This window comes from Gossypium hirsutum, chromosome D11 (genome assembly GCF_007990345.1).
Source record: "Gossypium hirsutum isolate 1008001.06 chromosome D11, Gossypium_hirsutum_v2.1, whole genome shotgun sequence".
NCBI lineage: Eukaryota > Viridiplantae > Streptophyta > Magnoliopsida > Malvales > Malvaceae > Gossypium > Gossypium hirsutum.
This window is the reverse complement of record NC_053447.1, coordinates 42761804-42833892: the sequence shown is the minus strand read 5'-3', so window position 1 is coordinate 42833892 and position 72089 is coordinate 42761804. Positions and strand designations below refer to the sequence as shown.

General features: G+C 36.3%; 2 protein-coding genes across 3 annotated transcripts; one reads left to right on the top strand and one right to left on the bottom strand.

Annotated features, from left to right (window-relative positions):
- The first annotated feature begins 46482 nt into the window (after positions 1–46482).
- On the top strand, positions 46483–47511 carry LOC107947827 (uncharacterized). Its single transcript, XM_016882343.1, has 3 exons — positions 46483–46735; positions 47138–47238; positions 47392–47511. The coding sequence occupies exons 1-3, from the start codon at positions 46483–46485 to the stop codon at positions 47509–47511; spliced, it is 474 nt and encodes a 157-aa protein (XP_016737832.1).
- Positions 47512–50886: 3375 nt separating this feature from the next.
- On the bottom strand, positions 50887–62991 carry LOC107948418 (protein TONSOKU). 2 transcript variants are annotated; one of them, XM_016882957.2, is made up of 20 exons: positions 62605–62985; positions 61226–62023; positions 59747–59923; positions 59273–59364; positions 57933–58031; positions 57266–57741; positions 57133–57176; positions 56790–57050; positions 56323–56470; positions 55462–55578; positions 54831–54931; positions 54566–54686; positions 54256–54368; positions 53165–53276; positions 52840–52944; positions 52692–52758; positions 52457–52577; positions 52176–52349; positions 51706–51823; positions 50887–51624 (listed from the first exon to the last, which is right to left on the bottom strand). In XM_016882957.2, exons 1-20 carry the CDS (start codon positions 62878–62880, stop codon positions 51101–51103), a joined length of 4044 nt encoding a protein of 1347 aa, XP_016738446.2. In that variant the 5' UTR covers positions 62881–62985; the 3' UTR covers positions 50887–51100. The 2 variants fall into 2 exon arrangements, with proteins under 2 accessions (XP_016738446.2, XP_016738447.2); XM_016882958.2 differs by lacking the exon at positions 50887–51624 and having other exon boundaries at positions 51706–51887; positions 62605–62991.
- Between the last annotated feature and the right edge of the window lie 9098 nt (positions 62992–72089).

Genomic DNA, 72089 nt, shown 5'->3' with positions numbered 1-72089 from the left:
GATAAATTTATGTATACTATGGATAAATATACCTAGTTCATGAACAAATGGGCTAATTAGTGAATTGATATTGTTATTTGAGCTAAAGTAAGTAAATGCAATGGAAAGTAAGTAAATATAATGAAAAGTAAGTAAATATAATGGAAAGTAAGTAAATGGAAGGGTTCAAAGTCTTATAAAATCCTATTATGTTAGGAATGAAAAATATATGTGATATTGATGAACTTACTCATTTATGAGTTGTTGGTTATAAAGTTTGATAAACTTTGTGGAATTGATATAGGTTTACAATTACCCATAAAGTTCATTATTCAAATTAACTATTATGTTTAAAGTTTATACAAGCTTACTAAGCATTCATTGGTTACGTTATTTTTCCTTTACTTTACAGATTATGGGAAGCTCGACCGGTTTGGAAGGTCATCGGAGATCTATCACACTTTCTAGCGATTATTTTTGGTAGATTTTGATGTCTTTATCAAGGTTATAATGGCATGTATAGGTGGACTTGTGGTTTATGTTAGTTGATGAGTTGGCATGTATATGTCATTTTGATTGATGTAACCTTGGTACTTTTGATGCCTTATTGATGCGTGTTATTTTGACAATTTGTTAATGCATGTTTGAATGGTCAAATGGTGATACGAGTCACAAAGGCCCAACTCAAGCTCAAGAACGTGATGGGCTCAAACTACCACAAGGCCCAATAACGAGGTCAAAGGCCAAATGCGTACGAAACTAAATGGAACCATTCAAGGCTTCATTAGCAAGGCCTTAGATGCGTATACAAAGGAAAAAGAAAATCAAGATTCACTTTCTTGTTTTCAAGAAAATCAAGAAATCGAATCTTGGGTCAATCTTGTTGTTTTGAGCGATTACAAGAATCAAGAAAATCAAGATTTCAAATCTTGGAAATCTTGGTCCAAGAAACCGAATCTTGTAGCTAAGGCCTATATATGTATGGCTTGGCCAGCCACCCGCACACACAATATATAACACTTGAAATCAGATTTTATTGCTTGAAAATTCTCTTTGAGATTTTTCTCCAAGAATTTTCCCTTGAGTTTTCTTTAGAAGTAGTTTTAACAATCTTTTAGATTGTGGGAGCCATCTTCAGCCTTCTTCTTGCCGTGTCTTCTACATCGGAGGGTAGATTTGAACTGTTTGAAGGGAGTTGTGAAATCTTTCGGGATTTCAAGGCTTCTTAGGACTTTCTTTATTTTCTTGCTGTTCGTTCTTCTTTATTAAATTTTGCTTGTGTCGATTTATTGATTAACTTGGGATTAATTGTTCTTGTTGCGTTTCAGCCATTCCAAACTTCAAGATCTGATTCGGTATCATTCTTTGGCATCAAGAAACGTTCTTTATTCATAATTTCCAGATTTCTTGCCGCCCAAGTATCTCTTATTCTATTCGATTTTTGGGTTTCTTGATCTGTCAAATTTAATTCTCTATTTTCTATTATCATTACAGCCAAGTTTTTTATAGATCTCATAAGACTTTCCCGTGACTTGACAACTTGATCTTGGTCCGCGCGCAACCCTCTATCATTTGGTATCAGATTTTGGGCGTTTTGGCTGTTCTTGGTTGAGTTCTAAACTGATTTCTAAAATATAGCAGTTTTTACCTAGAAAATTTTATGGAAAAAAATTCATTTGAGTGGGTAAACATTTTCTTATTGGTCTGAAATTTTATATGTATATTTTTGTCACTGCAATAGAATATTAAAAAATATTTCCCACAAAAAAATAAGTCAAAAAACTCAAAAAAATAGAAAATATTAAATCAAATAAAACTTAAAAAATATTCAGCGGGTTGAGTTTAGTGTCGAAACTTTCCAAATAAAATGTACAATATTTAAGGACATTCCAGTTTAAATTTCGTGATTTTTGGAGATCGGAAACACCTCAAACGAAGTTGTCAAGTTACTCCGCAGTTTTTTCGGGTTTTCGGGTATCAGATATTTTTATTGATTCTTAGCTGTAGGTTTTCACTTGTTTTGCTTTTATTCTTCCTTTACACTATCTAACACCTTCTAGTTTCTTGTGTTAGTAGGATTTAAAACTGTGCACAATTCTTCGTCGGTGCGACACAAATCAGTTGGTGTCTCGTCATTTTTGGTCTCTTAGTGCAAATTAGGATTCTTTGGAAGTTACGGTTCATACAGTTTCTAATTGATGGATATAGACTCTACTAAAGAACTCACAAGACTGAATTCTACCTCTTTGAGAATTTGATTTTCCTTTTTGAGTTGCAATCACACAAACAAATGCCATGCTTCGAATATTAAGTGCTACTATCAATGAGATGCGATTGGACCGAGTGGAGAAAAGAGCCCAACGAGGACAACTTAATTCAAGTGAAAGGGAAAAAATGAGAGTGCCAAGAAGACGAACATCCAATGAATATTCGATAAGAGATTCATATCATGATTCTTATTCAACGAGAAATTCAAGACAATGCAAAGCAAGTTTCGAGCGTGAAGTTTTCCAAATTGAAGAACAGAAATCACAAGTAATCCTTCGTATGCCCCAAGGAACTCGTCCACTAAGAATCAATTTCGAAAAGGTGATCATTGTTCGTATGCAAGTCATTCCGTACATACCCAACGAGAGTCTTTCGTTCTGATTCATTTGTAACATCTCTATCTTGTAATGAAAGGAAGACAAAAAAAGAAATCAAAAATGAAAAAAAGAATGAAAAAGAGCAAAAAGAGATTGAGAGTGAAAAGGAAACAGACAAGAGAATTGAAAAATAAATTAAAGAAAGAAGAGAAAATGAGTTAGAAAAAGAAATAAAAGAAAAAGACGAGGAAAGGGTAGTGAGGAATGTTTCCACTAACCAAGATATGAATTTTTCTTGTGTTACTACTTTTCAGGTTCCCGAAAGACCGAAAGATAACTTTCAACTTCAATACCTTTCCGATGAAAGATGCTTTCATACGATTAACATAGGCAAAGATGAAATCACACTACTTGAGCCCGAAGGTAAGCGAGGTAAGGAAATTTTAGCAACCGAGTCCCGTGCAGATATGAAAATTGTTGATAAAAATTTTGGTGACTTAGTTCTTAAAAGATCCTTTCATTTTCATCCGATTAATTGTTATTCTTCGATTGTGGTTGATAAAGTCATTATGAAAGGAAGCGTGAGTTGTTATTCTCTTGATTTGCCTTGTGTAAAATCCGCGAATTTGTGCAAATCTATTTTGGTGAATAAAAAAAGTTTTGAATGTATGTTGGTATGTATGCGAAAATCCTCATGGTTTAACTTCATTGGTTTAATGAAATCTTTGTTACACTTCGGCATGACTAATCAAAATCAAGTTTTTAAACCCGGAATCTGGTTTGCTATATTTTGTTGGAAAATCAAGCATCATCTATTGTGTGCAAATACTTTCTATTGTTTTGATACTTGGTTTTTGAATAAGGTAACTAAATTTGCCAAATTTGTTTTCAATTTATATTCGTGCCTTAAACAGTTTCTGTGGTTATACATGAAGTTTAAGTTCCATTTGACAAAGGTTAACTCAACAACGGAGCTTCGAGTACACTATGCCCCCGATGAGCGAAGGTTTGTATTAAATAGAAAAGGTAAAATCGACCCTTATTCTTTTGCTTATAAAGGTAAGATGCTTGAAAATTTTGAAACACCTTTGTACTCCTCAGATAGTGACAAAGATCGTGTTGATGATTTAATTTTTGTAAAACACTTAGGTCGAAACATGCTTGACTGTCTTATTTTATTTATTGATGATCTATCTATTTTGATGGTTGATAAAAAGATTATTATTTTTGATAATTTTTATGATGCATGTGTGAGTGAATCTATAGCCCGTCGATTAATGCATGGTATGATTGTGCAACTCTGTGAACCGTGTGAACCTTTTCAAATACCTACTTGCGACGATTACGTTTATCATTTGATTTATTACTCGAGATTTATTCATGGTTTGTGGAAACAATTTGAGATGATTAAATGCCTTAAAACATGTCCATCTTTGTTTCGAATATTTGACGAGGCATTGGCGAGTAAATTAACTTGTTTGCATGGTAATCTGAATCTGTCCATTCGCATGCGTTATATTTGTTTTGTTATGCTTATGATTGGACTACGAGTTTGTTTGCGTTGCTATTTACTAACTCATGGCTATTCTTTTCAGTGGACTCAATTGCCATTAGTCCCATTTGATCGAGGAAAGTCGAGTAAGAGGAACTATGTTCGAGTTAACCAACGCATCGACTGGAGGACAAGTCGCTTCGAAGAAGGGGGGATGATACGACCCTGCCCCGAAAATGTCCTTGGTTCAGTTCATCAAGCGCCATTCAAAAACTTTCGCAGGCTGAACTCGCTTATTCCAGCTCCATGGAGTTCAATTCGAGCTGATTCTAGCTCGTTGAGCTTAATTCGCTTTTATTTAATTTCATGCATTTTTAATTTGCTGGAATAAATTCAATGAGTTAGTTTATTAAACTTAGTTCAGCTCAAATAAGTGTTAGAATTAATTTTAGTTCAACTTAAATAAGTGTTAGTAATTAATTTGTTTAAATCTGGACAAATTTAATTATTTATGTTTAATCTGGACGTATCTCCATTTGATTTTTCCGATTCGAGGACGAATCTTTTTGAGGTAGGGGGAATGATATGAGTCACAAAGGCCCAACTCAAGCTCAAGAACATGATGGGCTCAAACTACCACAAGGCCCAATAACGAGGTCAAAGGCCAAATGCGTACAAAACTAAATGGAACCATTCAAGGCTTCATTAGCAAGGCCTTAGATGCGTATACAAAGGAAAAAGTAAATCAAGATTCACTTTCTTGTTTTCAGGAAAATCAAGAAACCGAATCTTGGGTCAATCTTGTTGTTTTGAGCTATTCAAGAATCAAGAAAATGAAGTTTTCAAATCTTGAAAATCTTGGTCCAAGAAACTGAATCTTACAGCTAAGGCGCATTGGATCTCAGTTACGAGCATCAACGAACCAATTTCGGGAATGAACGGATTACAAGCCCAAGTTCTTGAAGACAAGGCCCAATAAGATGTTCCAAGCCCAATCAAGAAGTTCAAACTAGACTTAGTTGAAAATCAGGCCAAATTGTCAAAGTGGCCCAATTTGTTAAGTTTTAATTCTTTAAATACTTAGTTTAATTTTTAGACTTTATGAATTAATTTCTATGTAAACATTCAATCCAAGAGGCCCATTTAAAGTCCTTGGCTGAATTTTCCTTTTAAAAGTTAACACTTAGATTTTTTCTTAGTTTTCCTAATAGGGTTAGGAAAGTAGTAGGAGGCCTATATATGTATGGCTTGGCCAACCACCCACACACACGATATATAACACTTGAAATCAGATTTTATTGCTTGAAAATTCTCTTTGAGATTTTTCTCCAAGAATTTTCTCTTTAGTTTTCTTTAGAAGTAGTTTTAACAATCTTTTAGATTGTGGGAGCCATCTTCAGCCTTCTTCTTGCCGTGTCTTCTACATTGGAGGGTAGATTTGAGCAGTTTGAAAGGAGTTGTGAAATCTTTTGGGATTTCAAGGCTTCTTAGGACTTTCTTTATTTTCTTGTTGTTCGTTCTTCTTTAATAAATTCTGCTTGTGCTGATTTATTGATTAACTTGGGATTAATTTTTCTTGTTGCGTTTCAGCCATCCCAAACTTCAAGATCTGATTCAGCATCATTCTTTGGCTTCAAGAAACGTTCTTTATTCATAATTTCCAGATTTCCTACTGCCCAAGTATCTCTTATTCTATTCGATTTTTGGGTTTCTTGATCTGTCAAATTTAATTCTCTATTTTTTTGTTTTCATTGCAGCCAAGTTGTTTATAGATCTCGTAGGACTTTCCCTGACTTAACAACTTGATCTTGGTCCGCGCGCAACCCTCTATCAAAGGGTAGGTGATGAATTGACCTCAACATGGTTAAGTTATTGTATGCTTTGGAAAGGTTTTGAATAGATGTGCATGATTGAAATATGGTTGTATATATAGTCCAAATGATAAGGTTATTTTGATATGGCATGAATCTAATACGGTATGGTTGATATGTTTCAATTGTGATATTTTTTGGTATGGAAATGTAACACCCCGAACCCGAGACCGACACCGGAGTCGAACACGAGGTGTTAACAGACTTTAAGCCCCTTATAAAAAAAATTTCCCAGACACTGCCAATCTGCATACTAGTCGCTTTAAAAATCATATCTTGAGTTTCACAACTCGGAATCCAGTTCCGTAAATTTTCCCTGAAACTAGACTCATATGCCCATCTACATATTTTTTTCTAGAATTTTTGGTCGGGCCAATTAGTACAGTTTATTAGTCAAAGTCTCCCATGTTACAGGGATCGACTACCCTGACCTTTGCGCATTACGACTTGGATATCTCCCTGTACAGGGCTTCAATACTGATGCCGTTTGTTTCTATAGAAACTAGACTCAGAGAGGAATCTATCCATATATGGTATGACTCCTAATTATCTCTGGTTAATTTATAATTAATTTCCAAAGTCGGAACAGGAAATCCAGAAACCGTTCTGGCCCTGTCTCACGAGAACCTGAATATCTCTTAACATACTATCCGTATGATTGTTTCGTTACTTTCCTATGAAAGTAGATTCATCAAGGTTTGTTTAAATAATTTATTCACTATTTAATTCCCTTCCTACTATTTTTAGTGATTTTCCAAATCTACATCACTGCTGCTGTCAGCATCTGCCTTTAAGGTAGACTTTACCTATTTCATGGTTTCCATGATTCAACTAGCCTTTTTTGCATAAATAGCACAATTTATGAAAGTGATTAACCATCCCCATGGCCAATCCTTGTCAAGCATATCCACACCAAATGATTATAACAATATACTCAAACACATATAAGCCATTTTCGCATGGCTATCCAAAATTTATACAAGTCCAAAGGGTCCACGACCCACAACAAACGGGTAGTCCTATACATGCCATTTCGAAGTTCAACCAAAATTGTACCAAAAGGGGGCTTTGATAGTGTGGGCGACTTTGACCTCAAGATCCCGAGTCCGATAGCTGGAGAACCAAATCTATAAAACAGAGGAGCAATGAAACGGAGTAAGCAATTTATGCTTAGTAAGTTTTGAGCAAGGAATTCCAGCACAACAAAAGTATAGCATTCATATAGCTAAACGGATAATTTCATATGCACAAATTTACGATATCGTACTTGCTTCACATTATCAACCCTTATGTACATACACAAAAGATCAACTCAGCCAAAGGCCGGTAGCTCGTTTATCAACTGAGCGAATACTTATTTGTAAGGGCTCAACTAAATTCAAGCACATACGAAACATACCTCAATGTTGGGATGTTTCGAGAGTATTAACTGGAATTTTACAGCAAGTTCATTCATTCCCAAATCACGTACCTTCAGAATTTAACCGGATATAGCTCCTCATTCAAATGCCTTCGGGACATAGCCCGGTTATAGTAATTCGCACAAATGCCTTCGGGACTTAACCCAGATTTAGTAACTCGCACAAATGCCTTCGGGCTTAGCCCGGAATTAGTATCTCGCACAAATGCCTTCGGGCTTAGCCCGGAATTAGTATCTCGCACAAATGCCTTCGGATCTTAGTCCGGATGTTGTCACTTAGCACAAGCCTTCGGGACTTAGCCCGGACATCATTCAAATAACCATGCACATTTAACAATAAATCATGGCCCATTCGTATTTCATTTTCGTTAGCAAAACTCAAACACAAGACATTTATCATTCTTGCAAATTCAGCTCAATAGCCACACAAAGAGCATGATTTTAATTTGCTTAAAACATGATCTAATCAAATCTTAATTTAAGCTCTCTTACTCAAGAACTTACCTCGGGTGTTGTCGAACGATTCCGATAGCTATTCGACCACTTTTTCCTTCCCTTTATCGGATTTAGTTCCCCTTTGCTCTTGAGCTTAATTAAACAAATAAATTGATTTAATCATTTGAGCACCGAAAAGAGGAACACAAGGCACTTAGCCCATATTTATACATTAGACATTAAAGTCACATATGTACGGAATCATGAATCAAACTCAACATTTTAGCTAATTTTTCCCCCTTGGCCAAATATGCATGTCTATTTTGGGGCCGATTTCAACACTTAATACATTCTACAAGTATGGTCACTTGTATTGACTAAACACCCTTTTGTTTCAAGTTCAAAACTTGGCTAATACACACATATACACACTAGTAAAGCATCCTCTCCCTTTCCATCAATTTAACACATGCATTGCTCATTAACATGCAAAAGTTATATTCGGCCTTAGCACACAACTTGCTAGCCGATTCTTCTCCATTTAGCAACCAATGCACATATGTGCTCCCTCAAAAAGGCTAAAAAGGAGGTTCAAGAATCATCAAGCCACCATCACATGCATCATTAACAAGCTTCATATTTAGCATGCAATGGCATTAACACAAACTCCACCTAGGCCGAATCTTAACTCATCCTCATGCCTCATCACCACAACATCAAACATCAACCAAGAATGATGCATCCATGGCCGAGTGTCATTTCCATCACATAGCAAGATTTAGACCATGGGCTAGGTAGAACTCAAGCTAACAACTAAAACATGCATGCATCTCATGGAACATCATCAAACATACCTTAGCCTAGCTACATGCATGGCCGAACCTCTTCAACCTTTCTTCTTCCTTCCTCCTTAAAATTTTTGGCCAAGGATGAACCAAAAGATGAGCATTTTTTTTTCTTTGTTTTTTTCTTTCTAGTTTCGGCTAAATGAAGATGAGAAAGGATGAACAAAAATTTTCTCCTTTCTTTTCTTTAGCTCACGGCAATGGGGGGGGAAACAACTACACACATTTTTTTTTTGTATTCATCATACTCCTTTTCATTATTTTATGCCCATGCCCCTTATTTTATTTTTTTCCTACATACCTCACTAGGCCAACATGTTCCCAACATGTTTCCACCCATAGCATGGCCAACCACTAGCTCAAATTTTGGGTAATTTGACATGCAAACCCATCATTTTCACAACATGCATTAATAGACCATTTTAAATTAGCCTATCATATTTTCACCATGTCTCATATCAATCCCTATTTAATAATTTCTCATGCAATTGGCAAAATTGGAGAATGAAACTTCCACATACTCATGTACACACATAATAAGCATAGAATCTGGAAATCAATTATTTTTATGACTCGGTTTTGTGGTCCTGAAACCACTTCCCGACTAGGGTCAATTTTGGGCTGTCACAACTCTCCCCCACTTAAGAAATTTTCGTCCCCGAAAATCTTACCGGTAAATAGGTTTGGGTATCGTTCTTTCATCGAGCTCTCGGTTTCCCAAGTAGGTTCCTTGATCCTGTGTTTGAGCCATAACACCTTAACTAACGGAACCCTTTTGTTTCGCAACTCTTTCACTTCACGAGCTAGGACACGCATCGGTTCTTTTTCATAACTCATATCGGCTTGAATTTCAACCTCTGATGGGCTAATTATATGCGATGGATCAGATCGATAGCGTCGAAGCATCGAAACATGGAAGACGTCGTGAATCTTTTCAAGATCAGGGGGCAAAATCAATCTATACGCAACCGGACCAACTCGTTCGAAGATTTCGTACGGCCCAATGAATCTCGGGCTCAACTTGCCCTTACGGCCAAACCTGAGTACCTTTTTCCAAGGCGAAACTTTAAGGAACACTTTATCTCCCACCTGATATTCAATGTCCTTTCGTTTCAAATCCGCATACAATTTTTTTTGACGATCTGTGGCTGCTTTCAGACTTTCACGGATTACCTTTACTTTCTGTTCGGCATCCTTAATCAAATCAACTCCGAAAATTTTACTTTCACCAAGCTCGGTCCAAAACAATGGTGTACGGCATTTACGACCGTACAAAGCCTCGTAAGGTGTCATCTTAATACTTGATTGAAAACTATTATTGTAAGCGAATTCAATCAAAGGTAAATACCGTTCCCATGAACCATTGAACTCGAGGATGCAACATCTCAACATATCCTCAAGTATCTGAATTATCCGCTCAGATTGACCATCGGTTTGGGGGTGAAAAGCAGTGCTAAAATGCAGCTTGGTACCCAAAGCTTCTTGCAATTTCTTCCAAAATCGTGAGGTGAATCTCGGATCTCTATCCGACACGATAGAAATAGGTACCCCGTGTAATCTCACAATCTGAGAAACGTACAATTCAGCTAGTCTATCCAATGAAAAATCCATACACACGGGGATAAAGTGAGCCGACTTAGTCAGTCTATCGACAACAACCCAAATCGCATCCTTCTTACTTGTTGACAATGGCAGTCCGGACACAAAGTCCATTGTGACTCGATCCCATTCCCACTCGGGTATCATGATCTGCTGAAGTAATCCTGAAGGCACTTGATGTTCCGCTTTCACTTGTTGACATATTAAACATCTCGAAACAAGGTCGGAGATGTCTCGTTTCATACCATGCCACCAAAACCAACGTTTCAAATCGTTGTGCATTTTCGTACTCCTCGGGTGACTTGACATTCGGCTACAATGGGCTTCGTTCAGAATCATCGAAATGAGTTTCGAACTCCTTGGAACACACAAACGACTTCTGAACCTCAAACAATCATCATCAACTTTCTGGGCTTCACGAATTTGATGAATCAATAATGGTTTGGCTTTTAATTTAGCAACTAACACATTGTCAGGTAGAACAGACAAATGCACATTCATTGCTCGTAAAGCAACCAATGACTTCCGGCTTAAGGCGTCCGCAACCACATTAGCCTTTCCCGGGTGGTAATCAATGACAAGCTCGTAATCTTTCAACAACTCAAGCCAACGTCTTTGTCGCAGATTTAAGTCTCTTTGAGTCATCAAATATTTGAGACTTTTGTGATCCGAAAATACATGGCACTTTTCACCAAATAAGTAATGTCGCCATATTTTTAAAGCAAATACGATGGCAGCTAGTTCAAGATCATGGGTCGGATAATTTTTCTCATGTGGCTTTAATTGTCTCGACGCATAAGCCACCACTCGACCTTCTTGCATCAATACGCAACCCAACCCAAGTAGGGATGCGTCACTATAAATGACAAACTCTTTGCTTGATTCGGGTTGCACTAAAATTGGAGCTTCAGTCAAATAAGTTTTTAGTTGATCAAAACTTTTCTGACATTTCTCCGTCCATTCGAACTTAACATCCTTTTGAAGTAGCTTCGTCATTGGTGTGGCTATCATCGAGAAACCTTATTAGTTCGAATGTATTGGTTGAACCAATCATTCATCACGCTATAGAAAGCTTGTCTAGCTTCATCATTCGGGTTACTAGCATTAGGTTGAGAGTCCGCCGGCGCTGTCCCTTGTGCGGGAGCAGGCGCTACACTCTCAAGATCATCAGCTACCTCTCGGTCGGGATCGGGATCCATTACTATAAATTAACACATTTGCAAATGTCAGAAATCACCACACTATCCAATAATCACATAAAATGGCATGTATAGCTAGACCCAACGCATTACGGTAGTCCTAGAATCGACTAAACCGTAGCTCTGATACCAATCAAATGTAACACCCCGAACCCGAGACCGACACCGGAGTCGAACACGAGGTGTTAACAGACTTTAAACCCCTTATAAAAAATTTCCCAGACACTGCCAATCTGCGTACTAGTCGCTTTAAAAATCATATCTTGAGTTTCACAACTCGAAAATCAGTTTCGTGATTTTTCCCTGAAACTAGACTCATATTCCCATCTACATATTTTTTTCTAGAATTTTTGGTCAGGCCAATTAGTACAGTTTATTAGTCAAAGTCTCCCATGTTACAGGGATCGACTACACTGACCTTTGCACATTACGACCTGGATATCTCCCTGCACAGAGCTTCAATACTGATGCCGTTTGTTTATATAGAAACTAGACTCAGAGAGGAATCTATACATATATGGTATGACTCCTAATTATCTCTGGTTAATTTATAATGAATTTCCAAAGTCGGAACAGGGAATCCAGAAACCGTTCTGGCCCTGTCTCACGAGAACCTGAATATCTCTTAACATACTGTCAGTATGATTGTTTCGTTACTTTCCTATGAAAGTATATTCATCAAGGTTTGTTTACATAATTTATTCACTATTTAATTCCCTTCCTACTATTTTTAGTGATTTTCCAAATCTACATCACTGCTGCTGTCAGCATCTGCCTTTAAGGTAGACTTTACCTATTTCATGGTTTCCATGATTCAACTAGCCCTTTTTGCATAAATAGCACAATTTATGATAGTGATTAACCATTCCTATGGCTAATCCTTTGTCAAGTATATCCACACCGAATGATTATAACATTATACTTAAACACATATAAGCCATTTTCGCATGGCTATCCAAAATTATACAAGTCCAAAGGGTCCACGACCCACAACAAACGGGTAGTCCTATACATGCCATTTCGAAGTTCAACCAAAATTGTACCAAAAGGGGGCTTTGATAGTGTGGGCGACTTTGACCTCAAGATCCCGAGTCCGATAGCTGGAGAACCAAATCTATAAAACAGAGGAGCAATGAAACGGAGTAAGCAATTTATGCTTAGTAAGTTTTGAGCAAGGAATTCCAGCACAACAAAAGTATAGCATTCATATAGCTAAACGGATAATTTCATATGCACAAATTTACGATATCGTACTTGCTTCACATTATCAACCCTTATGTACATACACAAAAGATCAACTCAGCCAAAGGCCGGTAGCTCGTTTATCAACTGAGCGAATACTTATTTGTAAGGGCTCAACTAAATTCAAGCACATACGAAGCATACCTCAATGTTGGGATGTTTCGAGAGTATTAACTGGAATTTTTAAAGCAAGTTCATTCATTCCAAAATCACGTACCTTCGAAATTTAACCGGATATAGCTCCTCGTTCAAATGCCTTCGGGACATAGCCCGGTTATAGTAATTCGCACAAATGCCTTCGGGACTTAACCCGGATTTAGTAACTCGCACAAATGCCTTCGGGCTTAGCCCGGAATTAGTATCTCAGACAAATGCCTTCGGGCTTAGCCCGGAATTAGTATCTCGCACAAATGCCTTCGGATCTTAGTCCGGATATTGTCACTTAGCACAAAGCCTTCGGGACTTAGCCCGGACATCATTCAAATAACCATGCACATTTAACAATAAATCATAGCACATTCGTGTTTCATTTTCGTTAGCAAAACTCAAACACAAGACACTTATCATTCTTGTGATTTCGGCTCAATAGCCACACACAAAGAGCATGATTTTGATTTGCTTAAAACATAATCTAATCAAATCTTAATTTAAGCTCTCTTACTCAAGAACTTACCTCGGGTGTTGTCGAACGATTCCGATAGCTATTCGACCACTTTTTCCTTCCCTTTATCGGATTTAGTTCCCCTTTGCTCTTGAGCTTAATTAAACAAATAAATTGATTTAATCATTTGAGCATCGAAAAGAGGAACACAAGGCACTTAGCCCATATTTATACATTAGACATTAAAGTCACATATGTACGGAATCATGAATCAAACTCAACATTTTAGCTAATTTTTCCCCCTTGGCCGAATATGCATGTCTATTTTGGGGCCGATTTCAACACTTAATACATTCTACAAGTATGGTCACTTGTATTGACTAAACACCCTTTTGTTTCAAGTTCAAAACTTGGCTAATACACACATATACACACTAGTAAAGCATCCTCTCCCTTTCCATCAATTTAACACATGCATTGCTCATTAACATGCAAAAGTTATATTCGGCCTTAGCACACAACTTGCTAGCCGATTCTTCTCCATTTAGCAACCATTGCACATATGTGCTCACTCAAAAATGCTAAAAAGGAGGTTCAAGAATCATCAAGCCACCATCACATGCATCATTAACAAGCTTCATATTTAGCATGCAATGGCATTAACACAAACTCCACCTAGGCCGAATCTTAACTCATCCTCATGCCTCATCACCAAAACATCAAACATCAACCAAGAATGATGCATCCATGGCCGAGTGTCATTTCCATCACATAGCAAGATTTAGACCATGGGCTAGGTAGAACTCAAGCTAACAACTAAAACATGCATGCATCTCATGGAACATCATCAAACATACCTTAGCCTAGCTACATGCATGGCCGAACCTCTTCAACATTTCTTCTTCCTTCCTCCTTAAAATTTTTGGCCAAGGATGAACCAAAGGATGAGCATTTTTTTTTCTTTGTTTTTTTTTTCTAGTTTCGGCTAAATGAAGATGAGAAAGGATGAACAAAAATTTTCTCCTTTCTTTTCTTTTGCTCACGGCAATGGGGGGGGAAACAACTACACACATTTTTTTTTTGTATTCATCATACTCCTTTTCATTATTTTATGCCCATGCCCCTTATTTTATTTTTTTCCTACATACCTCACTAGGCCAACATGTTCCCAACATGTTTCCACCCATAGCATGGCCAACCACTAGCTCAAATTTTGGGTAATTTGACATGCAAACCCATCATTTTCACAACATGCATTAATAGACCATTTTAAATTAGCCTATCATATTTTCACCATGTCTCATATCAATCCCTATTTAATAATTTCTCATGCAATTGGCAAAATTGGAGAATGAAACTTCCACATACTCATGTACACACATAATAAGCATAGAATATGGAAATCAATTATTTTTATGACTCGGTTTTGTGGTCCCGAAACCACTTCCCGACTAGGGTCAATTTTGGGCTGTCACAACTCTCCCCCACTTAAGAAATTTTCGTCCCCGAAAATCTTACCGGTAAATAAGTTTGGGTATCGTTCTTTCATCGAGCTCTCGGTTTCCCAAGTAGCTTCCTCGATCCCGTGTTTGAGCCATAACACCTTCACTAACGGAACCCTTTTGTTCCGCAACTCCTTTACTTCACGAGCTAGGATACGCATCGGTTCTTCTTCATAACTCATATCGGCTTGAATTTCAACCTCTGATGGGCTAATTATGTACGATGGATCAGATCGATAGCGTCGAAGCATCGAAACATGAAAGACGTCGTGAATCTTTTCAACCTCAGGGGGCAAAATCAATCTATACGCAACCGGACCAACTCGTTCGGAGATTTCGTACGGCCCAATGAATCTCGGGCTCAACTTTCCCTTACGGCCAAATCTGAGTACCTTCTTCCAAGGCGAAACTTTAAGAAATACTTTATCTCCCACTTGATATTCAATGTCCTTTCGTTTCAAATCCGCATACGATTTTTGACGATTTGTGGCTGCTTTCAGACTTTCACGGATTACCTTTACTTTCTGTTTGGCATCCTTAATCAAATCAACTCCGAAAATTTTACTTTCACCGAGCTCGGTCCAAAACAATAGTGTACGGCATTTACGACCGTACAAAGCGTCGTAAGGTGCCATCTTAATACTTGATTGAAAACTATTGTTGTAAGCGAATTCAGTCAAAGGTAAATACCGTTCCCATGAACTACTGAACTCGAGGATGCAACGTCTCAACATATCCTCAAGTATCTGAATTATCCGGTCAGATTGACCATCGGTTTGGGGATGAAAAGCAGTGCCAAAATGCAGTTTGGTACCCACAGCTTCTTGCAATTTCCTCCAAAATCGCGAGGTGAATCTCGGATCTCTATCCGACACGATAGAAATAGGTACCCCGTGTAATCTCACAATCTGAGAAACATACAATTCGGCTAGTTTATCCAATGAAAAATCCGTACGCACGGGGATAAGGTGAGCCGACTTAGTCAGTCTATCAACAACAACCCAAATCGCATCCTTCTTACTTGTTGACCATGGCAGTCCGGACACAAAGTCCATTGTACCATGCCACCAAAATCGACATTTCAAATCGTTGTACATTTTCGTACCCCCCGGGTGAATTGATATTCGGCTACAATGGGCTTCGTTCAGAATCATCGAAATGAGTTCCGAATTCCTTGGAACACACAAACGACTTCTGAACCTCAAACAATCATCATCATCAATTTGAAACTCCGATTCCTTGTTCGGAACACACTCAGCCCGTTTTGCAACCAATTCATCATCGACTTTCTGAGCTTCACGAATTTGATGAGTCAATAATGGTTTGGCTTTTAATTCAGCTACTAACACATTGTCGGGTAGAACAGACAAATGCACATTCATCGCTCGTAAAGCAAACAATGACTTCCGGCTTAAGGCGTCTGCAACCACATTAGCCTTTCCCGGGTGGTAATCAATGACAAGCTCGTAATCTTTCAACAACTCAAGCCAACGTCTTTGTCGCAGATTTAAGTCTCTTTGAGTCATCAAATATTTGAGACTTTTGTGATCCGAAAATACATGGCACTTTTCACCAAATAAGTAATGTCGCCATATTTTTAAAGCAAATACGATGGCAGCTAGTTCAAGATCATGGGTCGGATAATTTTTCTCATGTGGCTTTAATTGTCTCGACGCATAGGCCACAACTCGACCTTCTTGCATCAATACGCAACCCAACCCAAGTAGGGATGCGTCACTATAAATGACAAACTCTTTGCCTGATTCGGGTTGCACTAAAATTGGAGCTTCAGTCAAATAAGTTTTTAGTTGATCAAAACTTTTCTGACATTTCTCCGTCCATTCGAACTTAACATCCTTTTGAAGTAGCTTCGTCATTGGTGTGGCTATCATCGAGAAACCTTTGACAAATCGTCGGTAATAACCGGCGAGTCCCAGGAAGCTCCGAACTTCGGTAATATTTCTTGGAGGCTTCCAGTTAAGTATGGCTGAAATTTTGTTCGGGTCAACTCGAATACCCGATGCGGATACCACATGACCCAAGAAGCTAACCTCTCTTAACCAGAACTCACACTTACTGAACTTAGCATATAACTGCTTATCCCGCAAAATTTGCAACACCAGTCTCAGGTGCTCAGCATGTTCGGTCTCATCTCTTGAATAGACCAAGATGTCATCAATGAACACAACTACGAACCGATCCAAATATGGTCTGAAGATCTGATTCATCAAATCCATAAATACCGCAAGGGCATTAGTGAGCCCAAACGGCATCACTAAGAACTCGTAGTGACCATATCTCGTCCTGAAGGCAGTTTTGGGTATGTCCGATTCTCGAATTCGCAACTGATAATAGCCCGATCTCAAATCTATTTTTGAGAGCACTGTGGCTCCCTTCAGTTGGTCGAACAAATCATCGATGCGCGGCAACAGATATTTGTTCTTTATCGTCACTTTATTCAGTTGACGATAGTCAATGCACAACCTCATGGTTCCGTCCTTCTTTTTCACGAACAATACTGGTGCACCCCAAGGTGAGAAACTTGGTCGAGCAAAACCTCTATCCGTCAATTCTTGCAACTGAGCTTTCAACTCTTTTAACTCGGTTGGTGCCATACGATACGGAGCTATCGAAATCGGCGTAGTCCCAGGTACAAGCTCAATACCAAACTCTACCTCCCGAACAGGTGGTAAACCCGGTAATTCTTCAGGAAAAACATCCGGGTATTCACAAACCACCGGCACAGATTTGGGTTTCTTTTCTAATTCTTTGTCATCAAGTACATACGCAAGGTATGCTTCGCACCCTTTTCTTACATATTTCTGGGCCAACATTGCTGATATTACAGCTAGCATCCCCTCCAAGTCCGTAGACTCAACTCGGATTACTTCGTTATTTGCGCAGCTCAAATCAATAGTCTTGCTTTTGCAATTCACAACCGCATCATGTGCGGTCAACCAATCCAAACCAAGAATAACATCAAATTCATCCAATGGTAAAAGCATCAAGTCCGCCGGAAAACAGGAACTTCGAATTACTAGGGGACATTCCTTACACACTTTGTCGACAAGCACGTAACGACCCAAGGGGTTTGACACCCGAATTACGAACTCAGTAGACTAATAGGTAAAGTCTTACTGGATGCTAAGGTTTCACATATGTAAGAATGAGTAGAACCGGGGTCAATCAAAGCAATTACATTAGTATCAAAGAGTGTAAAAGTACCGGTAATAACATCAGGCGAAGAAGCATCCTCGCGGGCACGTATAGCATAAGCTCTAGCAGGCGCACGAGCCTCGGATCTGGTCGTAGCATCTCTAGATCCTCTCTGACCACCACCAGCATTGCCCGTATTTCCAGATGGTCTACCTCGAGCAGTGGTAGCACCCGATTTCCCACTCTGATTTACATTCTGTTCAGACAACCTCGGGCAATCTTTAATGAAGTGGTCAACTGATCCACACTTGTAACAGGAGCGGTCAGGGAATCTACAACTCCCCGAATGCCATTTACCGCAATATCGACATTTCGTTCTGTCTCGACGTTCATTCCCAACACTGGCGACCGAAGTGCCTCGTGTACCCACAGGGGGTCGATCACGATCTCGTCTAAAAAGGCCTGAAGTGCCTCTAAACTAGCCCGCATCATCTCGAAATTTCTTCGATGCCTGTTGAAGAGACTTTCCCGAGGATCTTTTACGAAACTCTCCAGTTCCCTCATCAACTTTTTGTTTTTCTTTTCTAAGCTCTTCGGCTTTACAAGCTCGCTCGACAAGTACTACGAACTCTCGTATTGCAAGAACACCAACGAACATTTTTATATCTTCATTCAGCCCATCCTCGAAGCGTTTACACATAATAGCCTCGGACGAAACACATTCCCGAGTGTATCTACTAAGTCTAACAAATTTTCGCTCGTAATCAGTAACTGACATAGAACCTTGCTTAAGCTCAAGAAATTCCTTCCGTTTTTTATCAACACCCCAAACCCGAGACCGACACCGGAGTCGAACACGAGGTGTTAACAGACTTTAAGCACCTTATAAAAAAAATTTCCCAGACACTGCCAATCTGCGTACTAGTCGCTTTAAAAATCATATCTTGAGTTTCACAACTCGGAATCCAGTTCCGTAAATTTTCCCTGAAACTATACTCATATACCCATCTACATATTTTTTTCTAGAATTTTGGTCGGGCCAATTAGTACAGTTTATTAGTCAAAGTCTCCCATGTTACAGGGATCGACTACCCTGACCTTTGCGCATTACGACTTGGATATCTCCCTGTACAGGGCTTCAATACTGATGCCGTTTGTTTCTATAGAAACTAGACTCAGAGAGGAATCTATCCATATATGGTATGACTCCTAATTATCTCTGGTTAATTTATAATTAATTTCCAAAGTCGGAACAGGAAATCCAGAAACCGTTCTGGCCCTGTCTCACGAGAACCTGAATATCTCTTAACATACTGTCCGTATGATTGTTTCGTTACTTTCCTATGAAAGTAGATTCATCAAGGTTTGTTTAAATAATTTATTCACTATTTAATTCCCTTCCTACTATTTTTAGTGATTTTCCAAATCTACATCACTGCTGCTGTCAGCATCTGCCTTTAAGGTAGACTTTACCTATTTCATGGTTTCCATGATTCAACTAGCCTTTTTTGCATAAATAGCACAATTTATGAAAGTGATTAACCATCCCCATGGCCAATCCTTGTCAAGCATATCCACACCAAATGATTATAACAATATACTCAAACACATATAAGCCATTTTCGCATGGCTATCCAAAATTTATACAAGTCCAAAGGGTCCACGACCCACAACAAACGGGTAGTCCTATACATGCCATTTCGAAGTTCAACCAAAATTGTACCAAAAGGGGGCTTTGATAGTGTGGGCGACTTTGACCTCAAGATCCCGAGTCCGATAGCTGGAGAACCAAATCTATAAAACAGAGGAGCAATGAAACGGAGTAAGCAATTTATGCTTAGTAAGTTTTGAGCAAGGAATTCCAGCACAACAAAAGTATAGCATTCATATAGCTAAACGGATAATTTCATATGCACAAATTTACGATATCGTACTTGCTTCACATTATCAACCCTTATGTACATACACAAAAGATCAACTCAGCCAAAGGCCGGTAGCTCGTTTATCAACTGAGCGAATACTTATTTGTAAGGGCTCAACTAAATTCAAGCACATACGAAACATACCTCAATGTTGGGATGTTTCGAGAGTATTAACTGGAATTTTACAGCAAGTTCATTCATTCCCAAATCACGTACCTTCGGAATTTAACCGGATATAGCTCCTCGTTCAAATGCCTTCGGGACATAGCCCGGTTATAGTAATTCGCACAAATGCCTTCGGGACTTAACCCGGATTTAGTAACTCGCACAAATGCCTTCGGGCTTAGCCCGGAATTAGTATCTCGCACAAATGCCTTCGGGCTTAGCCCGGAATTAGTATCTCGCACAAATGCCTTCGGATCTTAGTCCGGATGTTGTCACTTAGCACAAGCCTTCGGGACTTAGCCCGGACATCATTCAAATAACCATGCACATTTAACAATAAATCATGGCCCATTCGTATTTCATTTTCGTTAGCAAAACTCAAACACAAGACATTTATCATTCTTGCAAATTCGGCTCAATAGCCACACAAAGAGCATGATTTTAATTTGCTTAAAACATGATCTAATCAAATCTTAATTTAAGCTCTCTTACTCAAGAACTTACCTCGGGTGTTGTCGAACGATTCCGATAGCTATTCAACCACTTTTTCCTTCCCTTTATCGGATTTAGTTCCCCTTTGCTCTTGAGCTTAATTAAACAAATAAATTGATTTAATCATTTGAGCATCGAAAAGAGGAACACAAGTCACTTAGCCCATATTTATACATTAGACATTAAAGTCACATATGTACGGAATCATGAATCAAACTCTACATTTTAGCTAATTTTTCCCCCTTGGCCGAATATGCATGTCTATTTTGGGGCCGATTTCAACACTTAATACATTCTACAAGTATGGTCACTTGTATTGACTAAACACCCTTTTGTTTCAAGTTCAAAACTTGGCTAATACACACATATACACACTAGTAAAGCATCCTCTCCCTTTCCATCAATTTAACACATGCATTGCTCATTAACATGCAAAAGTTATATTCGGCCTTAGCACACAACTTGCTAGCCGATTCTTCTCCATTTAGCAACCAATGCACATATGTGCTCCCTCAAAAAGGCTAAAAAGGAGGTTCAAGAATCATCAAGCCACCATCACATGCATTATTAACAAGCTTCATATTTAGCATGCAATGGCATTAACACAAACTCCACCTAGGCCGAATCTTAACTCATCCTCATGCCTCATCACCACAACATCAAACATCAACCAAGAATGATGCATCCATGGCCGAGTGTCATTTCCATCACATAGCAAGATTTAGACCATGGGCTAGGTAGAACTCAAGCTAACAACTAAAACATGCATGCATCTCATGGAACATCATCAAACATACCTTAGCCTAGCTACATGCATGGCCAAACCTCTTCAACCTTTCTTCTTCCTTCCTCCTTAAAATTTTTGGCCAAGGATGAACCAAAGGATGAGCATTTTTTTTTCTTTGTTTTTTTCTTTCTAGTTTCGGCTAAATGAAGATGAGAAAGGATGAACAAAAATTTTCTCCTTTCTTTTCTTTAGCTCACGGCAATGGGGGGGGAAACAACTACACACATTTTTTTTTTGTATTCATCATACTCTTTTTCATTATTTTATGCCCATGCCCCTTATTTTATTTTTTCCTACATACCTCACTAGGCCAACATGTTGCCAACATGTTTCCACCCATAGCATGGCCAACCACTAGCTCAAATTTTGGGTAATTTGACATGCAAACCCATCATTTTCACAACATGCATTAATAGACCATTTTAAATTAGCCTATCATATTTTCACCATGTCTCATATCAATCCCTATTTAATAATTTCTCATGCAATTGGCAAAATTGGAGAATGAAACTTCCACATACTCATGTACACACATAATAAGCATAAAATATGGAAATCAATTATTTTTATGACTCGGTTTTGTGGTCCTGAAACCACTTCCCGACTAGGGTCAATTTTGGGCTGTCACAGGAAACAAGTTAGTTGATAAATGGTTAAATATGCACATGTTTAGGTATGTTTAATAAATTGTGATTGAGGTGCCTTTTGGCTTATTGGTTGTATAGAAATGACCTATTTTATAAAATTCATTCTTGAAATGGTAAGTTACGTTTTAAGTTTATACGAGCTTACTAAGCATTTGTTACTTACGTAGTTGTTTTTCCTTTATTTTATAGATTATCAGAAGCTCGACTAGTTGGAAGCTCGTCGGAGATCTATCACACTATCCAATGGCCTATTCAGTAGTTTTTGAGTAATTTGGCTAAGTTTTATAGTGGCATGTATAGGGTGATTTGTAATGGTATTATGATGTATGTGTTATTGGTGTTTTCGCTTGTATAAGCTTTGGAAAGTTGTGTTGGTTTGGTATACTTGATACCTTAACAAGTTAGGTTGTTTGGTAGCTTTAAATTGCTTGTTTATGAAGTTCTCTTAGCATGTTGTTGGTGGTTTGAAAATGGTTATTTGTGACATGTTTTAGTTCATATTAGAACTAGATTAATATGTATGGAAATGTCAATATTAACATGTATAGGATGATTATGTAAATGGTAATTTGGTATGTTTGTACCTTGATGTTTATATATGGTTGATGAACTTATAATGCTTGTTTAGGTAAGTCCTTTTGGTCATTTTTGGAGAATTGATGAGTATGGCATTTTGGTACAATATGTTGGTTTGGAAATGGTCAATTATGACATGTTTTAAGCACATAATAAAGTGAAGTCTTTATGCATGGAATTAGGTAATGTTTCCATGTTTTGGTAAATGTTGTATTCTTATAATTGAGGTGCCTTTGAATGGCATATTGGTTAGTTGAACTAGAACATTGAAATGGCATTTTGATGTATGTTTGGTTGATGATTAGGTTCCTTTTAAGTGTATACAAATGGGTTGAATGTTCATGCATGATTAGGTTCTGAAATGGCTTGATTTAGTTGAAATTTGGGTTCACACGGCTTGAGACATGGGCGTGTGACTCAGTCGTGTGAGGCACACAGCCTTGCAACACGGTCATGTGTCATCTGAGAATTTCTTAAGGTTCCAAGTCAGTAAGTGACATGACCTGGCACACGGGCATGTGACATAGCTGTGTGACCCTACTTAGAGAGTTACACGAGTGAGGACATGGGCTGGGACACGATTGTGTGTCCCTAGTTCGAAGGTTACACGGGCATGTGTCTCATCTGTGTAAGGCACACTGCCTAGCCACACAACCATGTGACCCCTGTTCCTAAATTTTTGACTTTTTCCCAAACTTTCCATATTGTTTCAAATTGGTCCTGAATTGCTTCTACGCTATTTTTAGGGCCTTGAAGGCTCAATTTAGGGACAATATGCATGTTTATGAATGGTGTATGATACGATTAAATTATTAAATGATTTAAAGTTTAAATGTTTTCGATTGTATTATAATGCTTCATAACCCTAGTCTGGCGAAGGAAACAGGTTAGAGGTGTTACAATTAAGGCACTTCGATTAGATCGAAAAGGAGAATACTGAAGCTTAGATTTTAATGAGTTTTGAAGGAATGTGGGATTGTCTCAAAACTTATACCTCCTGGAGGATCTGAAGGGAGAAATCAAACACTGTTAGACATGGTTCAATCAATGATGAGTCATGTTGATCTTCCTACATCATTTTGGGGATGTGTACTTGAAACAACTGCTTTTACACTAAACTGTGTTCCATCTAAACTGATTCAAAAGACATCATATGAGATGTGGACTAAAAAGTGTCCAGTATGTCTTTAATGAAGATTTGGGGTTATGAAGCTTATGTTAAACGTCAGACGTTTACTGAGCTTGAACTCAAATCTCAATAGTGCATCTTTGTCGAATATCCTTAAGAAACTAAAGGATATTATTTCTTCAATCCTACTGAGAACAAAGTGTTTGTTGCTCGGATAAGAGTCTTCCTTGAAAGATAGCTTGTCTCTAAAAACGGAAGTGGTAAAAGAATAGGACTCAAAAAAATTCAAGAACAACATCAGATCACTGAACCAGAGATTGAGCAACAACAGTTCCTCAAGTTATTGTAGAACAATCAATTGTTTTGGAAACACAACTACAGTGAAAATCTTTAAGAGAACGTCATGTACCTGAGAGATATGGATTTTTCATAACAACACATGGTGATATTCTACTTATGGATCAAGATAAGCCTAAGACTTATCAAGAAGTGATGGCGAGCCTAGATTCTAAGAAATGGATTAAGGTCATGAGGTCTAATATGGATTCTGTGTTAGAAAACCAAGTATGGATCTTGGTTGACCCACCGAAAAGGGTTTTCAAAAATAAAACTGACATGGATGGTAATGTATAAACATACAAAGGGCGATTAGTCACTAAAGGTTTTCATCATGGTATTGACTATGATGAAACATTTTCTCCTATTGCTATGTTTAAATCCATCCAGATCTTACTTGCAATAGTTGCATTTCATGATTATGAAATTTGGCAGATGGACATCAAAGCAACTTTCCTTAATGGGAAATTGAAAAAGGATGTGTATATGAGACAACCTGAAGGTTTTGTCGATTCAAAATATGTTGGTAAGATTTTACAAGCTACAAAGATCCATTTATGGATTAAAGCAAGCTTATCGATGTTAGAATCTTCATTTTAATGATGCAATCAAAGAGTTTGGTTTTATCAAAAATGAAGATGCACCTTGTGTTTACAAGAAAATTAGTGGGAGCACTATTTTATTCTTGGTACTGTGTGTAGATGACATACTTATCATAGGAAATGACATACCTACCCAACAATCTATTAAGACTTGGTTAAGAAGTTTTTCTATGAAGGGCTTGCGCAAGGCTACATACATATTAGGAGTCAAAATATAGATCAAGACAACTCCTAGGTTTAAGCCAAAGTACGTACATAGATAAAGCATTAAAAAGGTTCAATATGAAAGAATCAAAGAGAGGATTTCTACCTATGAGACATGATATTTCACTCTTGAAGGAAATGTGTCACTCAAATTCACAAGAGATAGAATGTATAAGTAAGATTACATATACTTCGGCTATTAGATCTATCATGTATGTCATGCTATGTACTCGTCCAGATGTACCGTATGCTTTAAGCATGATGAGTCGGTACCAAGTAAATCCTGGTGAAAGTCATTAGGTCGCAGTTAAAATATCCTTAAGTACTTGAGAAGGTCTAAGGATTCATTCCTTATATATTGAGGTGAGAAAGAGTTAGGTGTAAAAGGTTACACTAATGCTAATTTCCAAACCAACAAGGATGATTCACGATCGCAATCGGCTTTTGTGTTTTGCCTTAATGGTGGCGCTATGAGCTGGAAAAATTCAAAGCAAGATACGGTAGTTGATTCTACAACTGAGGTCGAGTATATTGTAGCTAGTGAGGCTGTAAAAGAGGTTGTTTGGATCAAGAAGTTCATATATGGATTACGGGTTGTGCCTAGCATATCAAATGCTATAGAACTTCGTTGTGACAACAACAGAGCTATTGCATAAGCAAAGGAACCTAGATCTCACCAGCGATCCAAGCATATCTTAGGTACTTTCATCTCATTCAAAAAATCATTAATCGAGGAGATGTGGAAATATGTAAAGTACCAACAGATGACAACATCGTTGATCCACTGACAATGCCTCTAACACGGCAGAAGCATGATCATCACACTAAGTCACTTGGTATTAGATATATGATTGATTGGTCTTAGTTCTAGTGGGAGATTGTTAAAGTATGCCCAAAGACCAATCATGAGATGATTGTAATCATATACTCGTTTTACCTTGCTTCTTAATATAAGACATTGTCATTATTATTTCAGTTTCTTTTCCATGTATACTGAATTGTAATAAAGTCCTTAAAATGATCTCTCTTAAGAATATGAGTATGTTTCTTAGTTTATTATGTAATAGTACTCATAGTGATAACTATGTATATGATCCTCAAACTTAAGATCATTATTGTCCCAACATCGTGAGTCGTATATTTTGATACAATCAAAATGTCTATCATAATAGATTGTACTATAAAGACTGATGTTTGATATACCACAATCCATGTAGTGGGATATGGTTCATCAAGATAGGATTTATTCCTCCTACATAATGGGAGCAATATCTTAGGCCTCTTGATGGAGTGAGACTAGAAATGCATGGTCATGATCGAATAAGTTGGTATGAGATATCACACTTATTTGTTTATTATAGTCTGCTTAGAAAATCAAGAAATATGATATTGGACTATACAAATGTGACTATTTCATAACTTGTGTTCAATCTAGATATTAAGGATAAAATCATATATATAATACTTGAAAAGATTATCACATAAAGATTATGTCAAATCACAACTTCTTCTAACTTGGGTGGAAATGATGCATTGCTAGATGTCACTCATTACTTGTGATGTTAGAAACGTTCTAGTATTACAACCAACGTTACAAGAGCCTATAGGGTCACACCCTGTAATACCTCGAAAATTACTATTGTAAGAAAGTAAGATAATATCCTTGATATAGTAAAATAAGAAAATAAAGTGATAAAAAAGGGTAATATTGAGTTATGTCAACATTGGGAAGTATATTATGACATATTAATTCAAGAAAGGATTAAATTGCAAAAGTGAGAAAAGTTTTGTTGCCCAAGAGTAAATACTCAAAATTTGAGGGGTGAAAGTGTAAATACGAAAAAGTTGAAAGATCAATAGTGTAAATATTTTAAGGGTGGAATAATCTAGAAACTAAGAAAAATGGATGAATTAGGACCAAATTGAAAAGGTGAAGAATTTTGAGGGACTAAATTGTAATTTTACCAAATTAAGTGACGACTCAATGATGGAATTTCAAAAGATTATAAAGGGAAAAATGGTCAAATAGAGAGAGAGAGAATTCTAGAAGGTAATTATGATGTTTGTGATATTTTTAATTAATTAATTAGATAAATCTTATTTAATTAATATTTTATTAAGATTTTTAGTATAATTTTATTATTAAATGATTAATATAAAAGGGAAGAAAGATGATGAATAATCATATCTTTCCATGCAACCAACGTTAGAAGAGAAGAGAAGAAAGAAAGTTTTTCTTTCTTTACAATTTGGTCCATTCACCAAAAAAAGAAAGTTTTGCTTTCTTTACAATTTGATCCATTCACCAAAAATTCACTATTTTCACGTAGGAATCAACAGAATTTCCATAGCTTCCAAGATATAAAAATAATAAGGAGACAATGGGGAGCTAGAATATCAAGTTAGATTCAAGAAATAGAAGTTTGAGGAGAGAGAAAATCAAGTTAAAGAATGAAATCAATAGCACAAGATAAGAACATCAAGATTTCAACATATTTTTAAGTTTGTTATTGTTGAAAAAGCATGGAAATGATGTTCTAGTAGAGTTTTCTTAAATAAATTCTTATGTTCTTGATATATTAGTGAAGGAAAATAAGTGAAAATGATGGGAAATATTATAGAGAAAGGGAATAAGGGAGTTATAAACTTAGTAATCAACATCTTGCACTAAAACAGTTTTGGACAGCAACAGTAGGTTAACTTTGAAAAATCACCATAAATTATGGAAATCAAATTAGAGGATTAACAACATATGGAATTAAATATTATTAATTTTAGTTTCTCATAGAAGAAACGGTGTAAGTAATGGAATTGTAAATCATGAGATATAATAGATGTTGTGAGACAAGGCAGAATGATTTCGGGTCCCCCTATTCTTATTTTGGAAAATTATAAAAAATTTTAAAAAAATAATTATTGGATAAATTTTATATTTTTAGAATCCTTAGTGAATCTATTTTCAAGAGAAATAAGCAAAAACAATATCTGATTTCTGTACAGTGAGATAATTAATTTTTAGTGAAGAGAGGTCAGAACTGTCGAACAGTGAAATAGGGAAAACTTTAAAGAATAAATTGTACTATTTGGCTAAACCAAAAATTATGAAAATTTTATGGTAAGAATATATGTGAATCTAGTTTTGGGAAAAATTTGTGGATCTTAATTTTTAGTTCTGTAGCTCTGGGTAAAAATAATTTAGTTACTCTGACTCGAATAGACAGCTTTGAATATACATGTGAGTGAATAGTAAAATTGTAGTTAATGTTGTTTAAGTGTGTTATACACATTAAGGATGTGGAATGGAGAGGAGGAGGAGGAAAATATATGATTACTCAACTAGCATGAGTTTTCATTAAAAATGGCTAATTTGCATATTTTAGGTTTAAGGACTAAATTGAATACAAGTAATAATTTAAGGGTAAATTTGTAAAAATGTTAAAAAGTGACCAAATTGCATGAAAGGAATTGTTTTATTATTTAAATTAATAAATTGAATGAAATATTAATTTATATCAAGATGGGGTGGAAATTTGAGGAAAATAAAAAATTACCAAAATGTCCCTGAATTTTTGGTATTTCTGCAATTTAGCCTGATAAGTTCGTGTAACTTAAATTATATTCTTAGATGATTGAAATATATATATTAGATTGAGAAATTGATTTGAATTGTGAACATGAGAAATTGTGAATTGAATGAAATGGAAATGAAGCTTTGAATTACATGAGTAAATATCGGGTCTCGTAGGCCCTATTTGTTATGAATATAATATTTCGAGAATATGTTGTAAATAATTATAAAAGCGAGTTAATAATTTAAAATTTTTAATTCGAATGAAATTTTTCAACTCGGTTTAATACGTATACAAATGTATGTCTTCTAGTAATGCCTCGTACCCTATTTCGGCATCGAATACAGGTAAGGGGTGTTACAATGTGACATCACCGGATTCGGTCATAACGTTTAGACCGGGTTTGGGGTGTTACAACACCCTATAGTTGAGATAAACAGAATCCAAAGGGACATTACTCAAAATTCACCATGAGTGTTTTGGTATTGTGATTTGCTAGTCTAGTTAGCAATATAACTGCCCTACCAGAAGCTTCACAAAGGGACATTACTCAAAATTCACTTAGAAAATTTTTCACACATTTGATTGATTCATATTTTTCCTTATATCAAACTTTACTTGCATAATTTCCAATCAATATTCTTTTCAACAGAACTTTATACATATCATTATAGCACACATATCATATTTACTATTCTTCATATACTTATCAATTATCAAATATGACAGTATCATTTATATATATTTACTTTTACTTGAGTTGTTTTCATGCAAGAGTTAAGATAGAGACTCACCTGACACTCACTAAAATTGTAGCTTGAACTCCAAACTTGAGCACCCTTCTCAAACCAGCAACAACAATTGCTTAAAGAACATAGATTCACCATTAAAAACTCATTTTCATACCAATTGTTAACTTCTCAATCATAAACAACCCCCATGGCCTTGTATTCATAACCTACTGTTCATAAGCTTCTTAACAGTCTTATTCTTTCAAATACTTAACATGCAAAGCTCTAAGACTTACCAGGAGGTGAAACATCCACTCATAAGTTCAAAATCATTCGCTTCCAAAAAAGAAAACAAAGAAGTTCTAAGAGGTAGAACCAGAGAGTAGATTTTAAAGAAAGAAAAATGTAACGCCCCAAAAATTAGGCTTAGAAGTATTGGGCCTTGAGCAAGTGAACGGTTAGGAAATTGTGCACAAAAGTATGTTTACTTTAATGGTTAAGGGTCCTAAGAGGAGTTGGAAAAGTCCTAGGTTCAAACTTGGGCTTTAGCAAAAATTTTGGTTTTAAGTGGATAAAACTCTTGATGCTTGGTTGTAGGCCTTTTTTAAATTATTGTGTTAAAAAAATGTCATAAGGAAGCTTGTGGTCTAGTGGTTGTGGCGTCATTAAGGTTGCAAGGGAGCCTGGGTTCAAGTCTTGGCTCTTGTAATTTATTTTGGTTTTTCCTTTAAAGGAACTTGGACTTTGGCCTTTAGACCTTTTAGTAAATTAAAGTTAAAATGTGATACAAAAGAGCTTGTGGCAAGGAGGCAACTGGCGTGTTGAGCTATTGAGGGGGCTTGGGTTCGAATCCCATTGCAAGCAAAAAGGATATTTATTTTGCTAGCATAAGGATGCAAGAGTTTGAGGTGGTTTTGAACTCTCTTGGGTAAGAGTTTGAATGGGTCTTTGAGGGTGTTATGAAGGATATCAAGGAGGCATAAGGGGAGAGACCTTAGGAGAAGGTTAAGGAAAATTCGAATTAGGAAGTGTTGTAGTCCATTGGGAGAATTGTTTGTGTAATTCGGCTAAGGGGGTCTTTGGGTATGCATTTTCGGCAATTTGTGGGTGAATACGTGCTGAATTTCCTCTCTGTCATTTGGGGTTTTTGTTCTTTTTGGCGATTCTGGCTTCTTTTCTCCCTAGTGTCGTTTCCGGAAGTTATCTTTCTTCTCTTTCAAGATTTGATTAGTGTAAGTTTTAATGCCGAAATCATTATTCTCAACTTCCTTTCTTCTACTTTTTGCTGAATCACACTACTCTTTTTCCTCTTACTCCTTTATGATCGATTCTCCCCTCCTTACCTCTTCACTTAGTTTTGGTTTAGTGGTTCTTCTCCGGTAATCGTGAGTACAATCGTTTCTGGTTATTATTTTTTTGTTTTTAGATCTTTTTCATGTTATCTCTGCTTTAAGTTGAATACTTCCCCATTCTCACTTCCTGGGGTTCGTATCTGTTGGGCATCTATGCTTTGAAAAGTGGCCGACTGCTTCATTGTTCTACCGTTCCTATCAGTTGATTTGGTGTGCTCAAATCCTTCTTCCGGCAGTAAATCATTTTGGGGGTAAGTGGCGTTAGCCAAATACTCTATGACTTAATATTGGGACTTTAAGCCATATTCTTGAAATTAGTTTTTCCTAATAAGGTTCGTTGTCTGAGCAGATAATCATCAAGATCGATCCTTAGTCAACGTTAAGAGCAATAAAGCCCTTTTCGCTCGTTCAGGGCAAGGGTTTGGGATTGCATGTTTAGGAATCCTAATGTTTGGAAGACTAACAATATGATTTGATGGAAAATAGGCTTTGGAGCACGTGGACGATTCGTACGTTTCGCAATCAGGTGTGTATTTGTACACCGTAAATCATTACTGTCGTAAAGCTGAAAAGCTAAAAATACGGCGATTGAGGCCACATGGGCATGCGAATGCTCATGTGTTGAATCGAGCCCATAAATATGGAGTTAGACTGTAGAGGCCACCACAAGCATTCTCGTGCTCTTGGGCCGTTATGGGCCTCGTTGGGTTGAAATGGGCCATGTGTCCCACACGGATAAAAGTTACGAAAAGTGCCAGGAACTGGATTGGGCTATGTAGTTCGCATAGCCGTGATTGAATTTAGGCCAAATGGGTCATATGAGCACGTGGGCCTACTTGGGCCGAATATTGGACTTTGGGCCCATTTACACTATTTTGACCGGGTGGATTATCTGTATCGCTCAAGGTGACTGTAGACCTTTGGGAAGGTCGCTATTGGTATTGAAACCCTAAAATAGGTATAATAACCATAATGCCCCTGTAGGGTAAAATGATCGTAATGCCCTTATGGGATAAAATTACTGTAATACCCCTGTTGGGTAAAAAGACTGTAATGCCTCTGTAGGTAAAAAGACTGTAATGCCCTTTTAGGATAAAATGACCGTAATGCCCCTATAGGTAAAATGATCGTAATGCCCCTGTAGGGTAAAATGACCGTAATACCCTCATAGGGTAAAATAATCGTAATACCCCTATAAGGTAAAAAGACCGTAATGCCCCTGTAGGGTAAAATGACCGTAATGCCCCTGTAGGGTAAAATGATCGTAATGCCCCTAGAGGGTAAATGGCTATTTTGCCCCTCAAGTGTAAATGATTGATTTGTTCGTGATGTAAATGTTTGCTTTGTCTGTGATTTGTATGACTGCTTCTGAGCATGGCATTCTGCATACACGACATACTGCATGGGGTTGGGATACTGTTATGGGGGAAGTACTGTACTGGTGGCTCTGCCACAATCACTGTTTCTGGTGGCTTGGCCACATATACTATTACTGGCAGCTTTGCTATGATGTTACTGATAGCTTTGTGCCGATCATATTACCGTTACTGATGGCTTTGTGCCGATCATATTATCGTTACTGATGGCTTTGTACCAGTCATATTATTGTTACTAATGGTTGTGTGCCGATCATATTACTGCTGCTGATGGCTTTATGCTAATCATATTACTGTACTTATGGCTTGTAGCCATTCTGTTTATAACTTATAGCTATCCTATTTACGGCTCTTAACCATTTTGGTTACTGGCAGCTTTGCTGCGATACCGATTAGTGCCGTAACCGATGCTGATATTGGTGTGTTAGCTGGATGGGTCGATTTTATCCCCACGTGGTGTATTGGTTGGTACGGGTGGTGTGTTGGCTGGATTGGGATGGGTTGCATGATTGCATTGTTGCATTTCTATTACTGATTCTATCACCGTAATGGGCTTAGGCCCACATGTATTCTATTTTTGATTCTGATACTATAATAGGCTAAGGCCCACACTACACTTTTTCTGTTTTGGGCTAAAGCCCACATTGTTCTATTATAGAAAAGGGCTTAGGCCCAGACTATTATTGCTTATATTACTGACTAAATGATAGGGGATTACACACTGAGTTTTTTTAAACTCACTCCATTGTTAACCTTTCACGTAATCCCCAACGTTAGACGGTTTGGAGCTGCGAGGGACTCGGAGAGGGCCACACAACTACACAAGTTTTATTCTATTTAGCTCATTTACTTAAGCAAGTTAATTTTGTTTTGGGTTGTAATAAGGCCTTTAAAATTTTTGGATTTTAAATTCGGGATTTTATTGGTTGAGATTCTTATTTGCTAGAACTAGAACTCGATTTTCTAAAACAATAACCATTTTCAAATGTTACGTTTCCGCAACTCAATTTTTAAATATCACGTTTTCGTAAATTATTTGCTTTAAATTAAGCTTCCGCAACAATAAGGTTTTGAAGGTAACAACTTTTCTTTCGATCGAAATTAAACAAACGCAGACTGAGGTTTTGTACAAGTTTTAAATGGCAAGAAGTTTGAAATTTCAAGAAGGGTTTTCAATGAAAACAAGGTTTTCGAAAAACACTTCAATGTGACACGCTAGATTCGACAAGAACGTCTAAGCCGAGTTTGGGGTGTTACAAAAAATCATCCCCACTAATCCTTCTAACAATATAAATATGTTCAGTTTTCCTCTAGTGGGAAACGAAAAGTGTCAATTGAATCTAGAGTTTGTCCTTCACACTGGCCTACAGATTTCCAGAGGAACATATGTAACACCCCGAACCCGAGACCGTCACCGGAGTCGAACACGAGGTGTTAACAGACTTTAAGCCCCTTATAAAAAAAATTTCCCAGACACTGCCAATCTGCGTACTAGTCGCTTTAAAAATCATATCTTGAGTTCAGAAACTCGGAATCCAGTTCCGTAAATTTTCCCTGAAACTAGACTCATATGCCCATCTACATATTTTTTTCTAGAATTTTTAGTTGGGCCAATTAGTACAGTTTATTCGTCAAAGTCTCCCATGTTACAGGGATCGACTACACTGACCTTTACGCATTACGACTTGGATATCTCCCTTTACAGGGCTTCAATACTGATGTCATTTGTTTCTATAGACTCAAAGAGGAATCTATACATATATGGCATGACTCCTAATTATCTCCTGTTAATTTATAATGAATTTCCAAAGTCGAAACAGGGAATCCAGAAACCGTTCTGGCCCTGTCTTACGAGAACCTGAATATCTCTTAACATACTGTCCATATGATCGTTTCGTTACTTTCCTACGAAAATAAATTCATCAAGGTTCGTTTACATAATTTATTCACTATTTAATTCCCTTCCTACTATTTTTAGTGATTTTCCAAATCTACATCACTGCTGCTATCAGCATCTGCCTTTAAGGTAGACTTTACCTATTTCATAGTTTCCATGATTCAACTAGCCCTTTTAGCATAAATAGCACAAATTATGATAGTGATTAACCATTCCCATGGCCAATCCTTGTTAAGCATATCCACACCTCTCAATAACCATATCCATACCAAATGATTATAACATTATACTCAAACATATATAAGCCATTTTCGCATGGCTATCCAAAATTATACAAGTCCAAAGGGTCCATGACCCCCAACAAAAAGGGTAGTCCTATACATGCCATTTCGAAGTTCAACCAAAATTGTACCAAAAGGGGGGGGGCTTTGATAGTGTGGGCGACTTCGACTTCAAAATCCCGAGTCCGATAGCTGGAGAACCAAAATCTATAAAACAGAGAATCAAGGAGACGGAGTAAGCAATTTATGCTTAGTAAGTTTTGAGCAAGGGATTCCAGCACAACAAAAGTATAGCATTCATGTAGCTAAACGGATAATTTCATATGCACAATTTTTCAATATCATACTTACTTCACATTACCAACCCTTTTATTCATACACAAAGATCAACTTAGCCAAAGGCCGGTAGCTCATTTATCAACTGAGCGAATACTTATTTGTAAGGGCTCAACTAATTCAAAGCACATACGAAACATACCTCAATGTTGGGATGTTTCAAGCGTATTAACTGAAATTTTTACGGCAAGATCATTCATTCCCAAATCACGTACCTTCGGAATTTAACCGGATATAGCTACTCGTTCAAATGCCTTCGGGACATAGCCCGGTTATAGTAACTCGCACAAATGCCTTCGGGACTTAACCCGGATTTAGTATCTCGCACAAATGCCTTCGGGCTTAGCCCGGAATTAGTATCTCGCACAAATGCCTTCGGATCTTAGTCCGGATATGGTCACTTAGCACAAAGCCTTCGGGACTTAGCCCGGACATCATTCAAATAACCATGCACATTTAACAATAAATCATGGCACATTCGTATTTCGTTTTCGTTAGCAAAACTCAAACACAAGACACTTATCATTCTTGCAATTTCGGCTCAATAGCCACACACAAAGAGCATGATTTTGATTTGCTTAAAACATGATCTAATCAAATCATAATTTAAGCTCTTTTACTCAAGAACTTACCTCGGATGTTGTCGAACGATTCCGATAGCTATTCGACCACTTTTTCCTTCCCTTTATCGGATTTAGTTCCCCTTTGCTCTTGAGCTTAATTAAACAAATAAATTGATTTAATCATTTGAGCATCGAAAAGAGGAACACAAGGCACTTAGCCCATATTTATACATTAGACATTAAAGTCACATATGTACGGAATCATGAATCAAACTCAACATTTTAGCTAATTTTCCCCCTTGGCCGAATTTTCTAAGCCAAGACAAAAGCATCAATATGCTTGCCTCTAACTGAATACATGCAACACCAATCTCCTTCCTATGGCCGAATATGCATGTCTATGTTGCGGCCGATTGCAACACTTAATACATTCTACAAGTATGGTCACTTGTATTGACTAAACACCATTTTGTTTCAAGTTCAAAACTTGGCTAATACACACATATATACACTAGTAAAGCATCCTCTCCCTTTCCATCAATTTAACACCTGCATTACTCATTAATATACAAAAATTATATTCGGCCTTAGCACACAACTTGCTAGCTGATTCTTCTCCATCTAGCAACCAATGCACATATGTGCTCACTCAAAAATGCTAAAAAGAAGATTCAAGAATCATCAATCCACCATCACATGCATCATTAACAAGCTTCATATTTAGCATGCAATGGCATTAACACAAAATCCACCTAGGCCGAATATCATCCCCATGACATAGCAAAGATTTGAACCATGGGCTAATTAGAACTCAAGCTAGCAACTAAAAAACATGCATGAATCTCATGGCACAACCTCAAACATACCTTGATCTAGATACAAGTATGGCCAAACCTCCTCCTAATCCTCTTCCAAACCAAACATGAAGCAAGAACTCCTTCCTCCTTCCTTAGAATTTTCGGCCAAAAGAAGATGAAAAAGGATGAACAAAATTTTTCTTTTCTTTTCTTTTACACACGGCAATGGGGGGGCATGGATGAGACCATTCTTTTTTTTTTTTCATCACTCCTCCCTTTCATTATTTAATTACCATGCTCATTATTTTATTGTTTCCACCCATGATGCACCAACACAACATGTCTATGACATGTCTTGCCCATCACACTTGGTCTACCATACTTGTCATGGCCGGCCACTACTAATAGAGGGGGAAATTGACATGCAAGTCCCCCCTTTTTCAACATGCACTAATAGGTCCTTATGCTTTGACCTATCACATTTCAAAATTTTCTCACATAAGTCCTATTTACTAAAACTCACATGCAATCGACTAAATCGAAGCTTGAAATTTTCACACATTCATAATTACATATTCTAGACAATAAATATCACATTCGAACATTTCGGTGACTCGGTTTAGCGGTCCCGAAACCACTTCCCGACTAGGGTCAATTTTGGGCTGTCACAACTCTCCCCCACTTAAGAAATTTTCGTCCCTGAAAATCTTACCGGTAAAAAGGTTTGGGTATCGTTCTTTCATCGAGCTCTCGGTTTCCCAAGTAGCTTCCTCGATCCCGTGTTTGAGCCATAACACCTTAACTAACGGAACCCTTTTGTTTCGCAACTCTTTCACTTCACGAGCTAGGATACGAATCGGTTCTTCTTCATAACTCAAGTCAGATTGAATTTCAACTTCTGAGGGATTAATCACATGTGACGGATCGGATCTATAACGTCGAAGCATCGAAACATGAAAGACATCGTGAATCTTTTCAAGTTCAGGGGGCAAAATCAATCTATACGCAACCGGACCAACTCGTTCGGAGATTTCGTACGGCCCAATGAATCTCGGGCTCAACTTGCCCTTACGGCCAAATCTGAGTACCTTTTTCCAAGGCGAAACTTTAAGAAACACTTTATCTCCCACCTGATATTCAATGTCTTTTCGTTTCAAATCCGCATATGATTTTTGACGATCTGTGGCTGCCTTCAGACTTTCACGGATTACCTTTACTTTCTGTTCGGCATCTTTAATCAAATCAACTCCGAAAATTTTACTTTCACCGAGCTCGGTCCAAAACAATGGTGTACGGCATTTACGACCGTACAAAGCCTCGTAAGGTGCCATCTTAATACTTGATTGAAAACTATTGTTGTAAGCGAATTCAATCAAAGGTAAATACCGTTCCCATGAACTACTGAACTCGAGGATGCAACATCTCAACATATCCTCAAGTATCTGAATTATCCGCTCAGATTGACCATCGGTTTGGGGGTGAAAAGCAGTGCTAAAATGCAGCTTGGTACCCAAAGCTTCTTGCAATTTCCTTCAAAATCGTGAGGTGAATCTCGGATCTCTATCCGACACGATAGAAATAGGTACACCGTGTAATCTCACAATCTGAGAAACGTACAATTCAGCTAGTTTATCCAATGAAAAATCCGTACGCACGGGGATAAAGTGAGCCGACTTAGTCAGTCTATCGACAACAACACAAATCGCATCTTTCTTACTTGCTGACAATGGCAGTCCGGACACAAAGTCCATTGTGACTCGATCCCATTTCCACTCGGGTATCATGATCGGCTGAAGTAATCCTGAAGGCACTTGATGTTCTGCTTTCACTTATTGACATATTAAACATCTCGAAACAAAGTCGGAGATGTCTCGTTTCATACCATGCCACCAAACCTGAAGTTTCAAATCGTTGTACATTTTCGTACTCCCCGGGTGAATTGACATTCGGCTACAATGGGCTTCGTTCAGAATCATCGAAATGAGTTCCGAATTCCTTGGAACACACAAACGACTTCTGAACCTCAAACAATCATCATCATCAATTTGAAACTCCGATTCCTTGTTCGGAACACACTCAGCCCGTTTTGCAACCAATTCATCATCAACTTTCTGGGCTTCACGAATTTGATGAATCAATAATGGTTTGGCTTTTAATTCAGCTACTAACACATTGTCGGGTAGAACAGACAAGTGCACATTCATCGCTCGTAAAGCAAACGATGATTTTCGGCTTAAGGCGTCCGCAACCACATTAGCCTTTCCCGGGTGGTAATCAATGACAAGCTCGTAATCTTTCAACAACTCAAGCCAACGTCTTTGTCGCAGATTTAAGTCTCTTTGAGTCATCAAATATTTGAGACTTTTGTGATCCGAAAATACATGGCACTTTTCACCAAATAAGTAATGTCGCCATATTTTTAAAGCAAATACGATGGCAGCTAGTTCAAGATCATGGGTCGGATAATTTTTCTCATGTGGCTTTAATTGTCTCGACGCATAGGCCACCACTCGACCTTCTTACATCAATACGCAACCCAACCCAAGTAGGGATGCGTCACTATAAATGACAAACTTTTTGCCTGATTTGGGTTGCACTAAAATTGGAGCTTCAGTCAAATAAGTTTTCAATTGATCGAAACTTTTCTGACATTTCTCCGTCCATTCGAACTTAACATCCTTTTGAAGTAGCTTCGTCATTGGTGTGGCTATCATCGAGAAACCTTTGACAAATCGTTGGTAATAACCGGCGAGTCCCAAAAAGCTCCGAACCTCAGTAATATTTCTCGGAGGTTTCCAGTTAAGTATGGCTAAAATTTTGTTCGGGTCAACTCGAATACCCGATGCGGATACCACATGACCCAAGAAGCTAACCTCTCTTAACCAGAACTCACACTTACTGAACTTAGCATATAACTGCTTATCCCGCAAAATTTGCAACACTAGTCTCAGGTGCTCAGCATGTTCGGTCTCATCTCTTGAATAGACCAAGATGTCATCAATGAACACAACTACGAACCGATCCAAATATGGTCTGAAGATCCGATTCATCAAATCCATAAATACCGCAGGGGCATTAGTGAGCCCAAACGGCATCACTAAGAATTCGTAGTGACCATATCTCGTTCTGAAGGCAGTTTTGGGTATGTCCGAATCTCGAATTCGCAACTGATAATAGCCCGATCTCAAATCTATTTTTGAGAACACTGAGGCTCCTTTTAGTTGATCAAACAAATCATCAATACGCGGTAACGGATATTTATTCTTTATCGTCACTTTATTCAGTTGACGATAGTCAATGCACAACCTCATGGTTCCGTCCTTCTTTTCACGAACAATACTGGTGCACCCCAAGGTGAGAAACTTGGTCGAGCAAAACCTCTATCCGTCAATTCTTGCAACTGAGCTTTCAACTCTTTTAACTCAGTTGGTGCCATACGATACGGAGCTATCGAAATCGGCGTGGTCCCAGGTACAAGCTCAATACCAAACTCTATCTCCCGAATAGGTGGTAAACCCGGTAATTCTTCAGGAAAAACATCCGGGTATTCACAAACCACCGGCACAGATTCGGGTTTCTTTTCTAATTCTTTGTCATCAAGTACATACGCAAGTTATGCTTCGCACCCTTTTCTTACATATTTCTGGGCCAACATTGAGGATATTACAGCTGACAACCCCTTTAAGTCCGTAGACTCAACTCGGATCATCTCGTTATTTGTGCACCTCAAATCAATAGTCTTGCTTTTGCAATTCACAACCGCATCATGCGCGGTCAACCAATCCAAACCAAGAATAACATCAAATTCATCAAACGGCAAAAGCATCAAGTCCGCCGGAAAACAGGAACCTTCAATTACTAGGGGACATTTCTTACACACTTTGTCGACAAGCACGTAACGACCCAAGGGATTTGACACCCAAATTACGAACTCAGTAGACTCAATAGGTAAAGTCTTACTGGATGCTAAGGTTTCACATATGTAAGAATGAGTAGAACCGGGGTCAATCAAAGCAATTACATTAGTATCAAAGAGAGTAAAAGTACCGGTAATAACATCAGGCGAAGAAGCATCCTCGCGGGCACATATAGCATAAGCTCTAGCAGGCGCACGAGCCTCGGATCTGGTCGTAGCATCTCTAGATCCTCTCTGACCACCACTAGCATTGCCCGTATTTCCAGATGGTCTACCTCGAGCAGTGGTAGCACCCGGTTTCCCACTCTGATTTACATTCTGTTCAGACAACCTCGGGCAATCTTTAATGAAGTGGTCAACTGATCCGCACTTGTAACAGGAGTGGTCAGGGAATCTACAACTCCCCGAATGCCATTTACCGCAATATCGACATTTCGTTCTGTCTCGACGTTCATTCCCAACACTGGCGACCGAAGTGCCTTGTGTACCCATAGGGGGTCGATCACGATCTCGTCTAAAAAGGCCCGAAGTGCCTCTAGACCGGCCCACATCATCTCGAAATTTCTTCGATGCCTGTTGAAGAGACTTTCCCGGGGATCTTTTACGAAACTCTCCAGTTCCCACATCAACTTTTTGTTTTTCTTTTCTAAGCTCTTCGGCTTTACAAGCTCGCTCGACAAGTACTACGAACTCTCGTATTTCAAGAATGCCCACGAACATTTTTATATCTTCATTCAGCCCATCCTCGAAGCGTTTACACATGATAGCCTCGGACGAAACACATTCCCGAGCATACCTACTAAGTCTAACAAATTTTCGCTCGTAATCAGTAACTGACATAGAACCTTGCTTAAGCTCAAGAAATTCCTTCCATTTTTGATCAACAAATCTCTGACTGATATACTTTTTCCGAAACTCAGTTTGGAAAAACTCCCAAGTTACTTGCTCTCGGGGCACAACAGAAGTCAGAGTACTCCACCAATAGTAGGCAGAATCGCGTAGCAAGGAGATAGTACACTTTAGGCATTCATCGGGTGTACAAGATAGCTCATCGAGTACCCGGATAGTGTTGTCCAACCAAAATTCAGCTTGCTCGGCATCGTCGCTATCCGTAGCTTTAAATTCAGTAGCCCCATGTTTTCGGATTCTGTCAACTGGGGGCTTATTTGACCTTATTTGGTCAGTTTCCGGAGGTATTGTAGGTGCGGGAGTGGTGTTAGTCGGGAATGGAGGTTGTGGAACAGCCGTATTAGTTCGAATGTATTGGTTGAACCAATCATTCATCACGCTATAGAAAGCTTGTCTAGCTTCATCATTCGGGTTACTAGCATTAGGTTGAGAGTCCGCCGGCGCTGTCCCTTGTGCGGGAGCAGGCGCTACACTCTCAAGATCATCAGCTACCGCTCGGTCGGGATCGGGATCCATTACTATAAATAAACACATTTACAATTGTCAGAAATCACCACACTATCAAATAATCACATAAAATGGCATGTATAGCTAGACCCAACGCATTACGGTAGTCCTAGAATCGACTAAACCGTAGCTCTGATACCAATCAAATTGTAACACCCCGAACCCGAGACCGTCACCGGAGTCGAACACGAGGTGTTAACAGACTTTAAAAAAAATTTCCCAGACACTGCCAATCTGCGTACTAGTCGCTTTAAAAATCATATCTTGAGTTCCGAAACTCGGAATCCAGTTCTGTAAATTTTCCCTGAAACTAGACTCATATGCCCATCTACATATTTTTTTCTAGAATTTTTGGTTGGGCCAATTAGTACAGTTTATTAGTCAAATTCTCCCATGTTACGGGGATCAACTACACTGACCTTTGCGCATTCCGACTTAGATATCTTCCTTTACAGGGCTTCAATACTGATGTCGTTTGTTTCTATAGAAACTAGACTCAAAGAGTAATCTATACATATATGGCATGACTCCTAATTATCTCCTGTTAATTTATAATGAATTTCCAAAGTCGAAACAGGGAATCCAGAAACCGTTCTGGCCCTGTCTTACGAGAACCTGAATATCTCTTAACATACTGTCCATATGATCATTTCGTTACTTTCCTATGAAAATATATTCATCAAGGTTCGTTTATATAATTTATTCACTATTTAATTCCCTTCCTACTATTTTTAGTGATATTCCAAATCTACATCACTGCTGCTGTCAGCATCTGCCTTTAAGGTAGACTTTACCTATTTCATAGTTTCCATGATTCAACTAGCCCTTTTATCATAAATAGCACAAATTATGATAGTGATTAACCATTCCCATGGCCAATCCTTGTTAAGCATATCCACACCTCTCAATAACCATATCCATACCAAATGATTATAACATTATACTCAAACATATATAAGCCATTTTCGCATGGCTATCCAAAATTATACAAGTCCAAAGGGTCCATGACCCCCAACAAAAAGGGTAGTCCTATACATGCCATTTCGAAGTTCAACCAAAATTGTACCAAAAGGGGGGGGCTTTGATAGTGTGGGCGACTTCGACTTCAAAATCCCGAGTCCGATAGCTGGAGAACCAAAATCTATAAAACAGAGAATCAAGGAGACGGAGTAAGCAATTTATGCTTAGTAAGTTTTGAGCAAGGGATTCCAGCACAACAAAAGTATAGCATTCATGTAGCTAAACGGATAATTTCATATGCACAATTTTTCAATATCATACTTACTTCACATTACCAACCCTTTTATTCATACACAAAGATCAACTTAGCCAAAGGCCGGTAGCTCATTTATCAACTGAGCGAATACTTATTTGTAAGGGCTCAACTAATTCAAAGCACATACGAAACATACCTCAATGTTGGGATGTTTCAAGCGTATTAACTGAAATTTTTACAGCAAGATCATTCATTCCCAAATCACGTACCTTCGGAATTTAACCGGATATAGCTACTCGTTCAAATGCCTTCGGGACATAGCCCGGTTATAGTAACTCGCACAAATGCCTTCGGGACTTAACCCGGATTTAGTATCTCGCACAAATGCCTTCGGGCTTAGCCCGGAATTAGTATCTCGCACAAATGCCTTCGGATCTTAGTCCGGATATGGTCACTTAGCACAAAGCCTTCGGGACTTAGCCCGGACATCATTCAAATAACCATGCACATTTAACAATAAATCATGGCACATTCGTATTTCGTTTTCGTTAGCAAAACTCAAACACAAGACACTTATCATTCTTGCAATTTCGGCTCAATAGCCACACACAAAGAGCATGATTTTGATTTGCTTAAAACATGATCTAATCAAATCATAATTTAAGCTCTTTTACTCAAGAACTTACCTCGGATGTTGTCGAACGATTCCGATAGCTATTCGACCACTTTTTCCTTCCCTTTATCGGATTTAGTTCCCCTTTGCTCTTGAGCTTAATTAAACAAATAAATTGATTTAATCATTTGAGCATCGAAAAGAGGAACACAAGGCACTTAGCCCATATTTATACATTAGACATTAAAGTCACATATGTACGGAATCATGAATCAAACTCAACATTTTAGCTAATTTTCCCCCTTGGCCGAATTTTCTAAGCCAAGACAAAAGCATCAATATGCTTGCCTCTAACTGAATACATGCAACACCAATCTCCTTCCTATGGCCGAATATGCATGTCTATGTTGCGGCCGATTGCAACACTTAATACATTCTACAAGTATGGTCACTTGTATTGACTAAACACCATTTTGTTTCAAGTTCAAAACTTGGCTAATACACACATATATACACTAGTAAAGCATCCTCTCCCTTTCCATCAATTTAACACATGCATTACTCATTAATATACAAAAATTATATTCGGCCTTAGCACACAACTTGCTAGCCGATTCTTCTCCATCTAGCAACCAATGCACATATGTGCTCACTCAAAAATGCTAAAAAGAAGATTCAAGAATCATCGATCCACCATCACATGCATCATTAACAAGCTTCATATTTAGCATGCAATGGCATTAACACAAAATCCACCTAGGCCGAAATATCATCCCCATGACATAGCAAAGATTTGAACCATGGGCTAATTAGAACTCAAGCTAGCAACTAAAAAACATGCATGAATCTCATGGCACAACCTCAAACATACCTTGATCTAGATACAAGTATGGCCAAACCTCCTCCTAATCCTCTTCCAAACCAAACATGAAGCAAGAACTCCTTCCTCCTTCCTTAGAATTTTCGGCCAAAAGAAGATGAAAAAGGATGAACAAAATTTTTCTTTTCTTTTCTTTTACTCACGGCAATTGGGGGGGCATGGATGAGACCATTCTTTTTTTTTTCATCACTCCTCCCTTTCATTATTTAATTACCATGCTCATTATTTTATTGTTTCCACCCATGATGCACCAACACAACATGTCTATGACATGTCTTGCCCATCACACTTGGTCTACCATACTTGTCATGGCCGGCCACTACTAATAGAGGGGGGAAATTGACATGCAAGTCCCCCCTTTTTCAACATGCACTAATAGGTCCTTATGCTTTGACCTATCACATTTCAAAATTTTCTCACATAAGTCCTATTTACTAAAACTCACATGCAATCGACTAAATCGAAGCTTGAAATTTTCACACATTCATAATTACATATTCTAGACAATAAATATCACATTCGAACATTTCGGTGACTCGGTTTAGCGGTCCCGAAACCACTTCCCGACTAGGGTCAATTTTGGGCTGTCACAACATAAATGAAAATTCTGTATATTAGATATTTGACCAGTTAATCCAATTGGCTCCTAACCAAATCATTTTACAAACACCCAACAACACAATACTTAGACAAACTGGTCGCACTATGCATATGGCAGTAACTCAATCGGCTTATACTTCACTTAATATACCTTTCTCTTAAAATGAGAATAACTTAAAACCTTTATTCACCTCTACGGTAGTTAATATACTCCACAATCCAATTTTCCAGAAGTACACTACTCCAAATAGATAACTTTACAACTCTACGCCTTAAATCTGAATTTGCCAGATTCGAGATGTAACATTTCTTGGTCAATATGTCTTCATATTGATCGAAGATTTGTCTCTTAGCTTTGCAATGCACTTTAAATCACTCGATTTCAAGTTTAGGAACTCAAGTTATGATCATTTTAATGAAGACTGTGTGAGCATAATTTTTGGACGGGATTATTACAAAAATTACGAGTTTCAAGGTTTTTATTTGAGTTTAAATCATATTGGGTTCGAGTTTCAGGCTTAATTTTTATTATATATGAGCCCAATATCATATTTATTAAGTTTTATTATTATTTTATTTATTCCAAAATTTGGATAATTTTAAGTACTCTAAGTTATTTAGGAGTTTTATGTCAACAATAAAAGTTTAGTTTAAAAATACTTGTTGTTTAGATTAACTAGAATTTCAGTATACTTAAAAGTTTTATTTATATGTACTTAACTAGCCTATATAAAGGCCTCTTCATTGTACACAAAACAACCAATTCATTCATTATTCACTGAGTTAATAAAATAAATTGTCTAAGAGTTTTCTTTTTAAGAATTTCTTGAGTTTTTTTTTGTTAAGTTTTAACAATCTTTTCAATTTATGAGGATTATTTTAAACTTTTTCTTGCATTTTCTTTCTTAGAGGGACAATTAGAGCCATTTGAAGAAGTTGTGGATTTAACTTGTTTCTAAGATTTCTTAGGACTTCTACACGTTGTGTCGAAATCTAAGTTTATTTTCGATCCTCTAAAACCCTAAATCAACTCCGCGACTTGAATAGACTTACAATCCTATTCTGTGCGTGTATTTTATCATAACATTTAATTCAATAATTAATAATAAATTTATAAGTACATGTATCTCAAGCTCAAATTTTTTTTTTTAAAAAAACAAAACATTAATCTCAATAAGCAAATAAGAAAACCTAAAATTCAACATAATAAATACTTTTATAGTTTTAAAAATGGTTAAAGAAAATATCTAAATAAATTATAATTCTCTGGAAGCATAAAATGATAATTTAAACGATTCATTCATAAAGTTAATTACGAAGATAAGCTCAAATTTTCAGTATTGCAAATTGAAATCTTATTTTTCAGAAAAAGATAAAAAAAATACATGACTTTATTTAGCATTTTATATATATACTTTTTACTAGGCTAGTAACATCAAACCCAACCAATAGGTTTTAGAAACGATATAAATGGCGTTGGACCTTCACATGATATAAACTTAGTTTAAGCCTGAGCATGTTTCACTTTGGCTGTTTGGAGTAAAAAGATTATAAATCAACCCAAAGAAACGGACCGTATGAAATATAAAGGATAGAATCTGCATAATGCAAACTTACCATTTTGGTTTCTCAGATGGCATAAATTATTGGAACCTACATATTAATCCGTAGTACTTATAATTTCCATGGATTTTTTATGTATTTGCTATCAAATAACTATACACTTACAATTAGTTGAGTCTAAAAAAAAATTTACAGCAAATCATGGAAAATTATCGTTGGACATGGCTAACACCTAACACCACGTTTGGTTGGGTGTAATGGGTATGCCATTACAGCCCTATTTCGTGGGCCCCACCTATTTCGTCGTTTGGTTGGGTGTAATGCCTTATTACGGGCTTATTACATTACGCCCCTATTCCTAAAATCTGCTGCTTTCTATTACCGAAGGAAAGCTCAGTTTTGCTTCCATTTTGGTTCTCCCGATTTCATCTGCCCTATTTTACCCTCCCATGAAATCGGCCTTGTTTTACTCTCCAAACCCGAAAGCAACCTCTCCCTCCCAACATCTTTGCCCCCAAATGAAATAAAAAAAACTTTGAAAACCAAAGAACGGGAAAACACTTGGATACTAACCATTTTGTTTGGAAGCCATGAAAAGGGTTTTGTTCAGAGGCATTTCACTCACTACTCGCAATATTCTTCACTCTTATACCAAAACCAACCAAAACCCAGTTCACTCGTTCAACCCACTCGCCGCTTCAACTCGGTCTCGACTCAGGTTCTACTCATCCGAATCGGATTCTCCCGTTGAAAAGAAGCCTGACCCTGTTATAGAATCTGCTTCAGTAGCTGAAGCCCATGTCAAGGATGTAGCTTTGTCCGTTGAGGATGTGAGTAATAAAGGTAAAAATGGGTTAAAAAATATTGGATTTGGGTTTCTTTTTGGAAATTTGTTTATTGTGCTTTTGTTCAGATGATGAGAAAGGAAAGTCAAGATGAATGAAAAAGTTTGATTTTTATTTGATTGGTTTGTTATGTTCATGTTAGTCTGGTAAAAAGTCTTAAAATGGGTATGAGGATTTAATCTGTGCTTCTTCTTTGCTAGAATTACTTTTTTTTATTTGGAAATTATTTGTTTGGTTGTTGAGAAAGGAAGGGAAACTAAATCATGATATATGTATATATATATGGTTTTATTTGGATAATGAGAAAAGTAAGTGATAGTTTGTTTTTTTGTTATGTTGTTTAACTTTGTTAGTTCTTTGGTGCCAGAGCTAAAAACCTGAATCAAGAAATACTTTGAAGGGGATGAAGAGGCACTCCCTTCAGTTCTTGAGGCCATTTTGCGGAGAAAGTTGGCTGGGAAGCATGAGGAATCCGATGATGAATTGATGGATGAATTGGAGGTGCAACCATGAGACGATGTGGATGATGAAGAGTTCGAGTCAAATTTTGATAATTTGTACTCGACTAATGAAGAGATCGAAAATTTCTTTAGTGCCAGGGATATAGTCGTGAAGAGAATGATCAAGGATGAGTACTTTAACATGGATGATTAGAAGTGGGATGAAATGATTAAGGAAGCTGTTCAGCATGGATATCCTAAAGACACAAAGGAGTGCGAGGAAATTCTAAAGGACATGCTTAGCTGGGACAAACTCCTTCCAGGTTTTTCTTGATTTTAATATCATTTATGTTCTTTTCTATGTGAGGCTTTCTGGTTCTATTATACTAGATTTCTTTACTTTCTATTGTGGACCTGTAAATCTCTGCCAATTCTAGCTTATCATCTGCAATACTGATGGATGTTTAGATTATCAATCTATTTTCTTGTGAAATGATTGAATGCAATATTTTCAGGGTGTCTTTTGTGTAGTGAAATGAGTGGTAGAGTTGGTAAACTTGCATGTGTTACAAAATTGAATCTAGAGATCCGCTTCCCAGGCTTGACTTGAGCAACTTACTTCCAATCTTCCTCCAAAGTAGTTTCCTAATCAATTTGGCTTTATGTATGCACTTTCAGAAGAACCTGAACTTTAGCCTATGATGCTCCAACTTTTCATTCTTGAAGTACCTGTGTCTAGCGTATATATAGACATCACTATGGGGATATGACCTGACAGTGATCCTTGAAATATATGAAAGAAGCTAGAGAAGATTCAAAACACCCGTATGCTGCACTCAACCCTAGTCTGAGTAATATAGCTATTAGCCCCCATTTAGTTTTTGATGAAATAAAGTGTGGATAGAAAACCTGTCAATACTTGCAATGTTTGTCCATAATGTTTGTAAATGAGAAATGACCCTAGTCTACTTCATTTCTCAAAGCCAATTGCTTGCGATTGCATGTAACTGTCACTAGAAGGCTGTTGCTAAGGCTTAAGAATCTGTTTTATGAGTCAGTGTTGGTTGTTTCAAGTTCACTTTAATGTCACTCTGTTTACTGCTTTTTAGTTTAACTTTTGTATGGTAAGTGATTTGGCTTAATATCTTGAATAATTGAAGTTCTTTATGAGTTTTTGATTTTTGAAAGTTGGAGAAGTGGTTATTTCCTTTGAAAACAAATTCAGATGAACAAAAATTTTATAAACTATTGCATTAAGTTACTTTGAGCTTCATGTGCTGTTAATTTTTTTCTAATAATTTATTAATGTCATGTTTTATACCATAGTTAAGCGTATGTTTCTCTTTTGCTAATTTTAGTTTTTATCATCTTTCTGTTTGGAGGACAGCTTTGGATGTTCAAACTATGATGGAAGAAGCCAAGTCTAGATGGCTACGTCCAAATGTAATTCATGCAATACTTTGCAACCACAAATATTTTCCCATCTACATGAAGCCGGTGAACCTGCCCAAAAGTAACTTCTGATGATAATCAGTTCCCCCTTCCCATTTTCTTTTTTTTATTGATTTCCGTGAAGCAACAAGTAATCTATGTTTAATTTCTGAAAGGTCTACTTAAAGAAATAAATGACTTAGCTTTACTGTTCTTTAAGTTCATACCGCGAGTTATGTTAATTTCTGCTAAGTTTATGTCAATAGTTAATAATAAACTTATTTTTTTTTGTGAGTTAAGTTAGGCTTGGTGTTATTGCTATTTGTCTTTTGCTTCCTATTCATTATTAGCAAAAACCAAATGCAGCAACTAAGCATAGGCATATTTGTTTAATCTGATGCAGTATTAATGGATTGCCACAAGTCAGCATTTTGTAAGAGAATGTCCTGTTGTATTACTTATGTCGAGGCGTTGATGTTGGCCGTGAAGTAGCTGGACGTGATGCTGCATCTGGCTGAGGTTCTGCCTTTTGCCCTGGCACTCGATTGCCATTTGAAGCAGTTCGCTGCTATTGAAATTGAAGGACAACAAACGTGAATGATAGAGTTTTCAACAATTGAAATGGGAAAAAGAAAAGTTGAATTGTTGTGATCAACATGCATCATGGATGATATATGAAATTATTTTTTATTATTAATAGTTAAAAACGAAAAAACATAAACTATTTTAAATACTTACCACATGTCGATTAATGGTCAAATCTTCATGTATGATTTACCTTTTAATTAGTGAGCCTCATGATTATTCATTGAGTTGTTTTAGTTCAGAATTTGGATTAGGACCACATAATTCATATCGTAACTTATTATCATTACTTATTATCATTTAAAAGTCATAACAAAAATTACGAGATGCATTGTTAAGTTTTTGGTTTGGTTTTGTGCATCCTTGATCCCAACCCACCGCATGAAAAAGTTCCAAATTTGAAGCTTAGAGATTTCTATTTTGTACTTTATATAATTGCTTTTTGATTTGTTGTCTTGCATAAAGTGATCTACTACACCTTCAATGGAGAGAGTATTTGCTTAAAGTATAAGACACAAATGATTAAATTGTAAAGTTTGGATATTAACTAATTTTAATTTACCAAATTATATCATAGCTTGCTTTCCTTTTTCGTTTTAAAAGAAGCACAGTTTACTAAGTTGAACTTATGGAATTTAATAAAATAAGTTTGTTTTATTTTATTATTAAAACATGTTATTTTTATAAGATTTAAGCTTAAATTTAATCAAAATGATATAGAAGAATGGTATAAGATTGATATAAAATTAATATTCCAAAAAGAATATAGGAGATAAAATATTAAGTTAGTTGAAATATAAAATTAAAATAACTTTACTCGGATGTAAATGAAAAACTCTCATTACATAAATATATATATTGATGTATTTTATAGCTAAACAAAATCAGTCCCTTGATTAGTCAAACAATTAATTCGTTTCATATCTTGTATCTACAAATAATGTATGGGGAATTATATATTTTTATTAAATTATATTTAATAATAATTATTTTAAATTATATTTTATAGTATTATATATTATGATTTTAGTAAATTCATATAAAAATATTTAATATTAAGAATTTTATTAAATTATATATTTAATAATAATTATGTTAAAATATGATTAAATTATTTATTATTTATATTAATAATCTTATTAAAATTTAATAACAATAACAATAATCATCTACCTAAAAAAAATTCTACTAAGAGTATTCTAATCATTTTAGTTTTTTTTATATGTTATTACAACATCATCCCATTTAGAGGTGTTCATGGGCCGGGCCAAGCCGGGTTTGGGCCGAACCCGTAAAAAAATTTTGGCCTGCATACTGGGCCCAAGCCCAACCCGGCCCGAGCCCGACCCGACCCGGCCCATTTTTTAAAAATAAACACCAACTTTTTAAAAAAATTTAAAAAAAGTATTTTAAAAATATTTTTAAAAAATTTAAAATTTAAAAAATATAAAAATATATTTTTATTATATATTCGGGTCGGGCCCGAGCCAAAAAAGTCGTGCCTGAGGCCCATCCCGTTTTTTAAACGGGCCTCATTTTTTTGCCCAAACCCATATTTCGGGCCTATATTTTTACCAGAACCCTCCCATATTTTGGGCGGGCCGCCCGGCCCATGAACACCTCTAATCACATTCAACCAAACACAAGAATACTATTACGCCTTTATTCCATTCCATTCAACCAAACAAAAAGATTACCTATTACGCCTCTATTCTATTACACCTCTATTCTATTACAGCGAACCAAACGTGTCCTAAGAAGTCATACAAATGCATTGCTACAATGATGCGCAGTTACTATAAATGTGATATGCACATGCAACTTACCAGAACCAACGGAGAAGTCATGCTGCATAGTTACTGATGCTAAAATGCTTAAAGATTTGAAGAAATTCCAGCAGAAGACATTCAATCCTTTTTGCAGCAGGATTTGAGTCTGCAACACTTATTTCCTTCCACAGACAAATGGACTATCTGATCCTTGATGTGCCGCCAAGATAAACCAGCCCTTGAACCTGACGACCAAGCATTATATAAAGCTTCTGAAGCTTGAACTGATAACCCATTATTGCTAAGATCTAACACCTGCAACTGTTTTGCTAATCCAATGGCAATGGAAAGCTCTTGAATGAACTGGCACTCCAAAGTTGAGTTTCTTCTTTGACATGAGCTTGCAGAGCTGTCATTGAATCCAGATGCAGCTGTTTCTACCCTAACCTCATCATCTTCACTATCAGCAACTTCAAGCTTATTGTAGTTGGGGTCAAGTTCATCAAATTCCTTTGATGAACATGGATTAAGAGATGGTTCAGATACAATGTGGTTTGGCTGTGAGGATTCTGAACTGTTTGCCGGTTTACAATATAGTATACCCAACCGCTTATCCGTATCAGCATTATTAGCAAGATTGAGCTCTTCCAGAGATTCATTCTCTGAGAATAAAACCAAAATAGCAATTAGAAATTGGATTTTGATAAAAACATAAAAAATCATACTGGAATTGGTAATATAACCTGCTAATGCATGAACTATTTGAAGAATCCCAGCCATCCCCAGTTGACACTTCTTCAGGTTCAGAACTTTTAGACAACACTGAGGATTCAAAAGCAGTGATGATAATGCATTGCCACCCTGTTTTCATAGCTCCCATCAAATTCCACACAGTAATTTTAAATTCATATTCAGGATTTCAAAGCTGAAAAAGAAATAATTTATAGTCAAGACTGGTCTGCAATGGATGGCTCTTTCATGTTCAATCTTCAAAATTTAAGGTAAAACCAAAAGAGGTACACAGAAAAGCTACAGATTTCCAGTAAGTAGTCTAAATTAAAGAAAAATGGTCAATATACTATAGACCTATCACAGATTTCAGTGCACCTGAGTCAAAAGCCCAAGATCTGTGGTTCACACATCTATAAAATTTAAACCATTCTCTGCTGTACTTGTATACAATAAAATTGTTGTAATCTGATATAAGACAAACCTCTTGCATAATGGGGTTTCCTCCTAGATGCAGCTCAAGAATGCCAGAAATGAAAATAGCATTAGTGTTAAGTTCATAAATGTATGTAGATGCTACTCCACAAAAAGACAGATCAAGTTTCAAAGGCTCCTGAGTCGAGCTGAACAATGAGCGAGTCAATCTTAGTGCTCCATCCTATAAATGGCATCAGAAACCAATCACAATCAGAGGAAGAAACTTAACCTGTACACTAAACAAACTGATATTAACATAAAAAACATGGTAACATGAAAATTGCTTACAGTTCCTATAGCGGTGCCCTCTAGCATCAGTCGTGACAAACATGAGGTTTTAGCTAGGTGGCAAATGCCATCAACGACGGTCTTGCTTAGTTTTAAGCCGTTTAGACTAAATTCTGAAAATCTGAAAAGAAAAAAGAAAAGAACTTCAATGTCAGCTAGCTTGAGGCTTAGGTGCTTCTCCATTTATTAAAACTACTTCAAGAAAGACGAGAAAAAAGATCTGTTTATTGTAAACCTCTTCAAAATAGCAAGTTTGCCCAATAAACTACTGATAGCATTCCCAGAAATAGGGTTGTTATGACCTGCCACAATAGTGATGATTAGAGAGCTTTCAATAAACAAAAAAGACTAAATGGAACTATTCACTGATTTGATAAGCATACCAATAAAAAGTTGTGATAGTACAGATTCAGTATCCAGTGCATCAGCAACCTTTTGAATTGTTCTAGAAGTAATGGAACACCGCTCTATGTTCAAGCTATACAGGGCTAAAGATAAAAGAGGCATCAGCTGATATACTCGAGCAAAATAATTCATGTTCAAATAATACAAAGCATATTCTTTATCTTACAATAGACAGAGTCAATCCGGGAAGCCTTGCTACAATTATTTGATGTATAACACTATTGTTATAAGGAAAAGCTACTGATAAGCTATTTACTAAATGTAATATTTCAAATCGTATGAACGATAATGAATGCAATTTACCTCTGCACTTTTCAAGGATGGTTGAAAGATATGATCCACATGCATCAGTGAGACGATTACCAGAGATATTAAGCACTTCAAGTCGTGTGAAGAGCACAGGACACTCACAAATCTAATGAATAACTTAAAGAATTAGAAGTCTATTTCTCTGAAAAATCTAAGTATTCTTGCAACATTTAAGAAGTGAGAAAAATAACTAGTTGACTTCCATGCTTCAACGTTGGAAGAAGGAAAATTAAAGGGTGTGTTCAAATATATAGGATAACGTCACAAATGGCTTCCAGATTTATCAATTTTCCAATATAGTATATTTATTTTTAAAATGTCTATTTGGTACTTTTATTTTGTTCATTAATTTGGGACCCGTAACTGCCACTGTTAAAATTTTAAATGACATAGCTTTTCTTTCCTATGATGGGAGTGACATGTGCAGTTTGACTGCAAACGCCATACTTGAATGTTAGCACTATAATTTTTGCTATTTTTTTTTCCATTTTCTTTTCCCTTTCGTTCTCTCCCTGTTTCTGGCTGAAACCAGTCTGCCAATCCAAATTCAGCCTCAAATAGCTAAGATGAAGGACAGATTAGGGTGGGAGGGAAGAGAAAGGAAGAAAGAAAGGAAATAATAAATAATAATAATTTTTTAAATATTTTTAATTTCATATTTTAATGTTCCTTTCTTATATTTTCTTTAAATATTATTTCTTTAAAGAAATATATTTAAAATTTTTAATTAAATATTTTATTCTTTAAATTTTAAAAGAATTTTTTTGTAATTTTTAAAATATTTCTCTTCTTATTTTTTTCGGATATTAATATTTATAAATTTTTAATTATATTTTAAAAATCAATACCTCATGTCATCATCTAATTTGTTATATGCACACTCACATCATCGTCTCTAGTAAACCGTATTAAAGCCTCTAGGGTATTTATGACATTATCCCAATGTATGAACTCCAATATAAACAGAAAAGGCTATAAGTTAAAAAAAAATGGATGCTGTTTCTTTTCAAAAAAGAGTGGAACAAATAAGAAAATATGAAGCTCTCAATTGCTGAGAAAAGATGGTTATAGCATAGGCTACCTACCTGGAATAGAGCAGTTGGACCAAATCTATTGCAATGCAAGTCCAAAGTCAAATCACCATATTTTTGCCCTGATGATGAAAAAAACCGTTGCAGTTTCTCCATTGTTCCATTTCCTGGAAAACAATCACCAAATGGACCACTAGTTTAATAAAAGGAATGCAGGATTATTCACTTTCAAGAAAAGCTACAAGCTGAAATAATCAAACTCCTTCTGTCTATAAGTATATCAAAATAAAGGATGAGCAAACAGTATCGTCTGATCAAAGCATCCACACTATTGGGAAGATGGAGTAGAATGAGATATTATCACCTAACAAGTTATGAGAAAGATCTAGCAGTGCAACCCCTTTGTGTGTATGCAAGGCATTCAACAATGGAATTACTGATATATCTTGCAGTTCACATTCAGACACATTGACTTCATCCTCTACCTGGTAAACAAAGAGTAGAAAATAGAAGAAAACCATTTAGGCTCTAACTGGTAATATAACAGGCTACCCTGCATCATTTGTAGAATATTTAAAGACTATAAATTATAGAATCACCAGCAAACGCTGTTAAATCTTCAGTCTTACCTCTGAAACATACAATTTTTTAAGCAACTTCATATTCGGTGTCTCACATAGTTCTTTGCAGCTGTCGATATACAGCTTCATCAAGCGCTTTTGGATCCACCCTGTGAAGATTAATATGATTTAGATCTCACTTACAAAGAAGTTCAATGAGGAAAAAGTTATACTGAGATTGCAATACTGAAAATATCATGCACGGAAAAAGTTGGTAACTATTTCTGTTTGAAAATGGTCAAGAAGTCCACAGTATCATTCATCCTAAACATGTGTAGACTGTAAAACATTAAGATTCATATTTTCACTTATTGATCTTTATTCTGAAACATCTCAGAGAACCATCCACAAGATTAACCATTTGATAGAGCATCAAAAACAGGATTAAACATCTAAGGGGTACTTTGCCATGCTATAAAGCTAAAATCCTGTTCAGACGACTTGATTGAAACTACTCCACAAGGATTTAGTCTTAGCAACATGACACGAAAAAGAAAGAAACAGACTTCAAAACTGCAATAATTAGTTTTAACACAGAAGCACCGAAATACATGCAACAGAACCCAAGTCTGCAGGGACTACTAGAAAAGACAAGATGATATCCTTGCTTCAGACAACAGAAACCAATTGTTACACATACCATTGATCAGCACATCAACCGAAACGTTCATCAGATGATTCCTAAGTGAATCAAGATTTTCAATGGATTCTAGAGGTCTTCCACCACATTCCATGTTTTGGATGATAGGCAACAGACCTAATAAGACACCATTCACAAAACAGTTGGTAATCTGGAAAAAAAAAAGATTATTGAATAAGAAGAGTAAAAACGCAGTTATTATAACCAATGATGAGTGAAGAAAAAAAAATAACAGTAGGTAGCAACCTGAAGAACTTATCAGCTCCCACTGGAAAAGCTATCTTCATTTCATATACATACAGAGACAGACATGCATTTTTGTTAAAGAACCGATACCCAAAGCAATTCCTGATGACAAGCAATAAGTGCATGTACTATTTCAGTGTCCTTATCTCCAACCATATAAGATATAACCATTTTTGACCCACGATTTTCATTACTAAGAAGAGTTATACAATTCCTCATTGGGACCATTTGGAAGCTTTGACTCTGAGCATCAAAGCTGGTTCTATTACATTTCACAGGCAAGCAGCAACAATCATATCATACAAGCCATAATCTCTGAAGAGTACTGCCTCTTTACTTCAAATAAAGAATTATTTGGGACAAAATATTTTACTAGATTTTCAAATCCGGTGGTTTGGTCAATATCTTGATTCTTGAAACACTATGATATCTTTTCCTAATTTCAGTTGCTACAGAAGCATAAGGATTGCTACAATGCTTCAGTATACTCTCAATTCAATTGTAACAAGTTGCTTTGTGAATCTAGATAACTAATACTTTCTAGCAAACTACAGTGCTCACCCACCCAGAATTGATGAAATAAGAAAGTGGAAAATTTTAACAATAAGACCCTACCCTTTGATCTCTTCTCTACAGGAAGCTGCAAATAGTATAAACAAGCTAGTTCAACCTTCAAAGGTTCAATGCTTATCTTATCAGCAGCCATAAATGAGCTCACTGCCACATTTATCTTGTTGTCATCAATTTTGAATTCCATGCAGCCCTGCAATTAGCACAACAGCATAAATTAGCAGACTAAGCAAACAACAGAACTCAAAATTATAGCAACATCACAAAAATGCATAAGACCATTAAGACTGTCTATGCTTCACAACAACGCACATGAACAATTATAGGTTCTTAAGAACCAATTTTACATTATAGCATTGCGTTTCAATTTTCCACACCTATTGTTGGAGCTCTAGTCTAAGGAGAAGTTAAAGAATTAGCCAAAGATTTCACAGAGAATAATCAAACCAAATACAACAACAATAAATCAATAACAGACCAAATTAAGCTATACATAAGAAAGAAATACTCACATCAACCTCATTATCAGTAGCTTGCAATTTGAGAGGAGAATTATATCTATGCAATAAGTTTTCAGAAGCATTGATGTCACATTTTGAAGCGCTATCAGCATAATCAGAACCAATAACAACTTCAGCATTGCTCAGAGATCTGGTATTTTTCCCATTTGAAACAGTTCTGTTGCCCACAGATTTATATGAACAAGTGCTTTCTTCAATATTGATAAGATTGCACGGCCTGCTGGGACTTCTGGAGGCAACTGGTGAGGTATCCTGCAAACCAAAAGGATTAAGCAACGGTACGCCAACTTGACGAGGTTAACAATATTCTTTGGGACTACTATTGCTTGTATACCTGCAATTTATCATCAGAACTGGCTGGACTGATTTTCCTTGTAACTGCAGTCAGGTAAAAGCTACATCTAAGTTACTACTTAAACTTTTAACAGGAACCCAGAAAAAATCATATCTAAAATACTCCAACTAACATTCATCTGAAGCAGCAAAATCCACTGGGCGTTTATGCAGTCTTCTTGCTGAGCATTCTACTTCATGAGGCACATCACCTTCATCATCTGAAAGGACTAGACGGACACGTTTACGTCCAACAACTGTTTGCTGATTACTTGTTGATTTAGACAAACTTTTTGGAGAAGTTTCATCTGGCTCCTTAGAAATATTGTTATTTGCTGTGTCAGTTGTTTTATCTTTGGGTGATTTTTTGCTGGGTCGGATAAGTGATATTAGAGGTAAATCATCATTTGACTCTCCACTAGCTGCTAAAGGCACTGATCCATTAGAACCGGATTTACGCAAAACCTCCAAGCATGCACTAGACATGTCATCTGAACAATGATCATCTCCTTCTGTGTCTGTTTCAGAGCAGCAATCTGTTGCGATATGTTTTTCATCAAGCTCCTCCACTTTTGACTGCTTCAGTTTGTCAATTTCAAGCTGCAACCTCCTAATAAAATCGGTTTTCATCAGCAATAATAAAAAGTCCAATGTTGGCAATATCACATATATTAAACCCTCAAAAACTTGAAGGTCAACAAGTTATCTTTAGAACTTTAGAAACTTCAATTTATATTTTAGCATGTCATAAAAGTTAAAAGCAAGCAGCTACCTTATCAGGGCTCATGTAAACAAATTTACCTGGCCTCTTCAACATTGTCAAATCTTATCATGTGGCTATAGTGCATATTCTCTAGTGCAGAAAGCTGAATGGAAGGAAGTTTAGCTTCAACAGCAATCCTGCGGTATGAGATAACAGATCAAAATTAAACTTTCAAACTTAAAAAGCAAGTAGGAGTTAACAAGGCTGATTTTAAAAAATTAAAAATGGCCTATGAGAACATGATCAGAAATTTTGTTTCCAAAGACTTGCAATTTGCCTAAGTGGTACACATTGATTTGGAATACATTTTAGTCATATCTTCAACAATCAACACCTAAAAGTAAAAACCAAAGCATCCAATAACAGCAAAGGAACAATGATTGCATCCTTTGGTTGCACTAATAAAATTTACAATTTTTTAATAACTTCCCAACATGAAAGATAGCGCTCAGAAATGCAAAGGTCACTCTTGCAGCCTCGAAATTAACAGTTCTATTGTGTCCTAAAAATCAGGTTAAATCTTCTTTTATGAAGTATCATGACAATGGTAGTAATTAAACCTTGTTCATCTATATCATCTAGCACAAAGCATATGCAATTCTAGAAGTCAATTGAAACAACAATTTTGCGAGGAGAGTCATGGGACAATTGATGTAATATAAACGAAGGTGCTTAGATTCATATAGAACAGGTAATGGCAGGACATCTTGACCAATGTTATAGAGTTTATGAAGCTATTACAATGTGTTAGCTGTGTTTGAAAATATCAATAAGTTGAATCTTGATGGAAGCCAGTGACTCCAAGTCTGAAGTGATTGCAAATTTGGTGCCAATGTAGCTGTTCCTTGTTAAGATATGATTTCCTTTTGTATTGAGGGGATTGCTGATTGTTTGCTTGTTTATGACATTGTTCCATGCTGGGATTATACAGTCTATTTTGAGATTGTAATCGATATGGCAGTGTTTCTGCCTCTTTAATTTTAATAATATTAACCTATTCCTGAGCAAAAAAATGTATTCTATATCGTGCTCATAATTGATTAGTTATTATTCTATAAATACTTAGATTGCCTATCATACAGCACATTGTCAGTTTTATCATATAATCCATAATTAAAAGGGCTGGCGGAAGAACACTTCTAATGTGTATTCAAGATAGCTCAAAGGGCAGACTTCACCGAAGGATTCATTTCCATTTGTTTCCCAAATAGTAGGAAATAAGAAAAACATGATTCATGTCAGAAACTTTAGCCATTTCAAAGTATTTTGCACAAAATAATTTTTGGCTGATTCCACAATTTAGGAAATGAAAATAGTAAACAGACAATTGAAAACTTACCAAAAGGGTACCTAAAAGACTAAAGAAAAGAAAAATGACCTGTAGCCCTCTTTAAATGCCTCAAGTGCTCCAGTCCAGTCACCATTGCAATCCAAAACATGACCTATATTAATTTTTGCCAATGCTTGACCCTGAAAATTATAACATTCAACAATCTATACTCCTCCAATCGCAAAAGACATTCATGAACAAGGAATAGACTACAAAACCCTTCCCTAAAGCAGGACCAACACTACATTTTGTACTTGGATTATCAAGGTGATTTACAAATAAAAATATAAAATAATTGCTACTTTCAGTTTAATTTTACTTTGGTAAAATAATAAAAAATGAGAAACATATAAACAGATCGTGAAACTAATATCAAGCTCACCTCCAGATTTCTGATTGACTTGGACTATCAAGATGATGTACAAATAAAATATATAAAATAATATTTGCTTCCTGTTTAATTATACTTCTGTAAAACAATAAAAGATGAGTCATATTAGCAGATCATAAAATCAGGCACACCTCCAGATTTTTGATTGACTTGTATCCTTCCCAACTCTTTGTGTACCATTTAATGGCTTTGCTGAAGTCCCTGAGCTTCTGGTATGATTCTCCAACAACTAAAAATGCATCACTTAGCTTTTCCTTATCACAAAGCTCACTTGCTATACGCTTCTTCCTTTTTGCGAATTCACGATGCTAAACATAAATTTTCAAAACATAAGCACAACTACGTTGAATATGCAAAAAGATATTGGCAGAACATGCAAGAAGACATTGGCAGTTGTTGCCTGCTTTAAAATTCAAAGGCAATAGACAGACCGGTAGTTGCATGTTTTACATCCTGCTAAGATATTACAAATATATATATTTTTTAGAAAGTGCTGCTAGAAGCGCACATGAAAGTATCACACTCTGAAAATGAGAATCTCAAGGTGAAAACTCTCAACACTAGAATAATAAGCTCTGATGCAGGCTAAGCCTAAGAAACTAAGTGGTTTACTTACACTGTGGAAGCCCATTAAGAAGCCTTATATACCTACACAAGTTAACTTAGTCATCTTCTGGCTTAGGTTCTCCTCTAGCCTAATTTATGTGGTCTTCTTTCAAGAAGTCAAGCAACTTTGTCTTCCTTACTGGACAGTAGCTTTGGGATATCAGCACCAGTAGCCACAGAAATTCATGATTCAGTAGTTTCCCGGTTTCCTTACTGAAATTTTACTTTTTACAGAGACTCACTTTGGACAGCCTAGGTAAATTGTCTCACTCCTACTTTTCTATGTTTCTATTATCCACTGAAAATAGTTTGAGTCTAATGCTACTGGATCACATGTATTCTTCAACATCCCTGAATTAACTTTTCTCCTGCTTTATTCACTTTCTATGCATACACCAATATTTTTCTAAAAGTATACAATAATCTTTCGCATATCCAAGACAAAAATTCCTTGGTATAACAGAAGGTAATTTACCAAAATAATAAATGAGCTGCCATCTAATTTCATTAAGTATCCAGAATATCTATTTGAAAGGACTATGAATTTTATTTAGCTATATTATGTGTAAACAAACACTTTACCCTTTACCCTTTACAGCATAAAAATAACAAAAACGGAAAAAGATGCAACAGAAAAATTAAAAAATCCCATCAATGCAATTTATTCCATTCAACTAGAAGAAGGAACATCGGAATAGGAACAATTGAATTCTGGAAAACCCATTTCCACATTCAGTTAGACAAAGCAGCAAGCTGAGGGATAACTTTTTGAGCCAAAAAAACGAAGAGAAAAGCAATGGCAGATCATTTAATTTTAAACCTTTTTGATAGCATAATGCATAACAAAAATTTGGTGCAATCATTTCCAATGCACAGGTTTCAGGGAGATTTAAATAATAATGATAAATAATTAGATGCTACCTCAAACTGTCTTCTGCAATAATATTCAATTATGCTTGAAAAGGATCAACAGCAAGGAAAATTCATGTACAACAGGTACTAACCTTCAACCATGCAAAGATCATAGCTGATTTCTCAATAAGACAATCAAGACATGAATTCTGGAGCAGAAGAAACTTGCGCTCCTGTGGTGTTCCTTTTGCAATAACCATGTTTCTTTTCAGCTTCTTGAGATTTTGCTCTTCTTTTTTCAAATCATTCATTACATTTATAGCTTCCTTTACAGTCTTAATATTTTGATCAATTTGTGCTACTAAAGCATCCTCATCTTCCATGGATTTTGCCAAATCAAGTGCCTTCTGGTAGCAAAGTATTGCCTCATCATACCTTTGAACCCTGTAATGCAACTCACCAAGATTAATGTACCCTTTTGCCTCTCCTTGGCGGTGTCCAATTCTCTTACAAATCATTATGTCTTTTTCAGTATGTTCACGTGCTTTGGCCCACCTCCTCAATTCCATATAGACATTTCCTAGATTGTGATGAAGCCTACTACGCCCATCATCATCCTCAACGACTTCCTCTTCATCACATATCGCCAGACCTTTAGCGAGAAATTTCAGTGCTTCATCCAAGTTATCAAGGTCAACTTCAAGCATTCCTATATTATTGTGTGCATCAATATACTCTTTGAGAAAAGAAGACTTATTATTAGGGGGGTTCTCCTTGAGAGTCTGGGCAAGTTTCATGGCAGACTTGAAATACTTTTTGGCATTCTGCACCGAGTAATGGTCATCTTCAGATTTTAGAAACATTTCATGATAGGTACGCCCAAGTTGTGTGCTGGCTCTTTGCTGCTCAACAAGATCATTGGCATCCTTAGCAAGGTCCAAATGCTTTTTCTGCAATAAAAAATAATAATTACTTATTAATAAGGAACACACCAAACTGAGTTTTAGTTTGTGGTGCCTATGAGACAGACTGGGTTTTGGACTACAAAGTGGGAGGCAAAACTCTTCCAATTCTCAAAATTTGAACCTAGTACATCCAAGTTAGTCTCAGTTCTAACTATTGGAACACCCATAGAGAACTAAACTGAATAGCAACCTTTTTTATGTCTAAGAGCTTTCCATCTGCAGAAGATAACGTGACTAGATTCAATATGACCAACCTTTTGCCTTAAAACAATGAAGATTCAATATCACCAACTAAATCCCGCATTTTCCTTCATGTTTTCTGCATTCTCTCTCCACCCAAGTAGATCGCAGTCTAATTCATATTCCAAAACTTGAATATCAGTAAGAACTTTGCCCCACCCGCAATGATCTTTCACATACCAGCGCGTCACATACCTCTCCAAACCTCATTTAAATTTAGAAAATAAAAGATACCTCTCTTCTAAACTGACCAATCAACAACCCTAAAAGTTCAAATGACCGCAACACCATCAGCCACAAAAAGGAGAGAAAGAAAAAGATATTACCTGATAAATCAAGGCGTCCTTGTACTGTTCCAACCTGAGATAGACTTCGCCAAGAGACTGGCAAGTGGGAAGCAACTGTTTTTCAGGCAAATACTTGTTCGAAACATCGTAATCAATTCGAAACCACTTGAGCGCCTCCACATACTCTCCTCTATTCTTGAGAATATCTCCAATTACATTTGCCCATCTCGCCTCTTCCTGCCTATTCCCTTCCTCTTTGGCATTCCTGTACGCACGCTTCGCCGTGCTTATCTGTAATTCCTCGCTGCGAGCCATCTCAGATGCGATTGGCGATCTTCGTCTGGAAACTGCAAATGTTAGTCATATGTCTGAAGCCAAGGAAAGGGTTTTTTTTTTTTTTGGAGGGGGAAATGCCCTCTTTTTTCAAATAATTCCAGGTGCCAAAAATTAGATCTCCCGCCAAAACTTGGATCTGGGCCAGACCCAAATCTCAATCCAGATTTTGGACAGGACTTCGTTTGCTATTCACTCTTTTTTAGGGTAAATTATTCAGATAATCAGTTTAAAGTTATTGTATTTTTATTTTGGTAACTCTAATTTTTCTTATCAATGTTAGCACTACCGTTAATATTTATTCTTGTTTTGATCACTCTTCCGTTAAAATCCAAACACAAAGTTGACTGGATTGCCACGTATTATTGACTATTCCGTCACTTGTATATATAATTTTACACGTCAGTAAATAATTTCTCAAAAACTTATTTAACATTAATTTAAATTTTTTACTATTTATAAAATGACCCATAGTGGTAAAATCCTTATTTTATTTTATTTTTGTTTTCTTTCTATCTAGAATAGAAGTTGGAAAAAAATCTTGTTTGAAAACGGTTTTTTGCACAGCGGAAAATTAAAATTTTAAAAATCGTACTTATGCTTTTGGATAAGCGAATGTTTAATGTTTTTCGGCTTTTAACCAAACGATCTTCTCAACTATTCTTGTACCACATGTAACACCCCATACCCGGCCTAATTGTTATGGCCGACTTCGGAAAGCTACATTGGCCACCGAATGGCCCAGGAAAATCTTTCTTGACTTCAAACGTATTTTTTTTAAACCATGTGCAGTTCGTTCAAAACTAGTAAAATTGAATGTTCAACTTTATTTTCAATTTCATTTCAAAAACCATTTGTCCATGAAAATAGTCGAAATAAACTTTTGGAAGTTTATAAAAATATTTTAAAAATATTGGTTTATCAATTCAAAACAATTGAAATAAAGTATTGATTTTAATTTCATAAAACCCGTGCAAATTTCAAGAATCGAAATAAATAATATCTCAATTGTAAACATTCAATCATTTATTCAAAACTATTTCAAATTTTCGATCATACTTCTACATCATTTGTCTTTTTATTCAAAATTGGAGAACTTAGTTACTCGTCATTATTTCGGAAATAAAAACATATTAACTTCATAAATCAAATGTCTTTTAGAAAACTCATTTGTAAACATTAATAATTTTGAAAATTAATTCTAATTTTATTAAAAACTCATTTTCAGAAATGCAGCGAAAAAATGTGTTATTGACAGATTCTATTTTAAAAATCGAGTTTCAAGTGAAATCTTATCAAATACTAATTTATATAGTTTTAAAAACTTAATGTCATGCAAGCAATTTATGCAAATCAAAATGAAAATTCTCCAAAATAAAGTCCCATACCACAGTCCATATTCAAACTTATTACAAGCCCAAAATATCAAAATAAAATTTAATTACTTTAATTGAAAAAGAGTTCCAAGAAACTCCTCCAAATGTCGTCATCGAATCCTAACCTCGGGTTATTTGTAAAATCAGAAAATTAAAGGGGGGTAAGCTATAAAGCTCAGTGTGAGATTAACATAAAAACAATCACATACATATAAACATTTACATTATATAATAGCAATAATCATACTAGTTTCATAGAACTTAATATTTCACACTTATACTATACATGATCATGTTAATGCACATTTTGTAAAAACAGTCTTACCTATCTCCGCTACACACCATAATTGAGTTTTTCCCAGAACTTGTCCATCCAACACACCAAATTGTGAACAGTGTCACCAAAATCGCAGATAAACTGCCAATAATCAATATCATGGACAAGCCACCAAAATCACAAATATACTGCCACATAATCAAAATCATGAGCAATGTCACATTAATGCAAATAAACTGCCATATACTTCCACCTTTCACATACCCACATACATGTGATATGGCCAAAATCACTCAAAATCATATAGGCATGTTTAACTTGCAAAATCACATATGTATACATGGTACCAAAATTTCACATTTTATAATCATGCGAATATTACATATGCCATATAGTCACATAACATGAAAATGAGATTTACATATTTTTCAAGTCAATAACAATCATCAATATCACACAACATGCTTTTCACAATATATACGGTTTGGGAAAACACTTACATAACATAGTCTATAACGATGGGTTTTGTCTCTCTTAATGGATACATAAAGTATCCTCATCAAATATAATTTAAATAATAATAATTTTAACAATACAAAAAATAGGTTTATTTTTGTTTAATGTTAAAACCCACACATGATAGCAGATCCAACACAAAACATCACTCTAAAGAAACACCCATACTTGGATCTAATCGATAGGTTACCTACTTATCAACAAAAGTGATCTTTCATTACGGAGGTCATTTTTAAACGATTTATAAGATACACCAATTTTACGAAATTATCATCCACGCTTACTCTATAATAGTCAATCAAAGATTGATCTCGTTTCCAACGTTAAGGGTTTTCTAGAATGGTATCAATCGGTCCTTCATCAAAAGTAGAATATGATGCGTTAATACTGAAAGGAAAATACATTAAACTCCTTAAACACATTCGACTACAGGAAAAAGTAGGGAAGAAATAGTAGATTTCATTCCACTACCACACTTACCCTAACTGGGTTGATTCGAAAGGATTAATGGATCATCAGAGTCTTGAATTAGAGAAGGATGTGAAACTAGAAAAAAGATCACTTGAAAAGTGAGTCACTAAATATAAAATTTAGAAATAAAATAATACTAATTGAAATAGATGACAAATGATTTTCGGTCACTAATGAAAATTATAGAGATCAAGAAATGGTGAAGAACAGAGAAAGGATCACCAAAGCTGATGGAAGAGTGGCGGTGTGACAACGGTGGCGGCGGTCCGATGAGAATCCGATAAAGGAGGAGGGGAAGAAAAACGTTGTGGCACTAAAGAGAAGAAAGAGAAAAAGAAAAAGAAAGAAAAGGAGTGGTGGTTGCGATGGCACGAGTTGTTGCTGCGATGGTGGAGGGTGGCGCTAAGAGCGACGGTGGAACAAAAAAAAAGAAGAAAAGTGGAAGATGGGTGACGAAGTGGTGGTGTTTAGGTCAAATAGTGGTGGCTAACGATAGAGGAAATGAGGCCAAAATCAAAATAATGGTGGTTCAATGTGGTGCAAATGGGAGGAGGAGAGAAAATAGAATAGCAAAGGAGGGAGATGACAAAAATGAATAGAAAAATAAAATATGAACAACAAAAGGTGTCATTCACCTTGTCTATGTTCAATGTATGGCACACAAGGTAAGGGTGAAGAAAATAGGCATGTAGAGGGGGGACAAAGGAGAAAAAATGAGGATCATGAGAGTGAAAAAAGGGGCTTAATGTAAGAAGGTTGACTCACACACAAGGAAAGAATCTTTCCCTATGCATGGCAACTAGTATGGACAATTTTAGGGGGTGTTGACCACTAAAGTTGGCAAAATTTTAAATAAAAAGATAGAGAGTGAAAAATTGAACCTAAGACTGAACCTAAGACCCATTGGATATAATTAACGCTCTTAACCACTTTACTACTTACTTCTTTGTGATTATTTTAACAGAAAATATTTAAAAACATGGGATGACCTTTGCTAAGGGTTTAAAACAAATTTGCACCAAATAGAAATTAATAAGAGGGAAGGGATTCGAACACAGGTCATTAAGGACAGCTCCACCACTACTCAATCACTATAATTGATACTTATTTATTCAAATGTGCCAAGGCCATCTAAAAAAAATTTTGGTGTGACACACTCGGTTCAATAATCCAATTTCTACTAATCTAGTTTTTGGGATGTGACACCACAAATTGCTTCAAGTGTGGGCTCGAACTAATTGAATCAAAACACAATATTAGAAAAAAGTTTGTTTTTTTTGGTGAAAGCAAAAATTCTCTCTTCTTTAATAGAAACTGATAGAATTGTTATGATGGAAAAAAATATTTTTAATAATTGAGAATAAATTTTTGCTATTTTTTGGTAGAGTAACAATCTCTTCAAATTGTGTTAATAGTTCTACCGGTGCCATCTATTTATAGGAGGAAAAAGTAAAACTCTTGATGAATTGTAAAAGTTTATTTCAACCATAAAAACAACTTCCTACTTAGAGTAGGAGTAAGGTGGACGACATCCCATAGTATTCCTACTAGGGTTGCTGCCCCTTTCATGTTACAAGAAGTGATTTTGGCCTACTCTTATATCGAGTCTAATTAAGAGTACTTCCCGAACTTTTTAACCTAATACTTTGTAATTTGATCCAACTCGACTTTGATTTTCTATTTTCCAAAATAAACTTCAATATATTTATATTAAATAATTTTCTCATCCCAATTTTGTCCCCGATAAAATTATGATGATTTTACCCATGATAAACTTTTAAGAAAATTATGTGTAATGGCCCAAATTTGCCCGGCCTGATACATATATTAAAACCCAGATATAAAAAGATATATAAACTAAATAATAATAAATGTCCCGTTTTACAAAGCCCAATTCAATTCGGGTCCAATACCTAATTACAAATCCACTAAGCCCCAAATTAACCCACCTAAAACTCGATACCCTGGCCCAATTACATTGAAGCCCAAAACGAAAAATTTTCAGAAACCCCTAGGGTTTCCAGAATTTTCAGCGCCGCAGCCCGCAGGCTCCCCTCCACACAGTGCCATTCTCCCCAGCCACGTGCGCCTCCGTACGGCCACCTCTGTGCCGCCACGTCAGTCCCCGTATGATCGTACCTGCACGCAAACAAACAAAGGCAGCAGAGACAAAGAAAAGAGAAAAAAAACATTGTATTTCGTTTGGATTTTTTCTTTCTTTTCTATTCGGCTATATAAAAGGCCAAACAGAAATTTGTAAAAGGAGGAGAAACCCTCACACACATATTGCATCAAGAAAAAGAAATAAAAAACAAAAGATCAGTTTTTAAAGGTGGCTCTTTTCCTTTTATCTTCTTTCTCTGCGTTTTTGTTCTTCTTTTGTTTCTTTATTATTATTCGTGTAAAAAAAGAGAAAGAGAGGTTAGGGAGAGTAGCTTACCTGGTAGCCGAGACGTCGTTCGCTCCGTCGCAATCGGAGTCGGACGGGGATCGAAGTCTCCAAACGTCGGTTTGCTGAGCGGCATTAGAGGAGAGTTTTTTTTAGAGTTTGCTTTAGAGTGGTAAGGTAGCTACTAATTTAGGGTTTATGTGACCCTTAGGTAACCCAAAATGACACCGTTTGGAGCCTGATCAGTGGTTTCAAAACGGTGCCGTATAGGGCAGTACCCATGTGCGTGACCCAATTTGAGAAAGAGGATCCGCGTGTTTTATTGGTGGTTTATTTGCGCAATGAATCCTCCTGTTTTCTCGATTGGTTTTGATGTAATCCCTTTCATTTTTTTTATTTCGGCTATATAGTTCTATTTTGTTTTCAATTTCATCCTCTCATCAGTTGAGGAGGCATACGTCCAAAACGACGTTGTTTCCAATGATCTCACCTGGTTTCCTAGACTGGTGCATTTAATTGCTGCATTAGTCCCTTCAATTTCAAACAAACTTCAAATCGGTTCTCTTTTATTTTATTTTATTTATTTTCAAATTTGTCTCAAACACTTGCTTTAATCCTTTTCGTATACGTGTTTTTTTTAGAAAAAAGAGATTAACTAATTTGACATCAATGTTATTATTATTATTATTAGTTATTATCATTATTAGTTTTATTTGCCCTTTTATTTATTCCTTTAATATATTGAATAGTTTTGCTTTTTAGGTTTATTTTTTATTCTATATATATATCTATATATATGCATTATGCTTGTACATATATTTTTATAATTTATTTATGCATACATACAAACGCATTTTTATTTTATAATATATGTCTATATATATCTATATACCTTTTATTATTTTCCTATATACATATACATACATACATGTATCTTTTATATTTATAATTTCTAAAATATGTATATATACATATATATTTTATAATGAATATCTGCTTGTACATACACATTTTTTTATAACGTATATACTTATATTTTATATATTTTTTGTATTTTATAATCTATATACCTATATATGTAAATATTTATGCTTTTGTATTTTATAATCCATATACATATCTTTTATTTATTTTCTTCATTTATTTATTTATTTGTATGTCTGTTATTATTATTTATTATGCTTTAGAATTTTTATTTGTTTATTACTTGTTATTGTACATACGTGATTGATTTTATTTATATACATGTGACTTCTTATTTATTTATCTTTTGTTTTTGCTTGTATTATTTTTACTTACATCATTATCATTGTTATTCCATTACACCTATTTTTTATTTAGATTTCAAGAAAGAAATTTTAAAAATATAAGTAATACTCGGTATTTGGAATCTTCAAGAGAATCTAGCCCTAACGTATTGGGTTCCGATTTTCTTCGTTGAATCTAAATAATCGAGATTACTTCTTTAAAAATGATAAAGGCTCATTATCGGGAATTTAATATGTTGTGTCCTAACGCGTTGGATATGACACGTTGTTTTCCCGAGATGAGGATTTTTTTAAAAAAATTAATAAAGGCAGCATTTTGCATTTAGATTTGAGAAAGTTGTGCCCTAACTTATTGGGTTTCGATTTTCACAATAAATCTAAATACGTGATTATTTCCAAACTCAAGTTTTAAACGATCTCGGGAATTGAAAAAGATCGTGTCCTAACTTACTGGTCGTGATCCTTTTTTAAATCTGAGATAACTAAATATCTTTTTTTTTTTTAAAAAGGCAAATTTTTAGCATTCATTCGCGTATCGGGAATTCGAGACATTGTGTCCTAACTTACTGGATATGATGCTTTTTTCTTGATTACCGTGAAATATGCATCTTTTCCCAAAATTTTCAACATTTTAATACAAGGATCGTATTTTTTAATAATTCTTCAAAGTTTTTAATTTTCAACATTAAGACATTAAACAATCGATTCGGTACCAATTTTGGGCGTTACGAGGGTGCTAACCCTTCCTTGTGCGTAACCGACTCCCGAACCTATTTTCTCAAATCTCGCAGACCTAAAATTTATTTTTAATGGTGAACCGATCACACCTTAATAAAAGATCGGTGGCGACTCCCATTTTCATTTTTCAAAGTCCATCCCCATTTTTTTAATTAAAAAGGTGGTTTCGACAACTTGGCAACTCCACTGCGTAGAACGAGAGTCAGGCCGTAAAATTGATTGTTTTTTTCTTATTGTCAAAAATTAAAATTTGATTTGAAAAATTATGATCTTCTCTTTGCATTTGTTTGTATGATTACTGTAAATTGAGCTCTATATTTTGGCATCATATTGCATAAAGACTATTTAGTCTTACCCTTTTTAAGTGGGAGTGAGAAGCTACTCCTTCGTGAGGTTTTCACATTCGTGCAAGATAGTGGATCACTTTCGGAATACATCTGTACCTATTTCTTCGTGAGATTTTCATCTCGGTGCAGCCATAGGGAAATGTATTCCCCTGAACCGAACTCGGTCTGTATCAGCCTATAATGGGTGAAGATCGAGGAATCTGCTGGTTCGGGTACCTTGAATTTAGAGCCAAACCGCATGTAGAATACCTTAGGAACCTATCCTAGGTAGAGCTACTCCAAACCCCTAGTAGTCACCCGACTAGCCACTTTCATTTTCCTTCTTTGCTTCTGTTTTGTACTAACCCATCTTGTTTTGTTTTGATTATGATTGCATTGCATTTGCATCTTAGGAAAGAGATATTGATTCAAATCCAATTACTAAATTAGAAAGCTTGTCATGGAATACGGATTCCTTGATAAAGTGAAAAATGATACAGTTGCCTGAATATATTCTGAGAAACACAAGAAGAGCAATGGAAGAGTTCGTGACCTTGCTTCGTGTCCTGAGGATTCAAGGCGGTTGTCTAAGAGCCTTCGACGTTCCAACTCCCTTAAAGAAGTGGACGAGCCTTATGAAGATGGGTAAATGATGGATCGTGACCAAGACCAAGAAAAGGAGCTAGCAGTGGCATCTATCAGAAATTGGCGAGATTATCTCAAAACATGCGGATGAAGAAAAAGATCAACATTGTCTCTTGGAATATAAGGGCGAGGCCGTACATGCATCTGCTTTATGTAAAGGAATTTGCTTTCTAGAAAAGTTTCTTAAATGTAATTGAATCAGAATCAACGTCTCTTTAGGCATTCATTTCATGCATTTGCATTACATGCATTAAAGCACATTGAAAGGGTCTGTTTGAGTAAATTTATTTCAGTTAATTTGGAACACCAACACCCTTACGGTATCCAAGCAAAGGCTAGAGAAATGGAAAAAAAGGTTGGAGAAATTAGAGCGAATGCAAATACAGATGTAAGAGCAATTGACCAAATTTCAACAGAAATGAGAGATCAAATGCTAGAATTACAGAGAACTATGATGAGCCAGTTCGACCGATTGCTAGCTGGAGAGTTATAAGAGGAAAGACCCGGTGTCCAATTTGGGGTTGATAATGAGGATCTTGCCTATTCCCAAGATCGTATTCCGATAAGTGTCTAGGTCCAGCCAGATGGGCGTCCACAAGGGGCACTCTTTACTATCAGATCCCAACAATATCAGACTAGTACATCGATACCAGGGAATTGCCTAACAGGCCCAGGATTCAATCTGAGGAACAATTTAGCTAATCTTGTTGCTCGTGATGATCCAGTGAAATGAAACAGGTGAGGGCAGAGTACCCAGATACTATAAAGGCCCCAAGGAAGAAGGGGAATAGGGGGGATAATGCAAACAGATATAACAAGGGCCACTCAAAACCAATCACTGTGGGTCGGCCAAAGACAAACCACCAGACCTTAGAGTCCTTTAAAGCAAGAATCTGGAGTGAAACCAGGTACTGAGAAGCTTCAGTTTACACCAATTCCGATGTCATCTAAGGAATTGTATCAAAGCTTGTTCGATACGCATGTTGTTGCTCCTCATTACTTAAAACATCCACAACCTCCGTATCCTAAGTGGTATGATGCGAACGCACAATGTGACTACCACGCAGGAATTACGGGCCACTCAATAGAGAATTGCATCACCTTCAAAAAGGTAGTGGAAAAACTCATCAACATGGGTGTTGTCAAGTTTGATGACTCATCTAGTGCAGAGAATTCGCTACCCAA

Excerpts from the sequence above, each read along its gene's own strand:
- LOC107948418 (XM_016882957.2), bottom strand. The coding sequence starts at position 62,880 with ATGGCTCGCAGCGAGGAATTACAGATAAGCACGGCGAAGCGTGCGTAC. Across the intron at positions 57,742-57,932 it reads GACAATGTTGAAGAGGCCAG|GAGGTTGCAGCTTGAAATTG; the intron begins GTAAATTTGTTT and ends CGATTTTATTAG. Across the intron at positions 56,471-56,789 it reads CTACTGATAATGAGGTTGAT|GGCTGCATGGAATTCAAAAT; the intron begins GTGAGTATTTCT and ends TGCTAATTGCAG.
- LOC107947827 (XM_016882343.1), top strand. The coding sequence starts at position 46,483 with ATGAAAAGGGTTTTGTTCAGAGGCATTTCACTCACTACTCGCAATATT. Across the intron at positions 46,736-47,137 it reads TGAGGATGTGAGTAATAAAG|GGGATGAAGAGGCACTCCCT; the intron begins GTAAAAATGGGT and ends AATACTTTGAAG. Across the intron at positions 47,239-47,391 it reads AATTGATGGATGAATTGGAG|AAGTGGGATGAAATGATTAA; the intron begins GTGCAACCATGA and ends ATGGATGATTAG.